The sequence below is a fragment of the Grammomys surdaster genome, unplaced genomic scaffold, assembly GCF_004785775.1.
Source record: "Grammomys surdaster isolate TR1022 unplaced genomic scaffold, NIH_TR_1.0 734, whole genome shotgun sequence".
Taxonomy (NCBI): domain Eukaryota; kingdom Metazoa; phylum Chordata; class Mammalia; order Rodentia; family Muridae; genus Grammomys; species Grammomys surdaster.
The window spans coordinates 35,666-103,369 of record NW_021605153.1 but is presented as its reverse complement, the minus strand read 5'-3'; the positions used below and the strand labels follow the sequence as shown (position 1 = coordinate 103,369).

Here is a 67,704-nt window from a genome sequence, read left to right as displayed (position 1 = left end):
TCTCTCTCTCTCTCTCTCTCTCTCTCTCTCTCTCTCTCTCTCTCTCTCTCTCTCTCTCTCTCTCTCTCTCCACACATTACCTGAGAAGCTATGCTGTGTATTGGAGGTTTCACAAGAAGCATTTCACCCTTAAGCATGAATAAGTGGAATCTGAAATACAGTTTCTGGCAGAGGTACGAGCTTCCCAGGAGTCTCGTCCTGAGCTGAACCCTTCATAGTCTGAGCAGGTCCTTAGTGCTAAAAGATCAAGAAATCCATCTACAAGCCTCTTCTTGTCTTGGTCCATGTAGACATGTCTGAATGTTTTCTAGCTTTCCATGCCCTCCTATTCAAGGACACTAAGTATGGTGTCAGAGTCTGACCAGAAACAGCCAGAGCAGGATTCCCTCTCAGACCCACTAGCCAGATTTTCTTGTTTTCAAAGTCTGAGCCACACTGTTTCTGTTTTCTTTTTTTTTTTTCCAATTAAAGGACCAACCGTATTTTATTAAGTGCATTGAAAAGTACTTACAGTAGGAAGAGCAGTCATATTATTTTTTGCTTATTTTCTTTATACTTCAAATGTTATCCCCTTTCCCAGTTTCCACCCTGGAAACTTCCTATCACATCCCCTCTCCCACTGCTTCTATGAGGGTGTTCTTACACTTACCCACCCACTCCTGCCTCCCTACTCTCACATTCTTTGGAGTGGTGCATCAAGTGTTCACAGGACCAACAACCTATTTCCCAATAATCCCTGAAAAGGCCATTCTCTTGTACATATGCAGCTGGAGCCATGGGTCTTGCCATGTGTACTCCTTAGTTTGATGTTTAATTCCTGGAAGCTCTAGAGGGTCAGGTTGGTTGATATTGTTTTTCTTCCTATGGAGCTGGAAACCCCTTTAGTTCCTTTGGTCCTTTCTCTAACTCCTCCATTGGGTACCCCATGCTTGGTCCAATGGTTGGCTATGAGTATCTGCCTTTTTATTTCTCAGGCTCTGGCAAATTCTCTCAGGAGACAGCTACATTAGGCTCCTATCAGCATGCATTTCTTGACATCCACAATAGTGTCTAGATTTGGTGATTGTATATGGGATGTATCTGCAGGCAGGGCAGTCCTTCAGGCTCTGCTCCATACTTTGTCTCCATATTTACTCTTGTGAGTATTTTGTTCTCCCTTATAAGAAGGACCAAAGCACCCACACTTTGTTCTTCCTTCTTCTTGAAGTTCATTGGTCTCTGAATTGTTTCCTGGGTATTCCAAGCTTTTGGGCTAATAACCACTTATCAGTGTGTACATACCATAAGTATTCTCTTATGATTGGGTTACCTCACTCAGGATGATATTTTCTAGTTCCATCCATTTGCCTAAGAATTTCATGAAATCATTGTTTTTAATAGATGAGTAGTACTCCATTGTGTAAATGAACCACATTTTCTGTATCCATTATTCTGTTGAAGGATATCTGGGTTCTTTCTAGCAATCCATGTCAAAATTCGAAGACAATTTTTCAAAGACATTAAAAGACTGATTTTCAATTTCATATTGATAAACAAAATCCCAGGATAACAAAAACAATTCTTAACAATAAAAGAACTACTTGGAGAGTCACCATCCCTTTCTTCAAGCTATACCACAGAGCAATATTGAAAAGGCCTGCATGGTATTGGTACTGTGAAAGACAGGTATATCAGTGGAATAGAATAGAAGACTCAGAAATAAAACCACACACTTGTATACACCTGATCGTTGATAAAGAAACCAAAAGTATACAATGCAAAAAAATCATCTTCAAAAATAGTGTTGATCTAACTGGTATGTAGAAAAATGAAGATAGACACATATTTGTCATTTACACAAAACTCATGTCCAAGTGGATCAAGGACCCCCAACATAAAACATATCTACTGAATCTAATAGGAGACAAATTGGGAAAGAGCCTCAAACTCATTTTGACATAGTGTGGGGCTGAATTTTTAAACTGAATTTCAATATCTCAGGGATTAAGATCAAGAATGATAAATGAGACCTCATGAAACTCAAACGTAAAGCAAAGGTCATAGTCAATAGAATAAATCAGCAACCTAAAGATTGGGAAAAAAACTTCACTAACACCATACTAATTGAGGGCAAATATCCAAAATATATAAAGAACTTAAGAATCTAGCCTCCAGAAAACCAAACAACTCAATCAAAAATAGTGTATACAGCTAATAGAAAATTCACAACAGAGGAATCTCAAATGGCCAAGATGCACTTAGAGAAATGTTAACAGTTCTTAATCATCAGGGAAATGGAAATCAAAATGACCCTGATATTCTACCTTACAGCAATCCAAATGGGTAAGGTCAAAAACTAAGGTGACAGAACCTATTTTCAGGAATATGGAGAAAGATCAACATTCCTTTGTTGCTGGTGGGATTGCAATGTGGTACAGTCATTCTGGAAATCAATATCCAGGTTCCTCAGAAAATTGGAAATAGATCCCATAAGACACAGCTATATCTCTCTTGAGCAAATACACAAAAGATACCCCACCATACCACAAGGATACAGGTTCCACTAGGTTCATACATGCCCTATTTATAATAACCAGAAGTTGGGAACAACCCAAATGCTACACAATGGTAAAATAGATATAGAAAATGTGTTTCCTTTACACATTGGAATACTATTCAGCTACTAAGAATGAGGACATCATGAGTTTTGCAGGCAAATGGATGGAACTTGAAAGAATCATCCGGAGTGAGATAACTGGGATGCAAAATAAAATTCATGGTATGTGCTCACTAATGCATAGATATTAGCCAAAAATTATAGAATACCCAGGATAAAATTTACAGTAGTCAAGAAGATTAACAAGCTGAAGGGCCAAATTGGGGATACTTCAATGCCACTTGGGAGGGAGAAAAAAGTCAATCAAATGGGTGGGGGAGGTGAGGGATTGGGAGGGAGTGACCTTGATGGGAGAGGGGACAGGGAGGGCAACAGGGGAACATGTTCAAGTATTGGTCCTGAAGTGAAACCCTGAGGGTTAGCAGAATGAATGGAAACAGGCAACCTGGGGAGGCAGTTGGTGTGGAACCCTATAGAATGTTCCGTAGTTCTAGGAAGTGAGAGATTCTTAGAACTCAAAGGGAGGGATCTTAGATGAAATGCTGAACAGTGGAGCAAGGGAACTTGTTGAGTACACCTCCAGAAGAAAGACAAGATATTAATTGGTGGGTTGGGCTTGACATCCCACAGTAAAAAAAACTCTGATCCAGAATTGTTCCCATCTAAAAGCACTTCCAGGATAAAAATGGAGAAGAGAGTGAATAAAAGACAATCCATTGAACAGCCTATACTGGGATCCATCTGAAGGGGAGGCTCTAAGCCTGATACTATTACTGATGCTATAGTTTGCTTACAGTCAGGAATCTAGCATGGCTGACCTCTGAGATATCCAATAAGTATCTGACCAAGAAAGATGTAGATATGTTCACTCAACTAATGAACAGAATCCATTTAACCCTGTGGTTAATTTAAAGAAAGGCTGGAAGAAGTTGTAGAGGAGGGTGATCCCATAGGAAGAGAAGCAGTCTCAATTAAGTTGAATTTCCAGATCTCTCAGATACTGAGCCACTATCCAGGCAGCATACTCAAGCTGATATGCGGCCCCTGACACATATAAATCAGAGGACTACCTGGTCTGGCAGTAGTGAGAGAAGAGGTGACTAAACATTCTTATTGAGAATTGTGGCCCCAGGTATTGGGGATACTTGGGACAGTGGGGGTATGGGGGTAGACATTCTCTTGGAGATGATAGAGGAAGAATGGGATGAGTAACTGTCAGAGGGCAGACCAGGAAGAGCATAACAAATGGACTGTAATAACACATTAAAGATAGTTTAAAAAATACAAATATATATGTTATTACAAGTAGTACTGAATTTGGCATTTTTCATTATACTGAAGCACATGAGAATAGAAAGATATTCCAGATCCTAAGATGTTTGGAAATACAAATCACAGATGTATTTAAAATCCCTGGGTACAATCCAACCCTATGCCCCAAATCAATGCAGAATTAAGCCTGTCTTCTATCACTGAGGACTGGCAGGGCAGGCCAGTTAGGAGAACAGGATCCAAAGGTAGCAACACAGTCAGGGTAAGTCTCTGTTCCAGTTTTTGGGACATCTGTTTGAAGACCATGCTGAATATCTGATACATATAGGCAGGTGCCCTATTTTCAGGGACTGTTTATCTCCCATGGGATGGACATCAAGTTGAGTCATTCTCGGGAATTGGTGAGATTTCCCTCAATCTCTGCTCCATTTTTGTCCCTGTACTTCTTGTAGGCAAGGCAAAACTTGAGCTAAAGATTTTGAATTTAGTTTTCTCTGATTATTGCCCCACTGGGTGTCCTTGTTGGCTACAGGAAATCACCACTTCTGGTTCCATATTCTCCACTGCTAGGAGTCTCAGTAAGAGTCACCATGGTAGACTCCCTGTAACCTCTGTCATGCAAGATATCCAGCAAATACTAGAGATGTCAAATCTTCAGCATATTTCTGTACAATCTCCTTAACATCTCACCACGACACACACTATGTTTGTTCCCACTTCCATTCCCTTCCCTTCCCCTTTCCTATCCAATTCCCTCCCGTCATCCATCTCTGATAACTATTTTATTTTTCCTACTGAGTGAGATTCAAGCATATTCTCTTGAGAACTACTTGTTATGAAGCTTCTTGGGGTCTTGGATTGTCACATGGGTATCTTGTACTTTATGGCTAATAGTACATTTTTCAGTGTGTAGTTACCATGCATTTCATTTTAGGTCTTGGTTATCTCATTCAGGATGATATTTTCTAGTTCCATCCATTTGCCTGCAAAATTCAGCTTGTCTTTGTTTCTAATAAGAAATTAAAACAAATGTTATAGTATTTCATTGTATAGATATACTACATCTTCCTTATTCATTCTTCAGCTAAAGGACATCTTGGTTGCTTCCATTTTCTGGCTATTATTAATAAAGATGATATGAATAGAGCTGAGCAAATTTCTTTGTTGGATAGAGGAACATATTCTGGTTGTATGGCAGGAAGTGATATAACTGGGTCTTGAGGTATGAATATTCCTAATTTTAGGAAGTATTGACAAATTTATTCCCAGAATGGTTGTACATATTTGCACTTAATTAGCAATGAAGAAGTATTATCCTTTTCCCACATCCTCTCCAGAATGTACAGCTGCTTGTGTTATAGATTTTATCTGTTACAATGAATGTAGAGTCTCAGATTTATTTTAAAAGACATTTCCATGATATCTAAGGATCTCGAATATTTCTTTAAATGCTTTCCAACCATTAGAGATTCTTCTGTTTAGAATTTTCTGTTTAGCTCTGTACCCCATCAGTAATTATGTTATTTGGTTTGTCCATTTCGAACTTCTTGAGTTGTATCTATATTTTGGATATTAGCCCCTTTTCAAGTGTAGGAATGATAAATTTTTCCCAATCTATATTCTGGCATTTTGTGCTATTGCTAATATTTAGAACCATCTTTATGCAATTTCATCAAAATATAAATAAAAAATAGAATTGTAAAAACAAAAATTAAATAGGAAAAAACATTGATCAAGTAATGAAAGTGAAAATAATAAAGCAGGAATTATTTTACTACATATATTAAATTATGCTGTGTGGTTATAATCACAGTGGACTACAATACTGACACTATACTACACAAACATTTCAATGAAATAGAAAACCAATATTAAGCTTTAATAAAGAGTTCAAAAACATTTAATAAAAATACAAACCTCCATACCAAATATTGTAATATATACACTGGATTTAACTAATGTACAAATGAGAGCCAGAAATGACAGAAGACACCAAGGAAATAGGGCATTCTAAATAAACAGAAATTACACACAAAAGAAACACAGAGACAGAGATAACTGGCAGAGGGCCTATGTGGGTCTGAGTTCTGCACACTTTAGGGCACAGCCTTTTGGGAGGTGCAATGGGTGAGTTTAACTATGTTTATCCCAATCCCCTGCCACTAGGTGTTGAGCTTCAGGAAAGCACTGACACCACTTAGGGGGTGGACAGTGCTGTTGGAGATGTGAGAAAGCCTGAGCTGGTTTATGTGTCTCAGGCACTTGATGAGCCTGGAGGTAGGGGGTTTCTCTGACTCTTGGACATCCAGGAACCACTAGGAGTCACAGAAGAGTGGAGAACAGTGTCAGGGGACCTACAAGATGAGGACAGTGTCTAGTCTGGGGCCAGGGGAAGGGGGACCTCTGGCTTAGCTCACCAGTGATTGTCTTTAACTTGTTGGTTATTGTCTGGGAGATGGGCCTTATAAAAGAGATTTACCTTCAGTTCTGTAGGCAAAGGCCTTTTTCATGTTCCCCATGGTGGTGGAAAACTAAAGAGATAGTTCATGCTTCTTTCTTTTCCTTTCTTTTCTCTTTTTTTCTTTTCATTATTGGATTTTTTTCTTTATTTACATTTCAAATCTTATCCCCTTTCCAGGTTTCCTCCCTGAAAATCCTATCACATTCCCCCTCCCCTTGCTTCTATGAGGGTGCTCCTCCACCCACCTACCCACTCTTACCTCCCTGACCTGGCATTCCCCTACACTGGAGCATCAAGCCTTCATGTGACCAAGGGCCTCTCCTCCCATTAATGTCCAAAAAAACCATCTTCTGCTACATGTGTGGCTGGAGCCATGGGTTGTTCCATACATACTCTTTGGTTGGTAGCTTAGTCCCTGGGAGCTCTGGGGTTGGACTTGTTGGTTGATATTGTTGTTCTTCTTATGGGGTTGAAAACCCCTTCAGCTCTTCAGTTCTTTCTCTAACTCCTCCATTGGTGACCCTCTGCTTAGTACAATGGGTAGCTATGAAAGAGGCTTTAAATGTCTTTTTAAAATTGCATTTCAATAGCTATAGTTACATTAAGTGAAATGCAATTTATGTATTTTATATAAAAGTCATACCAAATAATGTATATTGTATTATAAGATAAATCTGAATAATGGTAGATATGCAAACTGGATTTTAAACTGAGCAATATGTTTCTAAATTGTTTATTGACTTTTCATGATGGAAAAGGTATGTATACCTACTTCTCAGGGTCTGACCTTAGATTAAATACCATTTACAGGGAGGAATGTCTGAGAAGGGAAGCTTATTAGCTAATCTCTCAAGGCCTCCACATAGCTGATAAGTATATTTTAGCCATTCTGTCTGGTATGAGAGGGAATCTCAGGGTAAAAATTCTACCAGAGAACTCCTGAACCTGATAAAAAAAAAAACTTCAGATAGGATGCAGGATATAAAATTAACTCAACCAAATAGCTTTCCTCTATTCAAAGTATAAACAGATTGAGGAAGAAATTAGGGAAATGACAACATGTACAACAGTCACAAATAATATAAAATACCTTAATGTAACTCTAATCAAGCAAGGGAAAGAATTGTATGACAACAATTTCAAGTCTCTGAAGAAAAAGTTAAAGATCTCTGATGATGGAGAAATCACCAATGCTCATGGATTGGCAGGATTAACATAGTAAAAATGGCCATCTTTCCAAAAGAAATCCACAGATTCAATGCCATCACTATCAAAATTCTAACTCAACTTTTTTAAAGAGTTAGAAAGAGCAATTTGCAAATTCATTTTGCATAACAAAAACCCAAGGAGAGTGAAAACTATTCTCAACAATAAAAGACCTTCTGGGAGAATCACCATCCCTGACTTCAAGCTGCATTACAGAGCAATAGTAATTAAAAATAACCATGTTATTGGTACAGAGACAGGCAGGTAGATCAAAGGAACAGAACTGAACACACAGAAATGAACCTACACACCTAGGGTCACTTGATTTTGACAAAGGAGCTACATCCATCTAGTGGAAAAAGGACAGCATTTTTAACAAATGGTGCTGGTTCAACTGGAGGTAAGCATGTAGAAGAATGCAAATTGATATGTTCTTATCTCCTTGTACAAAGCTCAAGTCCAAATGGATCAAGGACCTCCACATAAAACCAGATACACTGAAACAAATAGATTAGAAAGTGAGGAAGAGCCTCAAACACATGGGCATAGAACATCAATGGCTTATGCTCTAAGATCAAGAATCAACAAATGGGACCTCATAAACTTGCAAAGATTCTATAAGGCAAAGGACACTGTCAATAGGACAAAACAGCAACCAACAGATTGGGAAAAGATCTTTACCAACCCTACACCTGATAAAGGGCTAATATCCACTATATACAAAGAGCTCAAGCAGTTAGACTCCAGACAACCAATTAAACTTATTAAAAGTGAGGTACAGAGCGAAACAAAGAATTCTCAACTGAGGAATAGCAAATGGTTGAGAAGCACCTAAAGTAATGTTGAACATCCTTAGTTATCACAGAAATGCAAATCAGATTTTTCTAATGGACAGTTACTGACACATTCACGATCTCCATGGTTCTTTAGAGACTTCAAGGCATTGTTTGTCAGTGTTCCATCTATCTCTGGTGACTTAAGCAATTTTATTTTGTTTGAAAGACCTACACCTCATGCTCATGTGCAAAGACATTCTACTTTGTGTCACTGTTGCTATAGATAAGAGTTAATATTTTTAAAAAGTCTTATTTGTTTTTCAACTCTCTTTCATTCTTTTAAAATTTTAGCTTTAGAAGTTAGAATAAAACTATATAATTTTCTTTGATGTTTCTAGAATAGCTCCCATATGCACTCCACATTTCTCTCTCTCTGTCTCTCTGTCTCTCTCTTTCTCTGTCTCCCTCTCTGTCTCTCTTTTCCATGCTCTCTCCATCTCTCTTACTCTTGCTCTTGTACTCTCTCTAGCTCTTTTACTCTTTTTTTGTCTCTTTCTCTCTCTTTAAATCATGATCATTTGATTGTATGTATTTAACTCATGATCTACCTATATTGTCTGAAAGCACATTTTCAATAAAAGCTGTAAATTTTCCAAGTAAATCTACAACTAGATCTCTGGTTCCTGATTCACCAGGGTTCTTATATGAATTATTAAGTATTTCATACAGCTAATGTAATGATCAAACATTCCATAACCATATATGTATTTGAACGTTAGTGGGAGTTTTGCATGCATATATATGCATAATTTATATACATGTATTTAATATGATTTCTAGCTGCCATGTGGGTTTTGGGAAGTGAAGTAAGGTCCTCTCAAAGAACTGTCAGTCCTCATAACTTCCCCTGCTTTGAAGTCATTTATCCTTCAAGTTTTATCTTCTAGATTCTTCTATTTTTGTATGACTATGCAGAATATGTTGAGCTATTAAACTGAACTCTAAGAAGAGAATGTAAATTTCTAAAAATCATGTGTGCATGTGTGTGTGTGTGTGCATGCATGTGTGTGTGTTGAAATTTGTGTGTGTTTCCCTCCCAGCCAAAGACCTGTGCACCTTCCAGTTTGCAACTGTGCATGGAGCAGAGACTCTGCTCTGGATACAAACACTTACAGCACACATTCCAGTTCCAGATCAACTCCCAAGGTATTCTGACACATCCAGGATCACAGCCCACACACCAACTGAAGCTCAACTCCCCAGGCTTTTTGGCACATCCAGGATTACAGGTCAGACCCCAAACCCCACCCAAATACACTGCATATCAGGACCCTGGGACCCAGGCAGTCATATACCCTGCTGAGGCAAAACTCAAATGCTTTCTGGTTTTCACCTTTTACTGGAGCAGAGCCTTTGCACTGGTTCCAAACACATACACCCCACACTCCACTTGCAGCTATACTCCACAGGGATTCTGATAGATTCAGGACAAAAGGATCACATGAGCCCAGACTCACAAAAAGGACAGGCTAAAGCCAGAGACAGTAAGGCCAGAAAACACCAAAGATATAACAAGATGAAGAGACCCAAGCACAAGAACATAAGCAACAGAAAACACTACTACTTGGCAACATCAGAATTAAGTTCTTCCACTGCAGGAAGCCCAGGATACCACAACACACCTTTAAGGCAAGATTGAGGTCTACCTAACGTTTCATTTCACGAAGATAATAGAGGAGCTGAGGGTGTTTTTAACCCATAGGACAAACAATATCAACCAACCAGACACCCAAGAGCTCCTAGGGACTAAATCACCACCCAAAGAGTACACATGAAGGGACCCATGGCTCCAGCCATATATGTAGCAGAGGATATCCTTATTAGACATCAATGAGAGGAGAGGCCTCTTGTATTGTGAAGGCTCAATGTCCTGGTATAGGGAAATGCCAAGGTGAAGAGGCATGGGTGGGTGGCTGAGTACAGAATCAGTGTGATAGAAGCAGGGAGAGTGAGGAGGAGATGGGGGTTTCTAGAGGGAAAACAAGCTAAAAGGATAACATTCCAAATGTAGATAAATAAAAATATCCAATAAAAATGTGATGACATAAAGGACACCTTAAAGAAATACAGGAGAATGCAAGTAAACAAGTAGAAGCCCTTACAGAGGTAATACATAAATCTCTTAAAGAAATACAGGAGAACACAATCACACAGGTGAAGGAATTGAACAAAGCCGTCTAGGATCTAAAAATAGACAAAGAAATAGTAAAGAAAACACAAAGGGAAACACCCCTGAAGATTTAAATCCTAGAAAAGAGATCAGGAGTCACAGGTAAAAGCATCACAAAGGGAATAAAAGAAGTAGAAAAGAGAATCTCATGTGTAGAAGATATCATAGAAGACATCAGAACAACAGTAAAAAAAAAAAAAATACAAAAAGGAAAAAGCTCCTAACTCAAAATATTCAAGAAATTCAGGACACAGTGTGAAGACAAAACCTAGGAATAATACATATAAAAAAGAAAGATTTCCAACTCAAAGGTCCAGCAAATATCTTCAACAAAGTTATAGAAGAAAACTTCCCTAACCTAAAGAAAGAAATGTCCCATGAACATTCAAGAAGCATACAGAACAGCAGATTGGCTCAGAAAAGAAATTCCTCCCATCACATAATAAATAAAACATTAAGTGAACAAAACAAAGAAAGAATATTGAAAGCAGTAAGAGGAAAAGGTTTACTAACATACAAAGGCAGACCTGTCAGAATTACACCAAACTTCTCAGCATAGACTCTTATTGCCAGAGAATTTTGGACAGATGTCATACAGACTCTAAGAGAACAAAAATGCCAGCCCAGGCTACAATACCTAGCAAAACTCTCAATTATCATAGACTGAGAAACCAAGATATTCCAAGACAAAGCCAAATTTAAACAATAGCTTTCCATTATTCTACCTCTACAGGGGAAAACAGAAGGAAAAGTCCAACACAAGGAAGGAAATTACACCCAAGAAAAAGCAAGAGATTATTCACAACAAACCCAAAAGAAGAGAATCAAACAGTCATAATTCCACCTCTAACAACAACAACAACAAAATAACAGGAAGCAACAATCATTCGTCTCTAATATCTATCAACACCTATGGACTCAATTCCCCAATAAAAAGACATAGACTAACAGACTGGATATGTAAACAGGACCCAGCATTTTGCTGCATACAAGAAACGCACTTCAGTGAGAAAGACAGATACTATATCAAAGTCAAAGACTGAGGTAAAAATTCAAAGCAAATAGTCCCCGAAAAAAACCAAGCTACACTAGCAATTCTAATATCCAATAAACTAGACTTTCAAACAAAATTTTTCAGAAACAAATGGAAAGAACACTACATACTCATTAAAGGAAAAATCTACCACGATGAACTCTCAATTCTCAACATCTATGCTCCAAATGCAAGGGCACCAACATTTGTAAAAGAAGTAGTACTGAAGCTCAAATCTCACATTGAACCTCACACAATAATACTGGGATAGTTTAACTCCCCACTTCCTTTTTATCCTTTCTTTTTTATTTAATAACTTACTGATTTACATTTCAGAGGTCATCCCCTTTTCCCATTGTCCCTCCTTAGAAACCCCCTATTCCATCCTCTCTCCTCCTTTTTGCTTTTATACCATTTTAATTACATGCAGGTATTAAGGTCAGTTTTAGGTTGAGGAACTAGCACTACTATAGACAGAAATAGTCAAGGAAGAAGCAAGACAATAAAAACAGTCAAAGAACATGCAAGGCAATAAACAAACTTCTTCAGTGAACATTCCCATGATCATTGTTTCTAAGAGCTTATCAGGATGACCAGAATATCTGAGCCAACTTCCCTGCCCTAGCCCAAAGTCATTTTCATGTCTGAAGCCTTCTTCCTTGTTCTAGTCTAAAATTTAGATTCCTGTCTGAAATTACTTCTTTGTGCTAGTCTAATGTCAGATTCCTGCCTGAAGCCCATTTCCTTGTCCTTGGCCCATGTCAGATTCTTGCAAAGAAGCCTCAAAAGCTCTCCACCTCTCTGCCTTTTTCATTTCATAAACAAGACTGAGCCTGTCTTAGGTCATTCTGACAAGAATACCTTCCTTACCTGTCACAGAATATGCATTAGCAAAAGCAATGCATTTCTGTCTTAGGCTGGTAAGGCTCTGAGCAGATTCTTACCTATTCTTGGCTTGCTGGGCTATTAATTTAATAACTCTGTCTGGGGGTCACTTTTCAGGATCAAGCCATGTACTTTGGCTACCACCATATTGATGTTGTTAAAGACAAGCTTTAACACGATGGGCAAGAATAAAAGAAATCCTAGGACAAAAATGGCTAGTATGACAAAGCTATGTATGCCATTCTTGAAGCTTGATCAACATAGAAATACTGACCTTAGGCCATGAGTAATTTCATCAGCTGTATCTGCTGCATCAATGCTCAGCAGAGTGTCATTCTTTAAATTCATAATCTATTGCCCTGAGTATTGTGGGAAAAAAAGGGCCGCAGTGGAGGTGTCTTGGAAGCGTTCCACACAGCAGGTCTCACATACAGGAGAAAGGCTATGATTCCAGAGGCTGGAGGTGTTGGCGATGGCAGGCCCCAATGATAAGAGAAAGTCCTTAGTTCCAAAAGGGTTTGTTTTCATGGTGGATGTGGATGGATCTGGATGTACAAGGCAGACCTGAGTTAAATAGGGAGGGAGAAAGGGGAAGGGTCTGGGGAAGACTGCTTAATTTGACTCACCCTCTGGCCTTCATTAGTATGTAAATCCCTAGGGCCTGAGGCCTGTAGTCACACCCTCTACCTGTGCACTTTGGGAAGGGGTGTAATGGCCTATGTCACTGAACAATGTAGGTCTATGGAGGTGAGACTGCATGTCAGGACTCTGGGTTCTGGGGATGTGGCCAAACACCTGTCATTTCTCCCTTGGAGACTCAGGGTTCCAGGCCCATGCCCAACCATGAACCAAGATACCCTTACACAGTCCCACAGAGTATCATGGATCCCTGGTATTCTGAAAAAAGCTTGCAAGTACTGGAAGAAGTGAGTCAGACTTTAAAAGAATAAAGAGGGTACTGGGCTTGATTATTACTGGTACAACAAGTTTAATTACATCAATTCCTAGCACCACTACTTCTACAATTGCTTTGACACAAGAAGTTAAGACAGCTAATTTTGGTAATCATTTAGCAAAAAATATTACTAGTGTGTTGAATATACAAGAGCATTTAGATAGGTATTTGGAACAATGGATTGATCCTCTTTATCCTATTTAAATTATTGGAGGGAACTTCAGAGTTTAAGAGTAAGGAACCATCTAGAGTGTCATACCAAATACCATTGGATTTGTGTTAGTTCTAAAATTTACAGTTGTAGTCATTATAATTAGGAAAAGATTTAAAGACACTTGCAGTATATTTGGCATAATTCTAAAAATTGTCTGGATGTTTTTACTTTGCATAGTGAGCTTATGAATTTAAACAACACCCCACTTTCACCAATGGACAGAACATGGAAACAAAAACTAAAGAGAGACACAGTGAAATTAAAAGAATTATGATCCAAATGTGTTTAACAGATATTTACAGAGCATTTCACCCTAGAACAAGAGAATATAAATTCTTCTCAACACCTCATGGCACCATCTCAAAAACTGACAATACAGTCAGACAAAAATACTAACCTCAACAGATACCAGAACATTGAATTAATCCCATGTACTCTATTGGACAATCATGCACTAAGACTGGTCTTCAAAAACAACAAAAACAACAGAAATCCCATATTCACATGGAATCTGAAAAACTATCTTCTCAGTGATAACTTGGTTGTGTAAAAAATAAGGAAATTAAAGACTTTTTGCAATTTAATGGAGATGAAGGCACAAAATATCTAAACTAATGGGACACAATGAAACCAATGCTAAGAGTCACTCAAAGCTCTGAGTGACTCCATAAAGAAATTGGTGATATCATACACTAGCAGGTTAACAACACATAAAAAGCTCTAGAACAAAAACAAGCCAATAAACCAAAGATTGATTGAGCTCAAATCAATCAAGCAGAAACAAAGAGAACTATCAACAAACTAGGAGCTGCTTCTTTTAGAAAATCAACGAGATAGGTAAGCCCTCAGCCAAAATATCTGGAGAGCACAGAGACTGTATCCATATTAACAAAATCAAAACTTGAAAAAGGTGACATAAACTGAGGAAATTAACAAAATAGTCAGATCCTATGACAAAAGTCTATATGAAACAAAACTGCAAAATTAAGATGAAATGGATGATTTTCTAGACAAATACCAGAGACTATTGTTAAATCAGGATCTGATAAACCATCTAAAGTATCTTATAACCCCTAGGAAATAGAAGAAATAATTAGAAGTCTTCCAACCAAATAAAGCCCAGGGCCAGATGGTTTTAGTGCAGAACTTTGTCAGATCTTCAAAGAAGACCTAACACCAATATTTTACAAACTATTCTACAAAATAGAAAAAGAAGCAACACTACATAATTCTTTCTATGAAGCCACAGTTCCACTAGTACATAAAACACAAAAAGAACCAGCAAAGAAAGAGAAATTTAAACAAATTTCCTTTATGAATATCGATGCAAAAAATACTCAATAATCTTCTCACAAACCGAAATCAAGGGCATATCAAAATGATCATTCACCATGATCAAGTACACTTCATTCCCAGTAATGCAGGGAAAGTTCAATATTTGAAAATCCATCAACATACTCCACTATGTAAACAAACTAAAAAAAATGATCATCTCTTTAGAAGATGAAAAAAGACTTTGACAAAAATACAACACCCATTCATGTTATAAGTATTGGACAGATCAGGAATTCAAGATTCATACCTAAATATAATAAAAGCAATATACAACAAACCAATAACCAAAACCAAACTAAATGGAGAGAGACTCAAAGAAATTCCATTAAAATCAGAGACAAGACAAGGATGACCACTCTCTCCCTACCTATTCAGTATATTACTTGAAGATCTAGCTAGAGCAATTAGAAAACAGAAGACCAAAAGGATACAAATTGTGAAGGAGGACATCAAGATATCACTATTTATATATGATATGATAGTATACATAATCGAAACCAAAAATTCTTTCAGAGAGCTCCTATAGCCTATAAGCAACTTCAGCAAAGGTAACTGGATATAAAATTAACTCTAAAAAATCAGCAACCTTCTTCTACTCAAAGGATAAATGGACAGAGAAAGAAATTAGGAAAATAGCATCTTTCACAATAATAAAAAAAAATAACATAGAATAATTTAGTGTGACTCAAACCAAGCAAGTGAAAGAAAGAACTATATGACAAGAACTTAAAATCCCTGAAGAAAGAAATGGAAGAAGAGCTCAGAAGATGGAAAGATCTCTCATGCTCATGGTTTGGCAGAATTAACATAGTAAAAATGTTGATCTTGCCAAAAGCAATCCTCAGTTTCAATACAATCCCCATCAAAATTCCAATTCAATTATTCATAGAGTTAGAAAGAGAAATTCTCAAACTTATTTGGAATAAAAAATAAAACCAGGAAACAGAAAACTATTCTCAGCACTAAAAGAACTTCTGGGAGAATCACCACCTCTGAGCTCAAGCTATACTATAGAGCATTAAGTAATAAAAACTGCATGGTATTGCTACAGAGACAAGCAGGTTGACCAATGGAATAGAATTGAAGATCCAGAAATGAACATACACACCTATGGTCACTTCACCTTGACAAAGAATCTAAAACCATTCTATGGAAAAAGGACTGCATTTTCAACAAATGATGATAGTTCAACTGGCAGTCTGCGTGTAGAAGAATGCAAATTGGTCTGTTCTTATCTCCTAGTACAAAGCATAAGTCCAGGTGGATAAAGGTCCTGCACATAAAACTAGATTCACTGAAGGAAAATGTACAAGAAAATGATTCTGAGATTAAACACATTAATCAGAATGGGTAAGATCAAAAATGCAGGTGACAGCAGATGTTGGTAAGGATGTGGACAAAGATGAACACTCCTCCATTACTTATGGGACTGCAAGCTGGTAAAACCACTTTGGATCAATTTGGTGGATCTTGAGAAAATCAGAAATAGTTCTACCATAAGACATAGCTATAACATTATTAAGCATATACCACAAAAATGTTCCAACATATAACAAGGACACATGTTCCACTATGTTCCCAGCAGCCCTTTCTACAATAGCCAGAAGCTGGAAACAACCCAGATTTTCCTCACCAGAAGAATGGATACAGAAAATGGGGTACATTTACACAATGGAACACCTCTCAATGATTAAAAACAATGACTTCAAGAAATTTGCAGGCAAATGAATGGAACTAGAAAATATCACCCTGAGTAATGTAATCCAGACAAAAAAGAACACACGTGGCATATACTCACTGATAAGCGCATATTAGCCTAAAACCTCACAATGACCATGATTCAACCCACAGACCATATGGAGCTTAGGAAGAAGGAAAGCCAGGGAGTCAACTCTTCAGTTTTGCCTTGAGGGGGTAACAGGATCTTCACAGGAGATGAAACTAGGTGGTACCTAGGTGGAAGAGAGGAGTAAGAGGAAATAAATGAGCAGTATCAGGTGCTAGAGGGGATGGGAGAGAGGTTCAAAGGGTCAGGAATAAAATATAAATATGTAGTGGGGGGGATGTCATACTTGGGTTAACCACTGGAGTATCCCAGACACTAGGGAAACAAGAGACTTGTAGGACCCAACAAGGATGACTTCAGCCAAAATGTTCAGAGAAGGGGGAGACAGAACATTTAGAAATCAACTTCAACTGGAAGGCATGGTCCCTCTTCAAGCAATGGGGACACCAACTATCTCAAAGTTATTAACCCAGAAATGTTCCTGTCCAGAACAAGAAAAGGGATAATAAATAGAGCCAAGACTGAAGGAAGGGCCAGCCAGGGACTGCCCCACCTAGGGATCCATCCTTTCTGCAGATCCCACACCCTACACTGTTGTTGTGGTCAAGAGACACTTGCTAACATGAACATGATGTGGCTGCTTCTTGGGAATTCCACCCAGCAACTGACAAATGCAGATGTGGATACATAGAACCAATTATCAGACTAAGATAAAGGACCTGATTTGGAGCTGTCTGAAGGACTGAACAAGCAGAGGGAGATTGCAACCCCATAGGAAGAACAATATTGGCAGGCCTGACAACCCAGTGCTCACGGAGACTAGAGGAAGAATCAAGGAATGAACAAGGAGGGATCCAGGACTCCAGATACCGGGACCATATGTCCTGGTATAGCAGAGGATGTCCTTGCCTAACAGCAATGGGACAGGAAGCCCTTGATTCTGTGGTCATTTGAAGCCCAAACATAGTGGAATGTTGGGCGCAGTGGTGCAGGGGAACACCCTACTACAGGAAAAGTGGAGGGGGAGAGTGTTGATGTGGGATGGATAGTTTTTTGAGGGTTACCGGGATATGGGATATCATTTGAGATGTCAGACCAATGGAATGATTAATAAAAAAGAAAAATAGAAAAATTAAGTGACTAAAAATATGTATGTATGTTTGTGGGGTGTGTGTGTGTGTGTGTGTGTGTGTGTGTGTGTGTGTATTGCCACAGGTATTACTGGTGCCTATGCAACAAAAAATTTTTTACAACTAAAGTTACACACAGTTGTCAACCATATAGAGGTGCTGGAAATCAAGACTAGTTGTTCTCCAAGAAAAACATGTGTTGTTAAATGCTAAGACATTTTAGTATCTTCAAGAGAACACTATAAAAGATTCAAAATAAAAATAAAATTTCACACACATTGGTTTGAGATCATATACTGTGTGACTTCTTTTTGGTGTGAGAACATGTGTGAAGAAATATTAGTGGAATGGACTGGGATTGACTAGAGGGGAAGGTAACATTCACTTACTAGAGTTCACTTCAGTTGTCCCACAATCTCATAACAGTCATATAAAGATGCAGTCATGCAGACAACACACTGAGGTACAAATGAGTTCTAACAAAGGACACTTAACAGAACTGGCTATTTGTTGAGAGGATCTGAGTTCACTTCCCAGCATCCACTTGGCAGCTAAAAATAATCTCAATACTAGGTCTTACGATTCAAATCGTTACTCTTGACACTGTAGTACCTACATGCATATTATTAAAGAATCTTAAGGAGGAACGCTAATAAAATATTTTTTACAAAAATTTATTATTTATAACCTAAGCCAAGAGATATTTATACTATAAATCCTTCATTACTGTTAGTTCCTATATAATATAGAAGTATTGTAACCAAAGTTTTATTTCAAGAGTAACATGACAAATACAGAGAGTTTTGATGGCCAGAGTTGCACAGGGCCATGCAGGAGGACTGACAAATGGTTTAGAACTCATGGAATATGGCTCACGAGTTAACACAACTACGATGCGTACACCTTGGTTAAGGCAAGGTCCCAAGGAATGTGTCCTGAAGATTTCAGGCTGTTATGGAGTTCTGCTCTGGTTAATCTCACCATTTCCCTCTTAATCTCAGAATTGTATGAAAACTCAAAATGCACTTCCAACACCTCAGTGGACAGTATCTCTTGCACAAACAATAATCTTACTTAATCTTTTTCAGGCATTGCCTCTGGAGCAGAGGAATGATTCAATCACCACTATAGGGAAGAACTTAGAGATTTAGATTGTCAGCAATGACCACTACACTCAGAAAGCTTTTGGAAAAATAAAATTGTTACTAAAGCCAGTTAAAAATGATTCTGCTACTGGATCAGGTGTAAAAAATCTAAGGGAACAATTTGAAGTTCAGAAAGGCATGTATTTGTTAGTAAATCCATGGATTTAAAAGATCACTGGACAAGAAAAATGGCAGTACTGTCTGATGTAACTCTAACAGAGACTGACTAGTGACAATTGATTTCTCATACACATTTTACCCTCAGGTTTCTGATATGATTTAATAATAATTGCTGATTCTTAGCATTCAAAGCATTTAAAGTAAATATGGTTGATTTTTACATAAAATTAATGGTTTTTGATCTTATAAGTTTACTTTTAAAGATAACACAAGTGACAGCAAATCCTGGCTAGGATAAAGAGAAAGAGGAGTACTCCTCTACTGCTTGGTGGGGTTTTAAACTGGTTCAACCACTCTCAAAATCAATCTGGTGTTTCCTCAGAAAATTGGAAATAGTTCTACCTGAAGGCCCAGCTGTACCACTCCTGGGCATATGCCCAAATAAAATCCAGTATACTATAAGGACACATGTGCCACCCTGTTCAGAGCAGACTATGAATGAAAGTCCAAGTCAGGATACTTCAATCTTACTTAGAAGGGGAAACAAAACCATTATGGGAGACAGGGTGGTGTGAGACAGAAAAACTTATGTGTGAGACTGGAGGGAGAGGGGGAAAGGGAGGCAGGATCAGGTATGTGGGGAAATAGGAAAGAAGCCCAGAAGGCAGGGAGAATGAACAGAAATATGCAGCTGGGGGATATGTACGCAGGAGGTGGGGGTACTTCTAGAAAGTCCCAGATATCTGGGATGGAGAGTCGTTCAGAACTCAATATGGACGAGCTTAGCCAAAATACCCAACAATGTGGAGATGGAACCTGAGTAGACCATCTCCAGTAGTTGGACAGGGTTTCCAAGGGTGGGATGGGGCCACACATCCATCGTCAAAATTTTTGACACATAGTTGTTTCATGTCTAAAGAAAATGCATGGACAAAAATGGAACAGAGATTGAAGGAAAGGCCTAGTGACCAGTTCCATTTGTATTCCACTCCACATGCAAGCACCTAACACTGACACTAGTATTGATGTCATGTTGTTCTTGCAGACAGGACCTAGCATAGCTGTCCTCCAACAGTTTCTACCATCAGCTGACTGAGGTAAATGCAAATACTTACAGACAACCATTGGACTGAGATCAGGGACCTCTATGAAACAGTTAGGAGGAAAGATTGAAATAGCAGAAGAAGATGGCAACAAAATCAGAAGAAAATCACTCTAACTAAACTGGACCCCTGAGAGCTTTCAGAGACTCAACTACCAACCAAAGAGCATATATAGGCTGGATCATGGTCTCTGGCATATTCATAGCAGAGGACCGCCTTGACAGACGTCCATGGGAGAGTGTGCACCTAATCCCTTAGAGATTTGATGTCCCAGTGGAATGGGGAGGCTGGGTGTCTGGGAGTGGGAAGCACCCTTTTAGAGGCAAAGGGGAGGGTATGTAGATGAAGAGCTCTGGGAGTGAGGACTGAGAAATGCAACAGCATTTGGAATGTAAATAAATAAAAAATTTAAATTGTAAAAAATAAGAACAAATTTAAAAAATGATTGCTCCTATTTTTGTTACTGTAGATTTGTGTCTGCCAGGAAAAAAAAATGGCTGAAAAAATTACCTTGGTTCCTTACAATTTATTACTCTATAACAAGTTTCTTGTTTTCTCTTCCTGTACTATGTAATGTTCCTATGAAGGTAATCAGAACATACTGTTATTTCATAGTTATTCACTAGAAGAAAACCAATATATAAAGTTTTACTGCCTGAAAGGTTTTGTTTTCTTGGCAACATAAGCAATGGGAGCAAGAATAAAGTGGTTGAAACATTGTTCTTTCCACTCATAAACTATGTATATGTATGTATACATGTAAAGTTTGTGTTAAAGTATGTTGGTACATTGTACCTTCCGATTTGTATGTATGTGAATATATATATATATATATATATATATATATATATATATATATATATATGAAAAGCTTGGAGCCTGCATGTTGAAAATTTGTTCCATCCACTCACTAGTATGTGTATATGTGCATCTGTGTATATGTGTACATAGCTGTTTATGTGAAATGCTTAGAACCTGCTTGTAGGAGCTTTACTCCAGCCATCCAATCCAATGTGTCAATGTCTCTCTCTCTCTCTCTCTCTCTCTCTCTCTCTCTCTCTCTCTCTCTGTGTGTGTGTGTGTGTGTGTGTGTGTAAATGTATATATTTGTATGTGTTCAGTTGGTGAAACTCATCTTTGCTTTAACCATTTGTGTTTGTGTGTATGTGTGTGTGCTAATGTGCATATGTATTTGTGTGTGCATGTGTCTGTGACTGTTTGATTTTTTCTCACGTTTCTATTCCCTAACCTCTGAATGTCATAGCCAGCAGCACCTGTGAGTTTCTAGAGCAACTCATGTCAGCTGCTTTCACCACTAACTCTCACCAGCTACCTGCCTCCAGTAACTCTGTGGTGTCAAAGTGGATCTTTTACACAGTCATATAAATTCCTCATATAGAATAGATTATTTCAACAAGCTGTGTTTCCCTGACAATTTCGCAAGTGTGTCTTTGATGATATATATAAAAGTCAAGAGTTCTTATGTAAAGTGTATGAAAATAAACCCAGTCTTCTCTAGTCATATCTAATCCAATCTTTGTAGGTTTCTGTTCTCCCACATTAGGAGAACACTGAAAAGCAAATACCCAGTTCAAAGTTTTTGCAATGTCTCCCATACCTTTTTAAATTTTATGTCATTTTAGTTGTGAGCATATGTATATGTGTGTGTGTGTGTGTGTGTGTGTGTGTGTGTGTGTGTGTGTCTCATTATGTACATGAATAGCTTGAGGTAAATATGGAGCCCAAAAGACAGCATCTGGTATTTTGTAGCTATTGTTATAGGTGTTTGGTAACAACAGATGTTGAGTCTGAGTATTGAATTGGTTCCTCTACAATATCAGGACATGATTATATCTGAGACATCAGTTCATCCTTGGAAACACTCTAACACCCTGTTGACAAAAATATTCTTTTCTCCTTTAGGCTCCTAGAAGAACTCTTCTAAATCTTAGAGTGGATTAGGATTCTATTATCTCCTTCTTTCAGAAAGAAAGATTGTTTAAGAACATTGAGGAAGATTATAGGAGACAATTGGAATGCAAGTAAACATGGTATTTTTAGGCAATATGATTAGAGGAAATATTGAGAATCATTCCAAAACCAGATAGAGATGGCAATATAACCCTATATATGGTGATTATGAACCAACTATATATTTTTCAGAATTTATGAAATCAGAGAATGGGAAGACGACTTCACTCTAATCATTTCAAAAGAATTTCGGTCGGGTCTAAACAATATTATGTAACATTTGGGAACAAAGATGCATCCCAACATCCCTGCACTGGAGGCTAATGTGGAGAAGATCTCCACAGCCACCATGATCTTGCCTTTGGTGCTGTGGTAAACAGGGATGAAAGTCACCCAGACACTGCAGAACACCAGCATGCTGAATGTTATGAATTTGGCTTCATTAAAGGCACCAGGAAGGTTTCTGGAAAAGAAAGCCAGAGTGAAGCTCCCAAAGGCCAAGGTCGCCAAGTATCCCAGAACACAGTAAAAGGCATTGACTGAACCCTTGTGGCAAACAATGATGATGTGGCCAAGCTCAGATTGTGCATCAGTATCAACAGAAGGAGGAGAAGCTCCAAGCCAGACTGCACATATAATAACTTGAATTAGAGTACAGATGGGAATGATGTAGTTAGATACCCGTGAAGCAAGAAAGTACTTCATCATTCTTCGTGAGGCTGTGACTTTGAATGCCAGAATGACAGTAATTGTTTTGGCCAACACAGTGGAAACAGAAATGGTGAATACAACTCCAAATGTGATTTGTTGCAGGATGCAGGTGGCTGAGTTTGGATGGCCAATGAAGAGTAAAGGACAGAGGAAACAAAAGATGAGTGAGATAAGCAAGATATAGGTGAGAATTCGATTATTGGCCTTAACAATGGGAGTACTGTGGTGCTTTACAATGACCCCAAGAACCACAATGGAGAATGCAGAGAAGCCCAAGGAGATTAAGGAAAGTGCCATTCCCAGTGGTTCTTCATAGCTCAGAAATACAACAACTTTAGGAATGCAGTGATTCTTCTCTGTGTTAGCATATTGGTCCTCTGGACACTGGACACAGAAATCTACATCTAATGGAGAAATGAAGGTATTGTTAGTTCTGCTTCAGCAATTTTATTGACAGTATATTACATTTAAGTATAGAGAAGTATTGCAATACATGAGTCTGTGTGCTGAGAATGCATTGAAGGTCACTGCTACATGAAATAAATGACTCCATTTTTTAATGTTGATCATCCTTAGTATAAGTAAAGCAACATTTTTGTCTATTGTACTATATTTTTGTGAACATATATCATGGGTGTATATATTCATGAGCATGTTTACATGTAAAATAACAGAACGTATCATGAACTAGAATGATTGAGTTTATATAGGGGAAGCATAAGTGTGAGAATGAGACTTGAAATTCATTCAAATATAATATTGATGTTTGTATCTTCAAAAATAATTTTAAAAATCATTACCTTTTGTCCTCTAACACCACACCCGTAGGTCTTTTTCATAAAAAGGCTGTAAGTCTATTACTGAAGGTAAAAAGCTCAATAATTCACACCTTTATGTGTAGAGGAAATCTGATTGCCAAACCACTGAGTCATTGAATGACTGCAATAAAGTATAACGTTCTTCCAAGATTAGAAATATTTTACATGAAACAATGGATTTGTGGAGAGTCATTATTATTTTATTTGCTTAAGTGTTTAGGAATTTATCTTAGTTGTAAGCAGAATGTATTGCTCTTGGAGAATACTTGAGTTTGGTTCACAGCAGCAAGGTCATCTGCCTCCAACCAGCCTTGTTAAATTATTTTGTGTATGCTTAATGTAGCACTGCATGAATATTGCAAAGTAATATGTAGCAGTTAGTTGCCTCCTACTATTTCATGAGTTCTGGAGATAAATCTACAATATCATTTTGGGAAAGGGTTTAACTGCTAAACCAATAAATATCTCATGATGTCAATTCAATTATATAGCTAGACAACAAAAGTACCAGAAAAAACCTACATGCCTGCCATTTGTATTTATTTGAGCCTGACTAAATACTATTTTGACTAACATGGGCTATGCTAGTGCCAATGACATTTGAAAGTGAGTCTAGTTCCTTTCAGGACAAAACAATTTTAATGTGTTCTGTTGTGGTAAATATTAACTGGGCCTTATCTATAATAGTAATGAATAGAGGATCCCTTATTTTTCAGACAATGTGTCAAGATTGATCCTCAGTTTTCTAAATTTTAAGTCACATTGAATTTTTGAAAAAACAGAATATTTTTATTATTCAAAATATCCTCTAAGAGAAGGAAAAACTCACTTGAATATCTGATAATTTTACAAGTCATTATTTGCTCTCTTCATTTGTCTTATAAAGGATTCTGATTTGTTTACCCATATACATATGTCTTATTTATGCATAGGCATATGTAAGGGCACGTATATCAAGGCAAAATAAATAAATGCTTTAAAAATTCATGATCTCTCTATATTTTATAGAGCATTAAATACTAGAAAAGATCTTATCTAGAGTACACTGACACTGAAGATTTCTTACCAAAACTATTTTCTTGAGAATATGCCATTATAATTTTTCAAGGTTTCAAAGATAGAGGTCAATTATTTTTCTGTCCTTAATGAAGACATTTTAAAATATTGTATTCCCATAATGACTAACTTTGAACTTAGATATTTTTATTTTTAAATTTCCAGTTTATACCTTTTCTGCATGCCAACATGAGAGCAAGATGATAATACATTTGAAGACATTATTCCAGCAGGATATACTCACTTGTCTCATTAGAAATTTCATTTTCTGGACAGGGTTTGCAATGAAAACAGCATGTTGCCATTCCCTCCATCACAGATTTTCTAAATCCAGGACCACAGTCGGCATTGCACACAGAAGTAGGAATCTAAGAAAAAGTAGACATATGCTGCTGATAGGAGTTTTACTTAAGTCTTACATAATTATATGGTAGCATGTAATGTTACTAAACTAATTTTATATGCACCAACAAAGTTACCAGATTTTATCTACTGAATTGTTTGATGACGGACATCATTATATGGAAAAAATTGAGGAAAAGTTGATTTGTTTCTGAATTCCTAGAAATTAAGAAAGAAAAGCTACTAGCATCGTGTGTGAAACACTATAGAGATTTCAAGATGGTTACTCTAGTTAGTTATTGTTACCTAGACACATAATTCAGAATAAAGACACAGAGATGCCTAATTGACTTGAAAAATTACCTCTGTCAGACTATCCTGTCATTATATATGTAGACATATTTTAAAATGTTAATTGATGTAGGAATCCCCAGCCCATTGTAAGCAGTGTTGCTTCTATCCAGTGGTACATTGGAAACCAAGCAGAACAAGCCAATAAGCAGAGTTTTCTGAATGACCATATTTCAGTCACATTATCCCAATCCCTGCCTTTTCTTCTCTTGAAAGTAATCCTTGAGTCAAATCAACCTTTTTCTCCTCACTTTGCTTATAGTTGCTGTTTAATAGTTTCAACATAGTAGCAAATTAGAAGTAAAGGACAAAAAAAGTTGGGGAGAAGTAAGGCCTCAAGTATCAGATAACCAAAATAACCTCAACAACATTAGAACAATAAACCTCAACAAACTATGTGAAATCAAAAAAACAGCAGCATATGACCAACTTTACTGCATTTGTATTTAGCAGGTGGTGAGTTGTTCTACAGTGAGCAGGAAGAAATGTTACAGAGCCTGCAAATTATGTGAAAACACGAGGAAGATATAGATTGCTTAAAGATAATTCACATATTTCTAAAATTAAGAAACTCTTGAGTTTACAATGAATCTCGTGATGAGGATATAAATGTTGCATTTGAGTTTTGCTGCTATATGCATGCTGAATTTGTATCTCTTGTTTTTGTTAGGTTCCTATTGCCATTACAGTCTGTTATCCACAGATTCATCTCATGTTCTCCAGAAATATAGTAAATCACAACTCTTTTTTTTTCCTTTGTTGAAAAAAGGTCTCCCATTGTGGTATTAGTAGATCTCAACTAGCTATATAGAACAGGGCACACAATTTTTCTTCTTTTACTGTATTTATGTTTTCCTATTTATTTTAACACTAAGATTTTAAAGACTATTTTTAAGACAAATTAAGAATATACATTTCCTTGTCCTTATTCTACTCATTTCATTTAATGTAGAGTATCCAGTTCAGCCTGGGTTTGAGCAGGATCAGTGCAAATGTCTGATTGGCCACAAATGCAGGGAGAATATCCTGGCTCATAATTCAAACAATGTAGATTAAAGTCATGTGCCACTACAGAAACTTGGTTTCATTTCTGATTTTAATGGAAATTATAGGATTCTCCTGTCCATGTGGTACAATGTCCTCTATAGGTTTGACATAGAAATCTGCAATATTGCAACATGTATTTTCCTAAATTGTCAGAGGGGTTTTTTTTGTCTTTTTAAAAACTCACATAGTTCTATCCTTTAGTTTATTTGTGGGATGCTTTACATGTACCTGACATGCTGACATGCATACGATTAATAACACTTGCATTCATGGAATGAAACCATTTGGACACAGAGTCTGATTTTTACTTGTGCTGTTGACAACTATTGGTAGATATTTAGTCAAGAATTATTTCAGCCATGTCTGTAAAGATGAATGAGGTAGTAATTATGTTTCTTCTGTTCTATTTCACTATGCTGCTACCCCTCCCATTTTTTAAAGATGTGCTCTGTTCATATATATAAGGGAGTATTTTTATCCCCCCCCCAAGGAGGCCACAAAGAGATGTCTATTTTTTTGTTGTTAATCATTATATTTGTTTATATTTCAAAAGCTGTGCTCCTTCCCAGTCTCCTCTTTCTAAACCCTGCTCCTCATCTGCCTCCCCTTTCCCTCTAAGAGAGTACTCCTCCATCTATCATCCCTCTTCCACCTAACCCGTCTATCACCTCCCTTTCCTGAGGCATCAAGCCTCTGCAGGACAAATGAGTAAAATGTCAATTTTTAATAAACTATTCATTCCCCCAGTGGCCATATTGATTTGAGTGGTCTATGCTCTTAACTTTAACCATGGTGCCTTTTAGGTCATTACTTCTAACAAGGTCCAAATCAGGGCCTATAATCATATGGCACCCAGAGTCTTTGCTGATATTTGTGGTTTGTGTTCTTACTAGCGTGTCGACAGGTATATGAGGTTACTAATTTTACAATGTACATGTCTAGACCTGAGGTCCTGCAACCAATGCTATCTGTATTGGTATCCAGGAACTGTGATACCACCTAAGGCCATGTGGATGCCCTTAGCAGTCTAGTGATTGTTACCTTAAATCATGTTGTAGTCCATGGGTTCTGCTGTCACCTAGAGCCATACTGATCTGAGTGAACTTTACTATTCCAGATGGCTATGTCTGATTCATAATCCTACTACACCAGTGTCTATGTTGATTTTTGTAGCACGTGATATAACTGAAGACATGGGAATTCTAATAATCTGTATGGCAGCATGAAACCATGTTGATGTGCATTGACTGTACAGAACAGGGGGCATTGTCTGTGTCTGTGACCCTGATGCATTTAGGATCCAGGTTTCTGTCTCTGCTAACACTATAATCTGTGTACAACCCCGTTATCTTTGCTACTGATACTCTAAAAATGATAGGACATGACTTTTGCATTAATTTGAATGATTTCAAATTCATAGATGCAAAGAAGGCATAAGAAAATTTTATGTAAAAACTCGTACTGACATCCCCACCCCTACCCTTTTCCCACTATCCAAGAAAGTAAAGCAGCATAAATAGGAAGACAATAAAATGATTAAAATATATGGTAAAGAATCTGATGTTAGCTAGCCACAGTTTTGGAATTCTTGAGGGACTTTGGGAGGGAACAACTAGGTACTCTTTTCAGGACAGGCACTCAGAGTTTTGCCATGCTCTAGAGGGTTCATAAATATCAGAAAGTGGACTTTTTCATTTCAATTTATTGAAGGGTGCTGTGCTGACAGGCATACATGGAAAAACAGGGAATTGAGAATGATCAGGTTGCATTATGGGAAATACCAAAAGAACAAAAAAAATTATGGTAAAAAATATATCAAACACATTGTCTGTGATATTTGATTAGAGAAGACAACCACTAACATTCAATTACTACTAAAATTATTTGCTAATATTGTTTAGTTGTTTTTATTTTAATATATGATACAGTTTTAGCAGATGTTGTGTCGAGTATTTGAATTTTGTATATAATGTTATTTTGACCTAGTGTGTTCATATTTTTTATATATATAACGGAATTCTTCTAAAATCTTTCATAGGACTCATTTATCAGTTATTATTTATTATTATTTGGTTCATTCTTAAGATTTTTTGTCTCCTTTTGTTATAAAGGATGCACTAACTGGATATAGTAACTGGATTGGCAATTATATCTCTTAATTTTTGAAAGACATAATTTACTTAGTCCTAAATTAAGAATGTCCATGGTGTACTAAAATAAAAAAAAAACCCATATGGAGAAAAGATAGCACAAGATTAAAACAATGTATTTCCCTGAAAAGGGGAAATACCATAGACATCATTTGTGAATGGAGTTGTGCACTGAAAAGATTGGGGTGGGGATGAGAATAGATGGGAATGATAGAAGGAGGGTAGAGTATGCAACATTTCTAGAGACCGTTAGTATACTGGTAGCATGTCTGAGCCGAATAAGAAAGCTAAAGCAATAGAAACTCCCAGGAATACATGAGGGTAACTTTAGATAAATCTCCTAGTAAAGGGGGATAGGGAGCCATAATATCCATCACCAAGCACCAGGCAAGTGTTCCAGGGTAGGAACTGCAATAGCATTCCATCCACAAACACTTTGACTTATACTTTATCCTGCTTAATCATGTTTCAGAGTAAAGATTGAGCAGAGGAAGATGAAATAGATAGCCAATTCCTGGTCCAGTTTGAGAGACTCCCATAAGACAAAGATTACCCCTGATGCTGGCAATAATATTCTGCTACACTTGAAGTCAAGAGCCTAACATATCCATGATGACAGAAGCATCACTCAGGAACTGGAGAAAGCAGATGTGGAGATCCACACCCAAACAATAGGTTGAGCTCCTGGAATCCTGAGCAAGAGGGAAAGGAAGCAATGTAGGAGCAAGACAGGTCAAGGAAACCAGAAGAACACCTACATAATCAACCAATCATCAGCCATAATGGTTCACAGAGACTGAACCATCAACCATGAATAATGCATGGTACTGATCTAGGCACTCTTTATGGGCTTTTCTTTTTGTTTTGTTTCTTTTACTTTTTCTTTTCTTTTTTTTTTTTTAAGCACTGTGAAGCTTGTTTTTTATCTGGGACTATGAGCAATACCAGGTCATGTGTCTTACTACTCTGTTGCCTCTCTCTGGGATACCTTACCCCTAATGGACTGCCTCACCTGACTCCAATAAGAGAACACAAATCTGTGCATATTTGTTGTACAACATGATGATGTTACATGTTGATATCCTGTAACGGGCGAGTGGTTAGTGCCCTCTAACCACTTTTTTTCCCTCTTTTCTGAAGAAGGAAAGAGTTGTGTATGGGAAAGATAGGAGAAGGAGTAAGAGCAGAGGAGGCTCTGTAAATGTTTATCAGTATGTAAACTGAATGGATGAATGAAAGTATTAACTACATTTGAAAATGATTGAAGCTGGTAGAACCAACTGTAATGCAGAGCAAGACTTTCTGTGGATCGGGTTCTCTCCTGCAGCCTTCATATCTGATCATTGTTCCACAATAAATTTTAAGAAAAATTTGTCAAGGACTATTTCATTTTATAAGCTAAGTATTTGCTATTTCAAACTTGCTATTTATATGCTTCTACTAGACACATGTCTACCCTTCCCACATTGTTTTGGATATGTGCAGCTGGAATATAATTGATAGACAACTGATACCTAGAGTGTGTTCTTTGTCTTGTACCTATTGGCTTTAAATTTCAATCTTTAAGCATACTTTCTTGTTCTCCGATGGGTTTCCTTTTTCCTTGTACTTTTTTTTGGTCATAGTTTGAATTGTCTACAGAGTATGCCTTTTTCTTCATGTCTGGCAATACTATCCTCAACTTGGAGCATGCCTTTTGTGAGATATTTATTTGGTTTAGTTTGTTTTTCCTTTATGTGTGTGTGTGTGTGTGTGTGTGTGTGTGTGTGTGTGTGTTTGAAATTTTTTCATTATCTTATAATTTACCAGAAACCCTTTGTAATTTCCACACTCAGTGTCTCATTATATTAAAATTTTCACAATTTCATTTCATTGTATTCTCCAAGCAGTGACTATTGCCCTCTTTGGGTTTTTTGTTTGTTTGTTTGTTTTTGTTTTTGGTTGTTTGTCTTACAACCATTGTTTGACTTATTGTTTAGTATATCTTTGAACATACTTACACCTCAATTTATGATTTTAATGTTTAGAATATTTCCTTGATTTCTCCACATTTTTATTTATTAGATTCTACACTGGGATGATAATATATACAAGCAGAACACTGTTTGCACTGATTGTTTTTAAAAATCTATATTCTTCCAGTGAATGTGTTTATAAGGTTCATATGAGCCCCGGTTAGAACACACCTAGTTTTCAGTTTTATCCTCTAAATGGATACTCAGTTCTGTAACTTCATTTTCAGTGCTTAAATTTTTTTCCCTAAAAACGGCATTCATAATCACATTGAGGTAGAATGATAACTTTAAATTTCATACTAACAGAGCAACCTGAGATATTACTTCAAATGAAACAGGGCAGTTTGAATATGACACATTAAAACTAATCACATCAGAATTCATACATATACTATACACAGCAAGCATATAAGATATTTAAGTTCCAAATTGCCTCAAAAGCAAGTTTTTTATTACTACCAACAGACACACACACACACACACACACATGGAGAGAGAGAGAGAGAGAGAGAGAGAGAGAGAGAGAGAGAGAGAGCAACTATGCACAGACTTCTTTGTTTAAATGACATATGCAAGAACGAATGGGACCAGAGAAGTTTTCTTTAGTGAGTAGTATCTTTTAAAATTTATGATTCAGGTCTAGAGATATGATCAAGTTCTCAAGAACAAATGTTACTCATGAAGAGGACCCATGTTTGATTTCAAACACTCACTGAGTTGGATGAAGATCTTGCAAATGCTCTGAGATTTAAGTAACTGTTCAGCTATCCATATATACTACACATGCAGGTGTTGCACAGATATACATGCAGACAAAACACCCATACAAACAACAAAAAAATCAAGAAAAAAATACCAAGGTCTACTTCATAGAATATCTAAATTTGTTATAAAATGTCAATGTATGGTTAGCTAGAGTTTTTGAAATTTAGGACTTGTGGTTAAATAGACTTAAAAATTACAGGATAAAAATTGGTGACTTGGTTATGCTGAATTTACTCTGTCATTACAAAGAACCAGAGTCTTTAAACATCCTTTAAAGGGGGTTCTTACAAGATTTGAAATAACTATGTAGTGGTAATAATGGGACTAATAGAATATTGCTCATTTTACTGGAAATAATATAAAAATGTTGTCAAAAATACTTAATATTAAAGGCATGAAATAGTTTCTGATATGATAAAAATACATTGTATGCATGTTGAAAAGTCTCAATGAATTACTAAAAAGTCACCTAAAACATGAAAAAATAAACATATTATAGTATGCTAACAATTAGTCTCTCACATGAAAATCAATTCCATTTCACCAGGTTCACACAATGGATGCACACAATTGACAGTGTAATTTAAATTAGTACAATTAGGCTGAACTCACCTGTGTACTTTCTGTAACCCACTCTAACATATCTTCAGATAAATGTATCTGTCGACCATTTGAAAAATATGAACTAAACATTCCTATTTGCACTTTAAGTACATCACCGTGTGGGAAATTCCGAATGTAGAAAATGTCATACTCTTCCTTCAGTTTGTCTCTTTGGTTCATATTCACTCTGTCTCCAACAGGATTAGTGAAGGGAGTCTTCCTCAGGAAGGAACACAGCTGAAATACAGGCAACATATTATAGAGGATACTCTTTTTCTTAAAGTAAGAAAATATATTCATGTCTATTTTAAAGGCAAATTTACTGGCAAGATGCAAGTGAAATTTTTCAATGAATGTAAAATGATGTACAAAATTATAATGTTTTTTTAATTTTAGTTCTCTAAGAGGAGATTACCAAGCATGCATGTTGACAGAAAATATATATTTGCAATATGAAACATGAAGACACATAAATCAGAGAGACTTTCATCCATGTAGAAAACACACATCGTAGCACCACAGATTTATTTACAAAAACATACTCCTATATTCCCAAACACACATATGAAAATACAGATACACACACAGGCAAAATATGCATCTAAACATCAAACAGACACAGATATACACAAAACATATACTAAGGTACACACACAGAGAAACACACAGAGTGGAATAGTCTTAGGTAGACACAGACATGTACTGACACCCACACAGTGTTACACTGACACAGAGAAAATTTGTCATACCATACATAAATAAACAGGCAAAAAATTTAAAGAACATATACAAAACACACAAGCACATGCATTGATAATTATGCATAGTAATATACATATTGACAAAATACACCATGCAGAAAGTCTCTCTCTCTCTCTCTCTCTCTCTCTCTCTCTCTCTCTCTCTCTCTGTATTTCCCACTATATCTATATGTGTATCATATATATCTACATATAGGTATAGATATAGATATTCACATGGATATAGAGAAACACAGAAACATACAGGTAAGCAGTAAGAATTATACATTCACACACATGACCACAAACAAATGTAATGAACTGAATTCTAGCACTACTTTTTGTGTAAGTACTCTCACAGCACAAAGTGATTCTACTAGCCTAGATTATGAACAGCAGGTGTAGGATCTCTAGTTAAAGCTATCCCCTTCAGTGATAAGAACATATTTTAGAATTAATGAACAAGGACTCATCATTAAGTGGACTCTTGTGGATGGAATCTATGTTTTCCATATTATAATATGTATGATGATATTCACATAATCTGTATCAAAATTATAGACTACATTGAAACATTATGACTTCTAATACATTCCCTTAATATTAGATTTTTTATACCAATATCTAGATTTATTTTCTGAGTAAAAAATACTAACTTTTTGGAAATATTTTCTAGCATATTGTTTTGGGCATCTTACAGTCTTTTAAAATTATGACATTGATAACACAAAAAATCATCTAACAGTACAAATACTACCTTTTGGCACCTATAATTGTTTTCTTTGAAATTGTCCTTGGGCAGAGTATCAAACTGTTGAAAAGTCACCTCATGGAGTGCATGAGCAAAAGCATACACAGCATTGTATATGTCATAACTCCATTCAATAAAGGCCATGTCAAAAGTATGTGCCATTAGCCGTTCTGAAGAGTAATTGGATGAACAGTTTCTCAGCATCTTACACAAAGAAGCTGAGACTTCACAGTTGAAGTGCATCCATTCCAGCTTTACCAGAAATTCATCTGAGTATTTGAAAGGGTTCAATGTCTGAACAAAATGTTTAAAACCAGAAATCTCGCTATGGTGTTGTCCAAAAGCAAAAGTCCCATATAAGTTATCAAAAGTTAAGTCTTTCTTACTACGAGTAACATCCCATTTTGAGGTGGTGACCCATATTCTCTGTATGCCTCGAGATTCCCACATTCTAAAGCTCACAGCTAAAGTACTGTCTGTGTCACCATAAATGATAACAACATTTGCGGTTGATGTTATGATTTGATTGTAATACATTTCAGCTCTTGACATGTATAAATGCATATTGACTGGAATCATGTTGACAAAGGCAAAGCAGACTGTACTTTTTTCCATTTCTCTTCCCAAATAAGAAAGAAATTGGATACCTTGATCATTGTCTGAGATGGCCAACCCTACCCAGTTCCAACTGAAATGAATTATGAAGGAGACCAGAGCAAGGGCTAGAGCTCTATCATCAGAGGACATCTGATATAGATGAGGAAATTTTTCATTATCATTTAAGACAGGATGAAACGGTCCATAAGTAACCTGAAGGAACTAGAACACAGGTAGAAGTATGAGGTACAACAAGTTCATAGAACTTGAAAACACATTTTTCTGCACATTCTAGAAATTTCATCCATCTCTTATTTCCTCCCTCATCTCTATTTCACATTAGGAAATGTGGAAGCCACATCATGTCCCTGAATAGTACTCATGAACTACATAAAATGTCCCAGGCCTAGGAAGGTCATGTTGGCACTAAAAAGTATATGATTTCATGATAAAATTCCCATCCTGCTTCTAATACACACACACACACACATACAGAGAGAGAGGGGGGAGAGGGAGAGGGAGAGGGAGAGGGAGAGGGAGAGAGAAACCTGAGAAACCTTACCTGCTGAGATATGAAGTTGTTTAGGATTACATGAAGTTTAAGAGTTGTTTCCAAATTTAGTCCTGTAACTGCCATTGGACACTTGTTGAATTCTTTACACATATAATTAGGGAGAATATTACGTATTTTTAAACTCTTACGAATGACACTATTTAATTGAGATTCCCAATTACAAGTGTCCTTGGAGAATTCAAATATTAGAGAGATATTTGGCAAAAGATCAGGATTCCTGTTGATTTCATATATGGAAAAAGCCAAAGCCAGAGCATATTTGTGGTTTTCAGTATGTGTTCTGTAAAAGGTTACAGTGTTTATAATTGAAAGATATTTACAGATATAATTTGCAGTCTAAAAGTGGACAATCCTGCACTGGATTGTACTGTGCCACCCTGGCAAGATTGAAATGACCTGTGTAATGTGGTTGGGGTGACAAAAGAAGCTGGACCAGGTTCATAAAACCTTGAAATGTTCATGAAAGGTCATCTTTCATAATTGAGATGTCACCACTATTAGTAATTATATCACTTTTCAATGAATGCAAATGTATCACTTCAAGCCCACACTTTGCTTCTTTATTCTAAAGAAAGAGTATAGAACTGGACCTTAAAATCAAGTGAAGTTTTATAGATCAAAATATAAAGCTCCCAGTGGACCAATCTCTTAGTTAAATTTTTGTTGCAGCCTCAATACATAAACAGCTACCATATGGATGAAAGTTAAGAAAGTAACTGAATATCTATATGAATGCTCTGCACAACTAAATGTGTCTGGAACATTAATGACCCCAACACAAGCATTAGAAACTACATTCTGATGAAAGAATCATCACCTGTTTCTATGGCCATTTTCCTAAATACACTTAGGATAAAGTCATAGAAAATTAATAAGGATCTTTTGATAAGATGCTATTGGATACTGCAATAGGGAAAGTGTCTAGGACAGAGATTTATACAGTAGATAAAGGTCCAGGTTTGCCTTATTGCTTAGCATATGGCCTTGTAATTGTGAGGCTGATAGAAAGAACTATATACTCTGTGTAAAATTAAAGTGGTAATATATCATTAAGACTTTAATATAATTTGAAGGTCTTTCTTTTTTGCAGGTTCAAAAACAGTGCAAAAGTCTCAAAGCTTTGCTATTCCCTTCATCATCAGTAGTCTAGGGAAATACTAATGAAGACCTGTACATGGAAAACACAAAAGCACTTACTGTTTATTGAAAATATTACGGAAATACTCTTTCTCCACAGGCCATTTGACTGATGCAATAAAGAAGGCACAACCTGTTCCCGGGTTTGCATACTTGTCTTCATTCTGCTTCATTCTCCAAAAGCACCTGGGATGAAAAAAATCAGCCACAAGGCGTGGAATGTTTAGGAGCAAGAAAAATAAAATCATGGTGTACATATTTTCCTGCTCTTAATCTGGGAAATATGGATTGTGAAGTGCCAAACAGATCAGGAAATCAAACAGGTACCTATATATCACCATGTACTGTTTTCACAGTTGTCAAGGGAGATGCTACATATGTATTCATATTTCCTATTTTCGAGGTGTTTCATCACCCCTGGAGGAATCATTGACATCCCCTCCTGAGAAGCCTCATCTGATGTCCACCGTGCATGTGAAAAATTGGTTGATAAATATATACAAGGATTGCATAGCTAGGTAAATTGCATCACATATGTTTGTGGAAATCATGGTCCCTGGAAAGACTCCACTTTGTGAAAATTTGGTCCCAGGAGTGGCTCAAAATCTGTTTATGTAAACACCTTAAATAATGTCAATGGATTTTTTTAGTTGATCTATCATGAGACATGCATTAATGGTTCAAGTAGGATTTGTGAGGTCTTAGGTCATGGTTACAAACTGGCCATGGTGTGACAAATCCCCAGAGAGGTAAAAGTAGTCTCATGCTTAGAGCATTTGGTATCCACTGAAAATGCAGTACGAACAATGCTACAGCATTGACAGGCACAGAATATCTAAATATAATCTGTACTTACATTGTCTTGAGAATTAAAAAGTATAACAGATATAGAAATGTCCTAAATCCTGCTGCATCTAAAACTATCCAGATTATCATGAATCAGAATTTACTTGCATATATTTTTATTAAACTCATTATTTACCATAATTTTAAATACATTAATAATATTCTCCTGTATAGTTAGAATTTAATTTTCTTCCAATATATGGTGTGAAGGTTGATATGAATTATTTTAAATTTTAAATATTTTATTTATTTGTATTCCGGTCAACGAGACCCACTGTGTCCTCTTGTATTTTAAATATTCAACAAGATTAAGAAAGAATGATAAATTTGTGTGCTCATTTCAAACACTACATAAGACCTAGTTCCCAGATTCCCACTAAATATCAATGACAAATTAATCTGAATATTTAAGTTCTAAAGAATCATCCTGCTGGGCAGTGGTGGCACACGCCTTTAATCCCAGCACTTGGGAGGCAGAGGCAGGCAGATTTCTTAGTTCGAGGCCAGCCTGATCTACAGAGTGAGTTCCAGGACAGCCAGGGCTACACAGAGAAATCCTGTCACGCAAAACCATTAAAAAAAATAAAAAAAGTAATAAAAAAGACTGATCTTCAAACTTAACCCTCAGTTCTCATTTATCAATACCTAGCTTAAACCTGTTTCGTCTACTTTATATTTGATTTTCTACACTGATTATGCTAATTTTATGTTCCAGCAGTTGCTATGAACAATTCTTACAATTAATATATTAGAAAGAAATAGTGCAATCCAGTTTGCACCTGTGCCTAGAGCAGAGCAGCTGCTTTGGATCACCACCAATCCAGCACACATCCCTGTTGCAACTCAACTCCCCAGCTGTTCTGACACATCCAGGATCACAGGTGATAATTCAATCCTCATCTTAATCCCTGACATAATTTGGATCTCTGAGACTCCAAGACACAGATACCCCACCCAACCAGAGATCTGTGCACCTTCTGTTTTCCACATTTGTCTGGAGCAGAGTCTCTGCTCTTGATGCTCACCCACCCATATCATATCTCAGTTACAGCTCATTTCTCCAGGTGTTCTGACACATCCAGGATCACAGAATCATAGGATCACAGGCTCACAGGAGGAACAGGTTCCAGTCAGAGACAATGAGTCCAGTTAACACCGGAGATAACCAGATGAAAAAAGACAAGCACAAGAACATCAACAAGAGAAGCCAATAATACTTGGCAACATCAGAGCCTAGTTCTCCCACCACAGCAGGCCATGATACCACCACATACCTGTAAAGCAAAAATAAAGATCTAAATTCTCATTCAATGAAGATGATAGTGGACTTTAAGAATGAATTAAGTAACTCCTATATAGAAATATAGAAGAACACAGGTAAACAAGTTAAACCCTTAAATAGGAAACAAATGAATCCCTTAAAGAAATACAGGAGAACACAATAAAACAAGTAAAGAAATTGAACAAAACTATCCTGGATCTAAAAATGGAAATAGAAACACTAAAGAAAACAAAAAAGGAGGCAACCCTGGAGATTGAAAACCTATGAAAGAGAGGAGGAGTCTCATATACAAGCACCACCAACAAAGTACAAGAGAAAGAAGAAAGAATGTCAGGTAGAAGATTCTACAGAAGACATCAACACAACAGTCAAGGAAAATACAAAAAGCAAAAAGCTCCCAACTCAAAACAGTCAAGAAATCCAGGACACAATAACAAGACCAAACCTAAGAATATTGGGTATAGAAGAGAATGAAGATTCACTATCCAAAGGGCCAGCAAACATCTTCAACAAAATTATAGAAGAAAACTTCCCTAACCTAAAGAAAGAGATTCCCTTGAACAGGTAAGAAGCCTACAGAACACTGATCAGATGAGACAGGAAAAGAAATTCCTCCCACCACATAATAAATAAAACACCAAGTACACAAAACAACAAAAGAATATTGAAAGGGGTAACGGAAAAATGTCAAGTGACATATAAAGGTAGACCTATCAGAATTACACCAGACTTTTCAATAGAGGGTGTAAAAGGTAGAAGATTTTGGGCTGATGTCATACAGACCCTAAGAGAACAAAAATGCCAGCCCAGGCTAATATGCCCAGCAAAATATTCAATTACCTTATGTGTAGAGCTAAGTTATTCCAAGATGAAACTAAATGTAAATAATATCTTTTCACTACTCCAGCCCTACAGGGGAAAATAGAAAGAGAAGTCCAACACAAGGAGGAAATCTACATCCAAGTAAAAGAAAGAAATTAATCTTTTCAGAACAAACCCAAAAGAAGAGAAACACACTAACATAAATCCAACTGTAACAACAAAAATAAAAGGAAGCAAGAATCATTGTACCCTAATACCTCTCAACATCAATGCACTCAGTTCCCCTAATAAAAAGCATAGGCTAACAGATTGGATATGTAAACAGTTACCCAGCATTTTGCTGCATACAGCAAAAAACAATCCTCAGTAGTGAAGACAGACCCGACCTCAAAGTAGAAGGGTGAAAAAATTTTCCAAGCAAATTGTCCCAAGAAACAAGCTGGAATATCCATTCTCATATCCAATAAAATTGACTTTCAACCCAAAGTTATCAAAAAAGTTGCTGATGGACACTATAAACTCATCAAAGGAAAAATCCACCAAAATGAACTCTCAATTCTGAAACCCAATGCCCCCAATTTAAGTCCACCCACATTTGTAAAAGAAACATTACTGAAGCTCAATGAACACATTGATCCTAACACAATAATAGTGGGGGACTTCAACACCCCACTCTGACCAATGGACAGATCATGGAAACAGAAACTAAACAGGGACACAGTAAAACTAAAAGAAGTTGTGGTCCAATTGGGTTTAACAGATGTCTACAGAACATTTCAACTAAAACAAGAGAATATATCTTCTTCTTAGGACCTCATGGTACCTTCTCAAAAATCAACCATATACTTGGACTCAAAACAAACCTCAATAGATACAAGAAAATTGAATTAAAGCCATGTACACTGTTGGACCACCACAGACTTAGGCTGGTCTTCAATAACAAAAACAACAGACATTCCTCATATACATGAAAGCTGACCAAGTAACTATTCAATGATAACTTGGTCAGAGAAGAAATAAAGATAGAAATTAAAGACTTTTTTGAATTTAATGAAAATAAAGGCAGAGCATATGCAAAATTATGGGACAAAAATGAAAGCAGTGCTAAGAGGAAAACTCATAACCCTAAGTGCCTCCATAAAGAAATTGAAAACATCATACATTAGCAGATTATCAGCACATCTGAAAGCTGTAGAACAAAGAGAAGCAAACACATGCAAGAGGAGTAGAGGGCAGAAAATAATAAAACTCAGGGCTGCAATCAACCTAGTAGAAACAAAGAGAAGAATACAATGAATCAGAAATCTAGGAGCTGTTTCTTTGAGAAAATCAACAAGGTAGATAAACTCTTAGCCAATATAACTAGAGGGTACAGAGACAGTGTCCACATTAACAAAATCAAGAATGAAAAGGGAGATATAACAACAGAAACTGAGGAAACTGAACAAAAATCATATCCTACTACAAAAATACATATTCAACAACCTGCAAAATTAATATGAAATAGATGATTTTCTAGACAAATACCAGAGACCAAAGATAAATCAGGATTCAAAAAAACTTAAACATTCCCATTTTACCTAAGGAAATAGAAACAATCATTGCATGGCACCCAACCAAAAAGAGCCCAGGACCAAATGATTTTAGGGCAGAATTCTATCAGACTGTCAAAGAAGACCCAACACCAATACTTCACAAACTATTCCACAAAATAGTAACAGAAGGAACGCTACCCAATTATTTCTATGAAGCCACAGATATATTTCTACCTAAACCACAAAAAGAACCAACAAAAAAAGAGAAATTCAGTCCAATTTCCTTTAAGAATATCTAGCAAAAATACTCAATACAATTCTAGGTAACAGAATTTAAGAACACATCAAAATGTTCATTTATCATAATCAAGTAGGCTTCATCCCAGGAATACAGGGATTTTTCAATATATGGAAACCCATCAATGTAATCCACTATATTAACAAACTAAAAGGAAAAAAACACATAATCATCTCTTTAGATGCTGAAAAAGCCTTTGAAAAAATACAGCACCCATTCATGTTAAAAGTATTGGAGAGATCAGGAATTCAAAGTTCACACATAAGTAGAATAAAGGCAATATGCAGCAAATTAATAGCCAACATCAAACTAAATGGAGAGAAACACAAAGCAAACACATTAAAATCGGGGAGTAGACAAAGCTGCCCACTATCTCCCTACCTATTCAATATAGTACTTGAAGTCCTGGTCACAGCAATTAAAAAACAAACGGAGATCAATGGCAAACAAACTGTGTAGGAGAAAATCAAGATATCAGTATTTGCAAATGATATGACAGTATACATAAGCAACACCAAAAATTCAATAAGAGAGTTACTTCAGCTTGTGAACAACTTCAGGAATGTGGCCGGATATAAAATTAACACTAACAAATCTGTAGCCTTCATCTACTCAGAGCATAAATGGGTTGAGAAAGAATTTAGAGAAGCAACACTCTTCAAAATAGTCAAAAATAATATAAAACATCTTGGTGTGACTCTAACCAAGCAAGTGAAATATCTGTATGACAAGAACTTCATGTACCTCAAGAAGTCAAAGAGGACCTCAGAACATGGAAAGTTCTTGCATGCTCATGGCTTGGGAGGATTAATAAAGTAAAAATAGCATTCTTGCCAAAGGCAATCTAAAGATGTAATGCAATCTCCACAAAATTCCAACTCACTTCTTCACAGAGTTAGAATGAGCCATTCTCAAATTTCTTATGAATTACAAAAAACACAGGATACTGAAAACTATTCTCAACAATAAAAGTACTCCCGTTCGAAACACCATCCCTGACATTAGGCTGTAATAGAGCAATAATGATAAAAAGTGCATGGTATTAGTACAGAACAGGCAGGAAGATCAATAAAATAGAATTTAGATGCATAAATGAATTCACACAAGTATGGTCTCTTGATATGTGACAAAGAAGCTAAAATCATCCAGTAGAAAAAAGACAGTATTTTCATCAAATGGTGGTGATTCAACTTTAGGGCAGCATGTAGAAAATTACAAATTGATCCATGCTTATCTCCTTTTATAAAATACAAGTCAAGAGGATCAAAGACCTACATAAAACACATAACACCAGAGATGCTGAATCTAACAGAATAGAGAGTGGGGAAGAGCCTCAAATAAATGGGCACAGAGTAAATTTTTCTGAACAGAACACCAATGTCTTGTGTTCTAAGAACAACAATGAGCAAATGCAGCCTCATAAAGTTGAAAAGTTTCTGGAAGGCACAGGACACTGTCAACAGGACAAAATGGCAACCCAAATTATGAAAAGATTTTTACCAGCCCTATATCTGATACAGGGCTAATAGCCAAAATATGCAAAAAATGCAAGCAGTTAGACTCCATAGAATTAAGTAACCATACTAAAATTGGAGTTCAGAGCTAAACAGAGAATTCTCAACTGAAGAATCTCGAATTGGGTGTAGCCACTAGAAAGTCCCAATTGCCATAGACCCAAGAGATTCCCAGAACACAACAGGGAAGTATTAGCCAAAATATTCAACAAGGGGAGATAGAACCTATAAAGACCATATCTAGTAGATAGGCAAAGTCTCTGTTTGAGGGATGGGACCACTTATCCACCCCAAAAATAGTAATCCAAAATACCTCATGTTAAAAGGAAATACAGGGACAAAGAATGGAGCAGAGTCAGAAAGAAAGGACTACCAGAGACTGCCCCACCTAGGCGTCTATCCTGTCTGCAGATTCCAAACCCAGACACTATTGCTGATACCAGATGTGCCTGCTGACAGGATCTTGGTATAGCTGTCCCCTGAGAAACACTCACACAGCCTGACCAATACACGTACAGATGCACACAGCCAAACATTGGACTGAACACAAGGACCTTAATCGAGCAGATAGAGAAAGGACTGAAGGATCTTATGGGATTTGCAATCCATAGGAAGAAAAACATTATCAACCAAATAGACACCCTTGAGCTCCCAGAACTAAATGATCAACTGAAGAGTACACATGGAGGGTACCATGGTTCCAGCTGCATCCTCTGCAGATATAATAGGATGGCCTTGCAGAACATCAATGGGAGGAGAGGCCCTTGGTCCTGTAAATGTTCAATGCCACAGTGTAGAAGAAAGCCAGAGTGGGGAGGTGGGAGAGGGTGAGTAGTTGAGGGAACACACTGATAAAAGCAGAGGAATGGGATAGGATGTTTCTGGGAGGGGTGACCAGGGAAATTTGATAACATTTAAATGTAAATGAAGAAAATATCCATAAAATAATATTCCACATTCTTAGACATAAGGGAAATGAAAATCAAAACGACCCTGTGATTCCACCTCAAACCAATCAGATTGGCTAAGATCAAAAATGCAGGTTACAGCAGATGTTGGAGAGGATGCAGAGAAAGAGGAACACTCCTCCATTTCTGGTGAGACTGCAAGATTGTAAAAGAACTATGGAAACCAATCTGGTGGTTCCTGAGAAAGCTGGAAATAGTTCTACACAAACACTCATCTATACTACTCCTGAGCATATACCCAAAAGATGCACCAACATATAACAAAAACACATATTCCATTATGTTCATATCACCCTTATTTATAACAGACAGACACTGGAAACCACTCAGATGTTCCTGAACAGAATAATGAATACAGAAAATGTTGTCCATTTACACAATGGAGTACTACTCAGCTTTTTAAAAAATAACTTCATGAAACTCACAGACAAACGTATGGAACTAGGAAATATCCTCTTCAGTAAGGTAATCCAGACTCAAAATATACACATGGTATGTACTCACTAGTAAGTGGATATTAGTACAAAAGCTCTCAGTGACCATGATAAAACCAACAGACCATATAGAACTTAGGAGGAAGGAAGGCTAAGGTAGAGATGCTTGAGTCCTGCATTTGGGGGGAACAGGATGATCAAGGGAGGAGAAGGGAAGGGGGACCTGGGAATGAGAGAGGAGGAGAGGAAATAAGGAACACAGTATCAGGTACTAAAGGGGACCAGGAGAGGTGTGCAGGGACAGGAAATGGAATAAAAGTATGTAGCAATGAGAAATGAGGAACTTGGGATAGTCACTGGAGGGTGTCATATTCCATGGAAACCAGAGCCTCTCAGGTCCCAGCAGGGATTACTTTATCCAAAATGGTCAGAGAAAATGAGATAGGACCTGTAAAGACCACCTCTACTAGATAAGTGAGACTATGTGTCCAACCAATCATCTCAAAATTATTAACCGAGAAATGTTCCTGTCCAAAGGAAGAACAAGATCAAAACATAGAGTCGAGACTGAAGAAAGAGCCATCTGTGGAGTGCCCCACCTGTAGATACATCCTGTGTGCAGATACCAGCACTGACACTGTTGCTGTTTCCAAGAGGGAATTGCTGACATGAGACCGGTGTGGCTCTTCCTTGGGAGATTATACCAGCAACTGACCAATGCAGATGTGGATGCTTGTAGCCAACAATCAGACTGTGTCAGGGACCCTGTGGGGGTGGATCTGGTGGAAGGTTTGTAGGAGTGAAGGGTTATTGCAACTCCATAGGAACAACCACATTGGCTGGACAGATCACCCAGTGTTCCCAGGGACTACACAAACAACCAAAGTGTGTATAGGGAGGGATCTATGGCTCCAGATATATATGCAGTAGAGGATGGCCTTGTGTAACATCAATGGCAGAGGAGGCCTTGGTCCGTTGGAGGTTTGATGCCCCATCATAGGTTGATGCTGTAGCCATGGGGCAAGAGATGGGTGGGTGGGGAGCACCCTCAAAGAGACAAAGGGGAGGGAGGGAGGAGAGGGCAGATGTGTGGTGGGGGATATGTAGACAAGTAACAAATAAGTAGGATATCATTTGACAAGTAAACTAATGAAATAATTAATAAAAAATAATAAAAATAGAATTAAAGAATAAAAAAGAATGGGAATACCAAAAAAAAGAAAAAAAGGAAAAAACAAAAGAAAAAGAAAGAAAGGGAAACAAACCACAAGTGGCAAGTGAACCTGTGTTTAATGAATAAATTATTCTTATTTAGTTTTCCTAGTCATCCTTGTTGATAATATTTCTTAATCTGCCTGCAATGCTAGTGAGGGAGTTTATTGATAATTGTGATATAACGAGTTTCTGTAGATATGGAATGCAGAGAAAGCAGCACAAATATAGACAATTCTTTGTTGTGTGTTGTATTATGACATATTTAGCAGTTAAGATTAATAAAACATGGCTTGCTTTCTTTTCCAAATTTTGTTGAAATGTTAAAATATCATCATTTACTATGTGCATGATCTGGAAACTCTGTCCTCTGAGGCTAAGATATGGATATAGAAAGATAAGAGATGGAGATTTTTTTCCATAGGAAAGCAAAGCACATTTATCTTTCATGAGTGCAAATAAAGTTTCCAGAATTCTAGATCCAATTTTGTCTAGATCCAAATTTGTCAGTCTGTAGTAATCATTTTTTAAATTTAATATACAACATAGTATATTTTATTTTATTATGACACATCACAGATATGTTTCATGTACTTTGCCCATCTGTCACCCACATCTCACGCTCATCTTACTACTAATAACATTCTTCAGTTCAAATACCCTCGATCTCAAATTTATAACCTTCCTGTTAAATCTATGAGACAAGTGTGATATTTTCTTAAGTAGTTTACCAAACTGACTTCACATGATACTCCTTCCTCAAAATCATTGGATATTTTCAATTCTCAAAAATATGTCTCCTACTTACTTCATTTATAAATGTGTGTGCATAGACACATACAAAAATGCATATATACATGACTTTTATATGCAGAACATTCTTTGCTATTTGTGATAAAGCCTACCTGACCATGGTAGCTGATATTTTATTTGTTCTTATATTCACTTTGTAAGTATTTTATTGTGTTTTTCTACCAATGTTCATGAGAAAAATTATTCCATAAGTCCCCTTGTTGGTTAGTTCATTACATGGCTTGGTTATTATGGTGAATGCAGCCTCATAACCTGAATTAAGCAATGTCCCTTCTGTTTCTCTTGTTAGGGATAATATCGGATTAATGATGTTATTTTTTTGATAGTCTCAAAGAATTCTGATCTAAAATTATTTAGCTCTCAATTTTGGGAGAGGGGGAGGAGTTGGGACAATTTTAGTGAATTCTTTTACTTCACTGTTGGTTAGAGTTCTGTATAAATATTTATTCTGATATTCTTTAACTGTAGAAAGTGCTATGTACTGTGGAAAATACCCAAATTTTTCAGATTTTATATTTGGAGGAGTATAAGTTTTTAACGTATATCTTCATCATTATCTAGATTTTTTCTGTTTCTATTATTAAGATCTGCTCTTCATTTCTAATTTTGGAAATTGAAAACATTCTTTCCAGTTTTCATTGATTTGGAATACTTCTTGATCATGTTGATATATTTTCTTTAATTGACACTCTTTGCATTAAATGCTTTATTTTTACTTTATTGATTCAGTCCCACAGTATGACTGTGATTTTCTATCTACTCCTCCTGGGTGTGATTATTTTTTATTATTCTAGCAGATTACCACGTGTACTGTTGAATAAGTACTATGAAATCACTCAATTTTTTAAGTCTATGACATTTCCCTCACCCACATTTTCAAAGGAATTTTACTGGAGCCTTGGCTTTTAAGGAACTACTTCTATAGATATGGCTAGCCTAAAAATTACATGTGTCCTCCTAAATCTGCCTCCTACATACTGAGATAAAATGCAGGTGCCACTACTACCCTGTTGAACTTGTCTCTTTCAATGCCTAACATTGTAACAAGTGAATTTTTATATGCTGTGTAATTGTTTTCATGGAATTTCATGGAATGGGAATAGAGAGAGAGGAAAGACCACATGATAAAGTCAGCTTCAAAGCTAAGAATGATAGTGGGAAATTAGAATGGGAAGGAGGGAAAGGTCATGATCAGTTTGCAGCCTGCTTCTATTGCCATAATGTCCTGAGGATTTCCTGGGAATATCAGCTTTGTTTCAGTTTGGTAGAAGAAGTAAAATCATGTGGGGAAGAAACTTGGGTGAAAAACTATCATCCACTAGAGAATTTGAAATGTGTGGCTGAGGCTCTTGATTTGCCACAGAGCTGTAGACAGGACCAGAGGATTGTTTTTGAAGGAGGTGAAGGAGATGTAGTTTTATGCTTCTTTTGCTGGACTGTTCTGTCTACTCTCAGAGAATGTCTTCTGGTGTTTTTGGCAATGATAAGGCAATAAGTAAGGAAAAAGAAGTTAAGTGGTACAGACTTAATTATTCTACTGTCAACAGGACCAGGGGAAGAGAATGGAGGCCACACATGGTCATATGTTACTGAAATTAGGAAGAGATTTTGAATTGGGTTTGATGGAGTGGAAGGGAATGTAAATTTTGCAGTTAACCTAAATATGTGCATGTTACCATGGGACACATTGTGCAAAATACACTTGATGTGTTTTCATAATCAAAGATGAAACAACACAGCCCCATGTTGGAACTTGATAGCAAGGTTAGAAATATGGCAGAGTTTTTAAATGTTAAATTTTCAATTACTTTGTATTAATCACCATGTCAGAAGTGTTCACTGTTGCCACTTGTTTTGAACACTGGGAAAACAGTACAGTAGGTAAGGAAATAACTACTTACAACATAGAACAACAGTGACAAACCAACACAAATCTACATGGTCAAATCAAGGATCTACCAGAGACCATGCAAGTAAGCAGAAGTCCAGACTTCTCATTACAAGACTAACTCCCCTATTCTTTCACTCTGTAGGTGATCACCTAACTTATCCCTATTCAACTACCTTCTCTTCACAGGTTTTAAGCCTCCAGCAGTGGCATAGAATCCCTAAGGTTCCAGTATTCCTATCATGGACCTCCTAAACTAGCTCTGTATCCAACCACAAAGATTACCTTCAGTTTTCTCAATTTCACATGACAGTGTGCAAGCCCAATGAATCTGGGAGAGACTTCCTGCTCTACTTGTGGGAGATTCCCTGATCCTTCAGAGAATAAACAGGGACCAGAAGTCCAGGTAGGAAGCCTGAACATGTTACTACTCCACTATCTCAGTGCTCACACCATCACATCTACAACCAATTACCTATATCTCTGTATCATCATTTTCTAGTTCTTAACTTTGGTGAAAATCCCATTTGGTACATGATGCTATGCCAGCCACAAGAAATCCAGCCTGGAACTAGAATTGAGAACCCCTGAGCAATAACAAGCCACATTAATCAGAAGACCAAAGAGAGTACAAAAGGGTGAAATCAAACAACTATCAAAAAGGTTGAAAATAAAGAAACAAAACAAGCTTTGAAATTTTCACTGAGACATAAGTACTTACTGAGATGCCTCCATACCAGTATGAAAACAAAACCAAAAACAGCCAAGGTACAATGGCGTAGCTTAAGGGCAGCTATCTTTCTTCTAAAATCTCTGAATATTGTATCACATTTGCAGCACAAAAAAATCCTTGAAATCAATTTTATGAAGATAAAAGATGCTCAAAGGGGAAAAATAATAAATCTACCATCAAACAATAGAGAAAAAGACACACAAAAGTAAAAAGAAATGAATAATTCCCTTTTAAAAACTACAAGCAAAGAATTGAAAAAAAATGAATAAAAATGTCCATGACTTCAAAATGCAAATAGTAAAAACAAAGAAAATAAAAATTTAGAGAGTTTAAGAAATGTTTGAAAATCTAGCACAGGGAACAATATTTACAAATCATCACAAACACTGTACAAGAAATGGAAAGCAGAATCTAAGTCATTAATAATATAGTACAAGAATTAAAAACATCTGTCAAAAAACAATTCATCTACAAAGTTTGTAACACAAAACATTGAGGAAGGCTGAGACACTATGAAAAGATCAAGCCTATGAATTATAAGAATAGCAGAAATAGAAGAGTCCTATGTGGGGTTGTGGAAATCCTGGGATGTTTGGCCACACCCCAGAACCCAGAGACCTAACATGAAAGGCACAGGAAGAGGGAGTGGCTAACAGGTCTCTGCCTCAAGATTTAAATTACCTAAAATCCTGGGTGTAGTCACCTCCCAAGCCCCTCCTCTCCTCAATATATGGGGGCCTCTCCTGGGATTTTGTGGGAGAGCTCCACCATTCAGATTCATCACCATGGCAATAAAACTTCTATGTCTTCAATTCCACGTGTCTCCTGGGACTCTGGACTCTCTTTGTGTAAGTGAGAAACTTGTGCGGGGTGAGGGGGGAAGCCCTTTCCGCACTCTCTGCTCCAGCGGTCAGTCACCCCCTGTGCTCCCTGTTCCAGCCTCCGGCAGGGCTCTCTCCTCTATAGTAACAGTCCATGCACTGCCTTCACTGGCTGTAGTCCTTCCATGCAACCAAGCCCTTGTGGGCTGTCCCATCCCTGATCCCAGGGACTCAGCCTTGGCTACCAGGCGTGTTGGATCCCCACTCTCCCTGTCGCAACTGTCTGTGGGGCTCTCTGTCTTCACTGTAACCGTGGATCCCCAGACTGCATCAGCCATGCCCTGTGCGAGTGAGCCACGATTCCAGGGACAGAGTCGGCCATGGGGAGTGGGTGCCCTGACCTGCCCTGTGCCCCACGCTAGTTTTGAACCATAGTCCAAGCTCAATGGCATAAAAATATTCTCACGAAAATCATAGACGAACATATTCCAAGCCTAGAAATATAGAGGTAAATAATTTGGAGATGGAGTAAAGATATGTATAGGGGTGGCAACCATGTGTAGGGGGATAGAGGAGCTGAAGAAGGCTGGGAGTGAGAATGGAAATTAGTATGGGCCAACCTGAGACTAGCTGGAGATCTGGGTTGGAAAATGCTACAGAGAATATTTAGGATGGATTCTAGCAGAAATTTCTACCTGCATGATCTAAAGAGAATGAATTAGTTACCTCCTGTTGCTAGTCAGGATTTCAAGTTTAAAAAAAAAGGTGTTATCAATCCACATACAAAGCTTTAACCCCAAGTTTGTACTACCTAAAAGATTCATAGAGATGATTATGGAGCCAAAGCAGAGATCACAGCCAATCAATGACTGACCAACATGAGGCTGATCCAATGGGAGAGAGCCAACCCTTGACACTATTAATGATGCTCTTCTATGCTTGCAGACAGAGATGTAGCACAGTTGTCTCTTGACAGCCATCATCCAACAGCAGCTGGAAGCAGTTGCAGAAATCTATATCTAAACATCAGGTGGAGCTATTGAAGTCTATGGAGGAGTGAGGGATAGAATTGAAGGAGTCAGAGGGGTCAAGGACACCACCAAAAGACCTACATAGTCAAGTATCCTAGGGGTTCACAGAGACTGAACCACCAAACAAGGAGAATACAGTTGCTGGATCTAGGTTCACTCACATATGTGGCAAATATGCAGCTTAGTCTTTACCTGTGTCTCTTAAATGTAGTGGGTAGCTGTCTCTGGCTCTTTTGACTGCCATTGCATCACTATCCTCTAATGTAACTTACTGATTTGGCATCAATGGGAAAAGAAGTGTTTAGTCCTGCTAGGAATAGATGTCCCAAGGTTGCGTGGTACCCAAGGAATCTTCCCTATATCTGTGGAGAAGGGGAGTGGTAATGGTAGGAGGGATTTCTAAGGGCAGAACTGAGAGGAGAGGAGTAAGTGAGGAATGTGACTAGGATGTAATGTGAATTAAAATAAATTAATAAATTATGGATATAAAATAAAGAATAGTGTTCATTCTCATAATGTACTTTGGTTTTACCTCCATCTAATCTATCCAGTCCCTTCCAACATCCCCTTTTATCTACAGTCACCAAATTTTATCTTTCTTTAGAAAACAATCAGGCTTCTGTTGGATAGTAATATATATTAATATAAAATATACTAAAATAAATAAAAAATTAACTCATATGAATTAGAAAAAAAACAATAGGGAAAGACCCCAAGAGTAGGCATGAAAGTCAGACTTTTGCATGCTCACACTACCAGGAATATCATTAAGAACTCTAATCTTAAAGTCAAAATATATATGCAAAGAATCATTTGGTCAAAAAGAGAAAAGAACACTATTTCACATTAAAAAATGAGAGTTGAGGGGAAAGCTCTGACAAAAAATTTGAGACACAGACCTACAGTTGATTTTGTTTTCTGTTTTCAGTGTTTTACTAGACGTGCAGTCTATTCTGATTGAGACTCCTTAAAGTAAACTAAATTTTGATTGGCAAGTGGCTATTAATTAGAGATTCCTTGTGGATTATTGATAGGTCATGTTTTCACTTCTAATTTCAGTGCTAGGACCCATGGGGAAGACCAATGTTGGCCTTTTATCAGTTGTTTTTGTATCTATGTTTCTATTGTGTATTATTTCTGTTGATATAGTAATCCTTGTTTCTGTGGGGACCTAAATCACCTCTGATTCTCTCAATTTCTCTGCTGCCTTTCCCATGGTCTTTCCGAAAGCCTGAGGGGAGATACTTTAAAGAGACATCACTTTTAGTTCTAAGATTCCCACTCTGAGCATTCTGTCTGGGTGTTAATGTAAAGGTTTCTTCCCTTCTGCTACAGAAGGAAGATTTTCTCATGATGACTTAATAAGGAATTGTTTTATGATTATAGCATAATGTTATTAAAAGTCATATCACTGATATTTTTTATAAAAGGAATAGCACTTGTTTTCAGTGATACTTGATCTATCTATCCTCTATTCTTGGTCACCAAGCAGTGTTTCATTGCGTTCAATTTCATGGAGTGGGTGTTTCAACCAGTCAGATATTGATTGGTTGCTTACTCCTACAGCAAACTTTGTGCAGCCTGCACCCTAGAGATCTTGCACACAGGACACCATTGTATAACAATAGTTTATATGTTGGCATTTCCATTTCTCTTTTGGTAATATTCACTGTTCTTTTCCAGTACAAAATCACTGGAATACTGGGTGAAAGCTCTGATAAGGCACCATCTCAAATTTTCCATGTTCATTAAGTTCTGTAGGTGTTATCTTTAGGGATGATGCACTGCAGTAACTTTGGCAATACCTTACTATGGTGTCCGTTTATCCAAAAACTTAATTAGATGTTACCCAATCTCTATAATAGATGATTCATTTGGTAACAAGACAGCCAGTAGGATCTCTGTTTTCTTAATTATTTCGTTATTTTATTTACATTGCTGTCATGGATTTATATAATTTAGAACTTATCAACAGTTTTAAATTTCCACAGTACTTAAGTGTCATTTACTATTAACTCTCTCTTCCGATATTCCATTCCTTTTCTCCTATTCTCTCCCAAATCAAAAACTTATCTTTAATGTAGCTTCAATTTTTATTTCCATGGTGGGTAAGAATGTAGAAAATTCTTAAGGTTACCTGAGCAATTTTCATTTCTACTTCTCAGAATTCTTATTTTTCTAGCATTTTAAAATTGAGCTAACTTTGTCAGGGTGTACATTTTTTTCATTATTTATACATTAGGTAAATCCAGTATATATATTACAATATTTGGTATGAAGGTTTGTATTTTTTATTAAATGTTTTTGAAATATTTATTAAAGCTCAATGTAGGTTTTCTGTTTCATTGAAATGTTTGTGTTGTGTAGTGTCAGTATTGTAGTTTACTGTGATTATAACCACACAGCATAATTTAATATATGTAGTATGATAATTCCTGCATCATTACTTTCACTTTCATTACTTGCTTAACCGACAATGTTTTTTTCTATTTATTTTTATTTTTATAATTCTGTTTTTAATACTTTGATGAAATTCCATAAAGATGCTTCTAAATATTAGCAATAGCACAAAACTCCAGCATATAAATTGGGAAAAGATCACTATTCCTACACTTGAAAAAGGACTAATATCCAAAATATAGAAAGAACTCAAGAAGTTGGAAATGGACAAACCAAATAACAAAATTACGAATGGGGTACAGAGCTAAACAGAGTGTTCTCAACATAAGAATCTCTAATGGTTGAAAGCATTTAAAGAACTATTCCAGAACTTTAGATATCATGGAAATGTCTTTTAAAATAAATCTGAGACTCTACATTCATTGAAACAGATATAATCTACAACACAAGCAGCTGTACATGCTGGAGAGGATGTGGAAAATGGGAAATACTTCTTCATTGCTAATAGGAGTGCAAATGTGTACAACAATTCTGGGAATAAATTTGTCAGTCTTCCAAAAATTAGGAATATTCTTACCTCAAGACCCAGTTATATCACTTCCTGCCATACAACCAGAAGACATTCCTCCATCCAACAAAGAAACTAGCTCAGCTCTGTTAATAGCATCTTTATTAATAATAGCCAGAAAATGAAAGCATCCAAGATGTCCCTTAACTGAAGAATGAATAAAGAAAATATGGTATAACTTCACAATGAAATACTATTCCATTTGTTTTAATTTCTTATTAGAAACAAAGACAAGATGAATTTTGTAGGCAAATGGATGTAACTAGAAAATATCATCCTGAATGATATAACCCAGACCTAAAATGAAATGCATGGTAACTACACAGTGGTAAATGGATTATAAGCCATAAACTACAAGATACCTATGTGACAATCCAGAGACTTCAAGAAGCTTCACAACAAGTAATTTCCAAGAGAATATGCTTGAATTTCACTCAGTAGGAAAAATAAAATAGTTATCAGAGATGGATGATGGGAGGGAAATGGATAGGAAAAGGAAGGGAAAGCGAATGGAAGTGGGAACAGACATAGTGAGTGTCTTGCAAAGAGGGTCAGGAGATTGTACAGAAATATGCTGAAGGTTTGGCTTCTCTAGTATTTGCTGGATACCTTGCATGACAAAGGTTCCAGAGAGTCTACCATGGTGACTCTTACTGAGACTCCTAGCAGTGGTAGATATGGAACCAGAAGTGATGATTTCCTGTAGCCAACAAGGACACCCAGTGGGCGAATAATGTTAGAAAACTGAATTAAATAATTTAGCTCAAGATTTGCCTTGCATAAAAGAAGCACAGGGACAAAAATGGAGCAGAGTTCCAGGGAAATGTCACCAATTCCCAAGAATGGCTCAACTTGATGTACATCCCATGGGTGATAAACAGTTCCTAAAACTAGGGCACCTGCCTATATGTAACAGATATTCAGCATGGTCTTCAAACAGGTGTCCCAAAAACTGGAGCAGGGACTTACTCTGACTGTGTTGCTACCTTTGGATCCTGTTCTCCTAACTGGACTGCCCTGCCATTCCTCAATGATAGAGGACAGACTTATTTCTGCATTTATTTGAGGCATAGGGTTGGATTGTACCCAGGGATTTTTAAATACATCTGTGATTTGATTTCCAAACACCTTAGGATCTGGAATATCTTTCCATTCTCATGTGCTTCAGTATAGTGAAAAATGCCAAATTCAATACTAGTCATAAAAACATATATATTTGTGTTTTTTAAACTATCTTTAGCCTGTTATTACAGTCCATTTGTTATCCCCTTCCTGGTCTGCTGTGCGACACTTACTCATCCCATTGCTCCTCCATCATCTCCAAGAAAATGTCTACCCCAGAACACATCAAAACAATTATCCATCATGATCAAGTAGGCTTTATCCCAGGAATGCAGGGTTGGTTCAATATTCGGAAGTCCATCAATGTAATCCACTAAATAAACAAACTGAAAGAAAAAACCCACATGATCATATCACTAGATGCTGAGAAAGCATTTGATAAAATTCAACAACCCTTCATGATAAAAGTCTTGGAAAGATCAGGAATTCAAGGTCCATACCTAAACATAGTAAAAGCAATATACAGCAAACCGTAGCCAGCATCAAACTCAATGGAGAGAAACTTGAAGCAAACCCACTAAAATCAGGGACTAGGCAAGGCTGCCCACTCTCCCCCTACTTATTTAATATAGTATTGGAAGTCCTAGACAGAGCAATTAGGCAACACAAGGAGGTCAAAAAGATACAAATTAGAAAGGAAGAAGTCAAAATCTCACTATTTGCAGATGATATGATAGTATACTTAAGTGACCCCAAAACTTCCACCACAGAACTCCTAAACCTGAAAAACAACTTCAGCAAAGTGGCTGGATATAAAATTAACTCAAGCAAATCAGTAGCCTTCCTCTACTCAAAAGATAAGCTGGCTGAGAAAGAAATTATGGAAATGACACCCTTCACAATAGTCACAGATAATAGAAAATACCTTGATGTGAACCTAACCAAGCAAGTAAAAGACCTGTGTGACAAGAACTTCAAGACCCTGAAGAAAGAAATCGAAGCAGAATTCACTTGGAATAACAAAAAACCCAGGATTGCGAAAATTACTCTCAGCAATAAAAAAACTTCTGGGGGAATCACCATCCATGACTTCAAGCTGTACTACAAAGCAATAGTGGTAAAAACTGTGTGGCACTGGAACAGAGACAAACTGGAGGACCACTGGAATAGAATAGAACACCCAGAAATGAACCCCCATAACTATGGTCGCTTGATCTTTGACAAAGGAGCTAAAACCATCGAGTGGAAAAAAGACAGCATTTTCAACAAATGGTGCTGGTCCAACTGGAGGTCAACATGTAGAAAAATGCAAATTGATCCAAATTATCTCCTTGTACAAAGCTCAATTCCAAGTGGATCAAGGACCTCCGCCTAAAACCAGCCACACTGAAACTAATAGAAGAGAAACTGGGGGAAAACCTGGAACACATAGGCACAGGAGAAAAGTTCCTGAACAGAACACCAATGGCCTGTGCTCTAAGACCAAGAATTGACAAATGGGACCTCATAAAACTGCAAAGCTTCTGTAAAGCATAGGACACAGTCAACAGGACAAAGTGGCAACCAACAGATTGGCAAAAGATTTTCACCAACCCTACATCTGATAAAGGGCTAATATCCAAGATATATAAAGAACTGAAGAATTTAGACTCTAGACAATCAAAGAACCCTATTAAAAAATGGAGCACAGAGCTGAACAAAGAATTCTCAACTGAGGAAGCTCAAATGGTTGAGAAGCACCTAAAGAAGTGTTCAGCATCCCTAGTCATCAGAGAAATGCAAATGAAAACAACACTGAGATTCCACCTCACATCACTCAGAATGGCTAAGATCAAAAACACAGGTGACAGCACATGTTGGCAAGGATGTGGAGAAAGAGGAACACTCCTCCACTGTTGGTGGGATTGTAAACTGGTACAACCACTATGGAAGGCAGTCTGGCGGTATCTCAGAAGATTGAACATAGTGTTACCTGAGGATCCAGCTATATCACTCCTGGGCATATACCCAAAAGACGTTTCAACATACAACAGGGACACATGCTCCACCATGTTCATACCAGCCTTATTTATAATAGCCAGAAGTTGGAAAAAACCCAGATGCCCTTCAACAGAAGAATGGATGCAGAAAATGTGGTACATTTATACAATGGAGTACTACTCAGCTATTAAAAACAATGAGTTCATGAAATTCTTAGGCAAATGGATGGAGCTGGAAAATATCATCCTGAGTGAGGTGACCCAATCTCAAAAGAACATACATGGTATGCACTCACTGATAAATGGATATTAGCCCAAAAGCTCACAATTTCTAAGAAACTACATATAGATCACATAAAACTCACATAGAAGAAGGAAGACCAAAGTGTGGATGCTTTGGTCCTTTCTAGAAGGAGTGTCAAAAGTTTCAACCAGAGCTCCCAGAGTCTAAACCGCCAGCCAGAGAGCACAAAGGGAGGGACTCATGCACCTGTATAGGGAATTGAGGGTGACCTTGTTAGACTTCAGTGAAAGTGGAGGGCCATGGTCCCCGAAAGTTTGGATTCCCTACTGTGTGGGAATTCGAGAGCAGGGAGATGGGACTGGGAGGATGTTTTGAGCACACCCCCACAAAAATTAGGAGAAGGGGGTATGGGATAAGGGGTTTTGGGGGAGAATGGGAGAGGAGATAACATTGAAAGGTAAATACGTATAATATCCAAAAAAAAAAAAACCCACACAGATAAAGGGTGTAAAAAAAAAGAGATGGAGAGAGTTTACTTATTTTAAATTATTTTCAAAAGTTTCTGGGAGTTGCTAATTGGCTAAGATCCTATTTTAAGCTCTCCACAAAAGAATTTAACTCTCTGTTCAATATTCTCAAGAGAGAGGTAAATCCTAATTTTCCTCAGCAATTAATTGACAAAAGAGAGGTAATCTCACAAAAAGTAGAAAAAGCTACTACTAATCAATACATGATATAGTCTGATCAGTTGTGGGCGGTGCTATAACAGTCCTTTGCCAAAAGATTATTAATATAGATTAATATATCCTTAAATAGGGTCTTCATGACTCTTTGCGTGTGGAAGGAGCAACTGTTGGTGCTTCTGCCCTGATTTTACAAGAACTCTGAAAAATTGGCTTTAAAAACAAAAGAGGGGGAATGGTACCCCCCTCAGAAGGAATCCCCCTGAAATACTCTCCATCATGCCTTGTTCACTTTTATCTCTCTAAAGCTGAAAACTCTTGGCAAATCTGCTGCTGACTGCCTCTGGCTCCACCGAGACCAACAAAACTCTGCCACAGACATGGGGAAGGATCCTCTTACCCTTAAAGGGAATGGCCCAGACCCAATTCCCTTATGGGGCCGAGGATTGATATTCCTGTCTGATACCAGAGAAGACACAACTAACCGGCTACCAAAAAGATTAATGAAAATACCCCCACAAAGCCAGGCCCAACCATAAATACGATGAATAACAATTTACATCCAGGGAAGAGAAATCTCCCTGAGAATCCCCTTCTTTTTCCTTTCCAGGTAAAAATGAATCACCTGTGATGTCTGTTGTTAGAAGTTCTAATCCAGATGCTGGCCTCCGAACTTATACTACTCAGACCTTTGAAGGGCCACTGACAAGAACATCAAACAGCTAGAGATTGACATCACTAATCTGAAGAAATCCCTCCTTTTGCTGTCTGAAGAGACTTCCTAAAATCGCAAAGATCCTTATTAGACTTGATTTACTCTATTATAATAGAAAAGGCTGTGTATAGCTCTTGACTGTGTACAGCCCTTATAGAAGGTTGCCTTTACATAGACAAGACAAGGAGGGTTAAAGAGAGCATGAAATAGGTAGTGAAGGTCCTAAGAAAAATCAGAGAGAGAAAGAAACAGATGAATGCTGGTACAAGAATTGGTTTTCAGCCTCTCCAAGGTTGTCAACCCTATTTCCTCCCATCTTGGGACCATTATTTGGGCTCTTTTTGCTTTTTTCTGCTAGTCCCTGGTCCTCAAATAGGTGGAGTAACTCTGTGATACAACAGATAAATAATTTGGTAGCAAAACCTACTCAGATACATTATCATAAGTTAGCTATGGAGGACCACGAGACTCAAGATGAGGTTGTTACTTTATACAGGGTGTTTTCAAAACCCATCTCCACTCAACCGAAAAGGGGGGACTTCTGCCCCTAGACCAAGCAGAGAGGGGCCAACCAGAACCCCTTTTGACAGGCGATCTGAATTCTTGCGTAGGCTGCGAGGCTAAGCACCGCAAGGGAATATAAATAAAAGATAAAAATATCTATCTGGGTTCCCTGAGGGACAAGCTTGACTGCATAGGGGTTGATGTCAAAAGTATCCCCTCTCCAGGAAAAAGACATCGGGATGGGTATGGCCCTCATGCCTCACTGGACAACAACAGGGGGACTGGAGCCATTACAAGGTCCCCTTCAATAACTGGAGGTCAGGCCTCTATCCCTGCCTTCTCAAGTTTAGAATTGCCACAGCCCTTCTATACTTAGAGAAGGGAGGAGATGTCAGGGGCATCCCTGCTTACACACTGAAGGCCTAAAATCAGCCATAGGACTAAATTCAGCAATAGGCCTGTCATACATGTATACTAACACCAAGTCTTGGGTCTTAGTGGAAAAACATTGAAACAGATGGCCATAAGCTATTGAAAACAGGCAGCTTTTGTGTAAATTTACAAGGCTGAGTAGCCATAGACCTTGTAAATAGGTAGCCTTGGCAGACAATAGCAACTTAGATCAGGTCAAGCGAGTCATAGGCAGAGAGTCATAGTGACTTGTCCCCTGAACCTTCACCCAGCCGATACCCGGTTCTGAAGATATCTGTATTCCCCCTGAACTCCCACACTCCAGTGTCATTCCCTTCCCCACATCCTGCCTTTCTGTGTTTATAACCCCTGTGTGAATGAATTACGATTTGAGAAAAAATAAACTTAAAAAAAAGAAAAAAGAGAGAGAGAATGGGGTACGGGGTAAGCTGAAAAGGACAGCAAGTCTGGAAATATGATCAAGCTGTCAAATTTTATTTTTTCCACACAGGGTTATATACACATAGAAGCAGGATATGGGGAGGGGGACGATATATGGTCTTCTTTGTTTCTGGGGAGTGCAGGTGTTCTTAGGGACAAGATATTGGCTGGGTGAAGAGTTGACCCAGAAGAAGCAGGGTGGAACAAGTCACTATGTACCTGTCCGAGAGATCTATTGGTCATTTGTTCTTACCTAAGTTAATACTTTCCCACCAAAGGCTACCTGTCTACATGATCTATGATCATTTCTTCTTCTCTAGCTAGTACTTTCCCACCAAAGGATACCTGTCTACAAAATTAATGAATATTTGTTCTTAGTGCTCTCCTACAGAGGCTAAGATTTTGAAAGGAGTTAATGATTAAGCATGGTCACTCCTGACACATAAGGAAGCTGAAGAAATTAGAACATGGAGAGAAGCATGATGTAGAATGCTTTCATAAGAATGGGGAAACATAATTTTGTGCAAAATATTGTAGAAAGTCCCCGCATTTGTCTCTTTCTTTGTCTCTTTTCAAACAAGGAAATGTAGAATCCCTCAAGTTTCTAAATACAAACCTGCCATTACATAGAATGACATCATCCCAGAATGGCTGGATTCTTTACATTGTTTTTAGTATCTGGGAATGGCACCAAAGGATACCTTATTTCATGAATTCTCACCTTACACAATCTTCCTTGCTAAGTTTTGTGAAGATCCTGGTATGTCCAAAATTTCACAGATGTTTTCCAATTTGATTCTGTTAACAACAATATATGCATGGTCTTGTCCTTTACAGAAATAATTAAGAAATTTTTCATTGTTTTATACAGACCCGTGAATAAGACTGGTTAATTGTGACTGACTTTTGCAATGTGAAATAAAAACTCAAATATGAAAGACTTATTTGGTAAAACAGCAGGGTTCCTGTTGACTTCATCAATGGAAAAATCCAGTGACAGAGCAAACTGGTGATTTTCAGTATATGTACTGTAAAAGGTTAGAGAGTTTATTATGTACAGAGATCTACAGATAACATTTGTAGGCAGAATAATGAATATCTTGAACAGGATGGTATTGACCCCATCTCTAAGCAATGAAACATATAATAGGTGTAGTAAGTTTCAGATGACATAAGATGCTGCAAGCTGGAAAATCTTTAGATGTACCCATGAGTTCATCTCCCATAAAGAAGATGTGTTATTGGAATCTTTAAGCATTTTCCATTCTGGTGCTTGTTTGGTATAAAAGTAAATATACTGCCAAATGTTTTGATTATACATTAAAATTGATCATGTCTTTTCTTGAAATTATTTAGAAATACATAAAATAAATATGATGTGAAACCATTGAAGTTATGGTATTTCCTTATCAAATTATAAACCAGTGATGGAATGACTGATGAATGCACAGTAGTCTTTCTCATGCAATATTTGTCTCCTGTAGTACAATTAATTTTAATTAGTGAGAAATATAGTCACCATATCCCTTCATTTTTATACTCATATCATTTGCCCTTTCTTTCTAGCTTATTTATTACAGGTAGAATATCATTTTGTAAATATTTATTTTTAAATAATAATTTTAAATAATTATATTTGGAGAAAGATATATGTCAGTATGTCTCTGTGATTATCTAAACAGGCAATGCTCATTTAGGCCATAAATTAATAATGGATACTATAGTTTTGAATGATGTTTTTCAGGGTAGTCTGTCCTCAAACATACAGCGATATATCTGATCTAGGTCCCGAATGCAGTAACTAAAGACTTGTCATGTGAACCCAGAATTGTTTACGTACTATTTAATTATAAAGGGACTTGATATACCCAAAATGGATATATCTCAGTGATATAATTTTTTAGAAAGAATTTTCACTGATTTATGAGGTTTTCCAACACAGCACTATCATCCCACTGAGATCTAGAAACATCTAGAAAATGTGGAGACATTTTATACCCTAGTCATACATGTTTGTAAAGTAAAAGAATAAAATGTATGAAAACACTCATGGTTTGTTTTGGCACAAAACTGAGCTACAAACATTTTGCATTTATGTTCAAGAGAGAATTCATAACTACTATCCCTTTGAAATCATTTCAAATCATCAAGAAACGTAAAACATATTCATTCTCAAAAATTCTTTCCTATAAATATTATCTGGTTCCCTTTAGAAATTGTGCATATATAATGTCTTTATATATAATAATAAGCATGTTTGAACATCATTTTATCAACAAACAGAAAAGTGATGCCTTTTAAAATTTCAGTAACCAAGAACACAAATTTGAGACTAGAATTTCTAAAACTCAAACACTAACTCGTGAGCATTAAACATGAAAAATTTGGAATTATTTCAATTCTCGGAATGACCTAGTCTTCTACAATGATTGTTTCAGGACAACTTTCATGAATCTACAAATTCAAAATTGTATAGTGTTCACATTGCTAACATATGTAGATAATCAATTAAATTTCTGAAACAGTAACATAATTATTAAATGTAAACTATGTAGGAACATAAATAACTAAAGTCTTAGCAAGAAAAGCTATGTGTGTTTCAAATAATGGCAGGTATGAACTAGTAGATATCTCCTGCATCCCTATTTTCAAGTGTTGCCAGCTATCAAATGCTTTCACCCTTGCAAGTGACAAAGTAAGAAAGTATCACAACTATTAAAAAAAAACAAACATTTCAAAGACTGCAAACATATCACTCACAGACCATATATTCTTTCTCTATTCTTAGGAAACAATAGGTATTGTTCTTTTTAATATTTAAAAGCTAGTGGTTATATATGTGTAGTAGCAAAGAATAGAGAACAATATGATGTTTAGAGTGGACAGATACCTTACTTCAATTTACAATGCACCATCTAAAGTTATAGAGTGATAACATGCAGGGAGTATGAAATAGTAACTGAATTCCTATGTGAAAGTTCTACTGAGAAGTCTGGTACCAACATTAGTGTCCTATGGACATATACTAGGGACTATATATTGAAGGAAGGACCATCATCAGACTCAACAACCATTTGGTTTCACACACCTCGGATAAAACACATGAAAATTTTGTCAGGAATCTTTCAAGAAGATATCACTTGTCACTTGTTACTGTGATATTTATCCTACCAAGAGGAGAACTTATGTGATAGAACAATGTAGATATTTTTTAACTCAGCTATGGTCTTGTCAGTGGGAGACCACCTGAAAAAATTACACTCTGGGTCACTTTAAACTGGCTAAATAGTATTGAGTCTCTAAAAATATTTGGTGTTGTATCTTGGATAGCAGGTATGATGAACAGAACAGAAGACTCATAGCATTGTCCTGCTCATCATCCTTAGATCACTTGAGAGATATGCCTAAAGTCATTTACAAAGACAATATAAAAGCACATACTGAGTATTGAGAATATTGTTGAGGTACTCTTTCTCTACTGACCATCTCATTAGTCCAAATGTGAAGATACAAGCTGTTTTCAGGTTTCCATCTTTCTCTTCATTCTGTTTCATTCTCCAAAAACATCTGGGATGAATAAAACTGACTGCAAAGTGTGGAATATTCAGGAGCAAGAAGAATAAAATCAAAGTGAGCATAGTTTTCCTGCTCTAAGCCTGGACAGTAAGAATGGTGAAGTGCCATGCAGATCAGCAAATTAAAGATGCACCTACATATTCCAAACTGTTTTTCTTTTTGTGCCCAAAGCAGAGGTTACCTGAGCATTCATGCTTTTTTTTCAAAGTGGTTTCTAAACCATGGAAGTATCATTAACAGTTTTCCTGGGGCTCTGCATCTGATACCAACAGTGCACATGAAAACTGGTTAATAAATACAGATGAATATGGCTAGTTCCAGGACATCACCATGTTTTTGAAAATTAATGTCCCTGGAGGCATGCCAGTTTTGGAAAGTGTGGCTCCAATACTGCCTAAAAATATGTTCGTTAACACCTTTAGCAATGGTGTCAATCGATTTTGTTAGTGGGCTCACAATAAGCCATTCATTAATGGTTCAAGAAGGACTGCCAAAGTCTGCATTCATGGTTAAACTTTAAGCAAGTTGTCACGAATTTCCTGCAAGGAAAAAAACAGTCTTAGAGCTAGAAATTACAAAATCCCCTGTGAATCTGTGGGCTATAATAGAACAGTGACATGTACAGAATACCTATATGCAGCCTGTGATTCCATGAACTTAATAAAAAATAATAAATCCACATCAAGAAATTTCTTACATCCAGCTGTATCCAGAATTACCCAGGACATCAGAGAAGCATAATGCTAAAAGTTGGTTTTAAAATATTCAACAAGATCCATTAAAAATGTCAAAACTGTGTGACTCATTTCAGATATTATATAAGACCTAGCATTCTTTCCACCATTTATTATTAATTAGAAAATAAGCTGAATTTGGGGATCTAAAATATAATCTTCTTCCCTGAACCACAGGTCTCACATATTAATACTTATGCTGTAAAATTTCTTTTACTTTATCTTTGATTTTCTGACTTGATTTTGAGCATTTTAGATTCCAGTAGTGGCTGTAAAGAAGTCTTGTATTGAGCTTCTTAGAAGCCAGTAGTAAGTGGAAATTGATAGTGTGTTTAAAGCGAAAAGTTCTGATGCAATTTTTCTGATCAATACTTTATTGTGGTGTAAAACCTTAGTAAGAGTTTACTGATGGTTGTGTGTGGATAACTGTCTATCCAGATATCTATATCTATCTATATCTATCTATATCTATCTATAACTATCTATATCTATCTATATCTATATCTATATCTATATCTATATCTATATCTATATCTATATCTATATCTATAAATATATCTATAAATATATCTATATCTATATCTATAAATATATCTATATCTATATCATATCTATATCTATATCATATCTATCTCTATCTCTATCTCTATCTCTATCTCTATCTCTATCTCTATCTCTATCTCTATCTCTATCTATATCTATATCTATATCTATATCTATATCTATATCTATATCTATATCTATCTATATCTGTATCATCTATATCTATATCATCTATATCTATATCTATATCTATAAATATATCTATATCTATATCATCTATATCTATCTCTATCTCTATCTCTATATCTATATCTATATCTATAAATATATCTATATCTATATCATATCTATATCTATATCATATCTATATCTATATCTATATCTATTTATATCTGTATCATCTATATCTATATCATCTATATCTATATCATCTATATCTATCTATATGTGTGTGTATCACAGAAAAAGCAGCACAAATGTAGGAAATAATTTATTTATTTATTTATTTATTTATTTATTTTCTTACTTTTTTTAGATTAAAAACCCTCCCCTCCCATTTCCTCTCATATTCTCCTCTGAGAGAGTGGGGTTTCCATAGTAATCCTCTCATCCTGGCACAATCAAGTCTCTGCAGGATTAGGTACAACCTGTCCCACTAAAGTCAGACAAGTCAGCCTTGATGTAGAAACACTACTACAGTGAGGAAACACCTTTACTGAGAACATCTACTCCAGATGTTCAAGTACAAAGACTGAGCTGCACATCTTCTATGTATGTGCTAGGCACCTGGGTTCAACCTCTGTATGCTCTTTTGTTGGTGGCTCAGTCTATGAGAGCTCCAATAAATCCAGGATAATTGACTTTATTGTTCTCCTATATGATTTGTAACCCTTTTAGGGCCTTCAAGCCTTCCACAACTCTACCATGTGAGTCACTGTCTTCCTTATAATATTTAGCTGTGGGTATCTTTTGTCTCAGTCACCTGCATAATAGAGGCTCTCAGAGAACAGTTATGCTAGGCTTCTGTCTGAAAGTATAATGGAGTAACAGTATTAGTGTCAGGGATTGTTTCTTGCCCGTGGGATAGGTATTAAATTGGTTAGGCATTCCTTTAGCCTCTACTCCTCCTATGTCCCTGCCTTTCTTCTAGACAGGGAAAATTTTGGAGGGAGAATTTGTGGGTAGTTTGCTGTCCTGATCACTCCACTGGGTACCCTGCCTGTGTCCAGGAAGTTTTCTCCCTAGCTTCCATTTCCCACTGTAAGGCATCTTGCCTAAGGTCACCTCCATTAATTCCTGAGAGACTCTCCTACCCCAGTCTCTGGGACTCCCTACAGATTCCCTACATGGCAGCTGTAGGTTGTAGTCATTCTCTTGGCCCTTTTGGTCTCACTCCTGTATCTCCTTGAACCTTATCTTGCCCCTATAGCTCTTTTGTTTCCCTCTTCCACCAAGTTCCTTCCCTCTATCTACCTCTTATGATGATATTTTTCCCACTTCTAAGTGAGATTCAAGCATCCTTGCATGGTCTTTGCTCCTTGTTAAACTTGTTTGGGTTTGAGGCATGTAACATGGGTATTCTTTATTTTAGGGCTAATGTCCACTTATTAGTGAGCACATAACATGAGTGTCCTTTGGGGACTAGATTATTTTATCCAGGATAAATTCTCAAATTCCATCCATTTGCCTATAAAATTAATGATGTCTCTGTATTTAATAGATGAATAAGAGTATTCTATTGTGTAGGTGTACCATATTTTCTTAATCCATTCTTCAGATGAGGGTCATTTACATTGTTTTCAGTTTCTGGCTATGATCAGTTTATGATGTATAAAGCTGCTATTAGTCCTATTGAGTAAGTCTCTGTGTTGAATGTTGGAACATCTTTTTGGTATATGAACAACAGTGGTATAGCTGGTTATAACTATGTCCAGTTTTCTTAGAAACTGCCAAATTGATTTCCAAAGTGGTTGTACATGCATGTACTCCTGTAATCAATTAAGACATATCCCCCTTGCTCCATATCTGCAGCATCTTGTGATATCTCTTGAGCTTTTGATATTAGCCATTTTCACGCATGAAGAACACGACAGTTGTTTTGATTTGCATTTCCTTGATGACTAAGGACTTTAAATATTTATTTATGTGCTTCCCTGCCATTCCAGAATTCTTTGTTGAGAATTCTCTGTTTAGATCTCTCCCCTATTTTTAATGGGTTACTTGGTTTGTCGGTGAGTAATTTATTAAAGTTTTACAAATTTTGGGTATTAAACCTCTGTAAGATGTACAGTTTGTGAAGATCCTTTCCCAATTATTTGGCTTCTGAATTGTCACATTGACAATGTTCCTTGCCTTACAGAATATTTGAAAGTGTCATGAGTTCCCATTTATCAATTGTTGATATTAGAGCCTGAGTCATTGGTTTTCTGTTCATTAAATTGTTCTCCCCAATCAATGTATCCAATGGTACATTCCATTTTCTCTGCTATGAGATACAAGGTATCTACTTTTATGTTTAGGTCTTTTATCCACTGGGACTTGAGTTTTCTGAAGTGTGCCAATTTTGGATCTATTTTAGTTCCTCTACACTTAGACATCCAGTGAGTCTGCTACAATTTATTGTATATGCCTTTTTTCCATTGTTATGTTTTGTCTTCTTAACAAAAATCACGTGTCAATTTGTGTATGGGTTAATTTTTGGATTTTAAATTGATTTCATTGATCAATATTTCAGTTTGTATACCCAACTCATCCAATTTCTTTAGAATTACTATTGCTCTGTAGTACAAATTGTGGTTAGGGATGATGATTCCTCCTGAAGTTCTTTTACTGTTCTAGATTGTTTTAGCAATCCTGAGTTTAATCTTTTTTACGTTTTCCACATTACATTGAAAATTACTTTTTCAACATCTTTAATTAATTGTGTTTGAATGTTGATGGGAACTACATAGAACCTATAGATTTCTATTGGTTATTTGGGCCATTTCACTATGCTAATCCTACCTACCTATGAGCATGGGAGATCCTTTGATCTTCTTATAATATTTTTTAAATTTCTTCCTTGAAATTCAGGGACTTGAAATTCTTATTCAGATCTTTCATGTGCTTGGTTAGAGTTACACCAAGATAGTGTATATTATTTGTGGCTGTTTTAAAGGATGTTTTTTTCCTAAAACTTCTTTCAACCATTTTATCATTTGTGTAAAAGAGGGCTACTGGTTTCTTTAAAATAAATTTATATCCAGCCACTTTGCCGAAGCTGTTTATTAGCTGTAGTTCTGTGGTAGAAATTTGAGGATCCCTTATGTATACTATCATATACAAATGACAATACTTTGAAATCTTCCTTTCCAGTTTACATCCCTTTGATCTCCTTTAGTTGTCTTATTTCTCTTGCTAGAACTTCAAGTACTATACTGATTAGACAGACAGTGGACAGCTTTCACTTGTTTGTTATTTTATTGAAAATGCTTTAAGTTATTCTTCATTTAATGTGATGTTGATGATTGGCTTTCTCTAAATTGTTTTCATTATGTGTAGGTATGTGCCCTCTGTACCTGATTTGTCTCATACCTTTAATATGAAGGGCTGCTGGATTTGATCATAGGCTTTTTCAGTGTCTATTGAGACATTCTTGTGACTTATTTTCTTTCAGTTTGTGTATGTGTTGTATTACAATGATAGAGTTTTGTATATTCAACCATCCCTGAATCACTGAGATGAAGCCTACTTGATCTTTATGAATGATGTCTTTGATGTGTTCCTGGATTCT

General features: G+C 36.8%; 1 protein-coding gene across 1 annotated transcript; it reads right to left on the bottom strand.

The window, feature by feature from the left end:
* Positions 1 to 22,413: 22,413 nt before the first annotated feature.
* LOC114633702 (vomeronasal type-2 receptor 116-like) lies at positions 22,414 to 36,132 on the bottom strand. The gene is made up of 6 exons (XM_028782308.1): positions 35,950 to 36,132; positions 34,774 to 35,035; positions 33,574 to 34,385; positions 32,086 to 32,313; positions 25,048 to 25,171; positions 22,414 to 23,333 (listed from the first exon to the last, which is right to left on the bottom strand). Exons 1-6 carry the CDS (start codon positions 36,130 to 36,132, stop codon positions 22,414 to 22,416), a joined length of 2,529 nt encoding a protein of 842 aa, XP_028638141.1.
* Between the last annotated feature and the right edge of the window lie 31,572 nt (positions 36,133 to 67,704).

Bases quoted from the DNA above. Each gene is read 5' to 3' on its own strand.
- LOC114633702 (XM_028782308.1), bottom strand. From the start codon at position 36,132: ATGTACACCATGATTTTATTTTTCTTGCTCCTAAACATTCCACGCCTT. The intron at 35,036-35,949 runs ATTTTCAATAAA...TCAATTATAAAC, and splicing joins AGAAAGAGTATTTCCGTAAT to ACTGTAACCTTTTACAGAAC. The intron at 34,386-34,773 runs CAACTCTTAAAC...CTGTGTTCTAGT, and splicing joins TACAGGACTAAATTTGGAAA to TCCTTCAGGTTACTTATGGA.